Source organism: Mastigoproctus giganteus, chromosome 10 (assembly GCF_048544385.1).
Source record: "Mastigoproctus giganteus isolate SK-2022 chromosome 10, ASM4854438v1, whole genome shotgun sequence".
NCBI lineage: Eukaryota > Metazoa > Arthropoda > Arachnida > Uropygi > Thelyphonidae > Mastigoproctus > Mastigoproctus giganteus.
The window spans coordinates 32,602,726-32,663,673 of record NC_143584.1 but is presented as its reverse complement, the minus strand read 5'-3'; the positions used below and the strand labels follow the sequence as shown (position 1 = coordinate 32,663,673).

The window sequence follows — 60,948 nt, the reverse complement described above, 5'->3', positions numbered from 1 at the left end:
AAGAATTTTGTGTCTGACACTACTGGAATAACATTTTGTCCGAGCCTTAATTCAGGTTCAGGATGAAGATTACGCTTGCGACAAAAGTGTACGCAAACGGTCTTCTCCGGCGAGAACCTGAAGCCATTAGCAAGTGCCCAGGAATTAAGGCGATCAACGGCTTTCTGCAGTTGTCTTTCAATAACCCTCATGTTGCATGACTGACAAAATATGAATAAAGATTCTGTTGTACAGAAGGAGCAGACAATCCATAGATTTTGGTGAGAGATGTTTAATCATTTCATAATGTATGCCATCTGGTCCAACAGCACTTGCTTTGGAAAGAGCGAGGGCTCTTTTCAGTTCCTGAATAGTAAAATCCCCGTTGTAGGGATAGAGGCCCTTGGACTTAAAATTAAGTGCTTCTCTTTCCAGTTTATGTTTCAGCACCAGGAACTCTGGGGAGTACGAGGATGTTGCGGAGATGTTAGAGAATGTTTCCCCAAGAGCATCGGCTATTGCAGTTGGATCTGCAATAGCGCATCCATTATAATCTAGGATTGAAGAAGGGTGGGATGTATATTTTCCCTTCATTTTCCCGATTTTATCCCAGACTACCTTAGAGTTGGTAGACTGGTTAATAGATGATGTAAAATGGATCCACGATTCCGGAATATCCCCCACGCTTTGTTTTGAGCCTTTTTTGCTGCTGTGCATTGTGAATTCCACCAAGGTTTGGGAAATGGTGGAAACCGGGCAGATGTTTTTGGAACTGTATTTTCAGCTGCATGGACAATATTTTCTGTGATGTACTTAACTGCATCATTGATAGGCTCTTGACTGACTGTGCTAAGATCAAAATTTGCCTGATGTTGGAAGGCAGTCCAGTCAGCCTGATCAAACTTCCACCGTGGTAACCTGAAGGGAAGACATGGTCTCCCACTGTGTAACAAGGTTATCACAGCGAAGTGATCACTTCCGTATGGATTCTCCTCCACTTCCCAGGTGAATGAAGGGAGTAGAGAAGGGGAGCAGATAGAGAGATCAATGGCAGAAAAAGTACGGGTAGGCATGTGGAAGAAGGTGTTTGTTCCAGTATTTAGAAGAGAAAGGTCATTGTCATTGAGCATACGCTCTATGACTCGTCCCCTTCCGTTGATGTTAGCACAACCCCACAGGGTGTTATGTCCGTTAAAATCCCCAAGAAGTAAGAAAGGGGGAGGCAACTGCGTTAGAAGATCATCAAGATCTTCCTGCGAGATGTCAGTCCCAGGTGGCAAATAGACAGAGCAGACGGTTAATAAAAATCCCACCGTAAGGCGAATTGCACAGCCTCTATGCTAGTTGTAATTAGTAAGGGCTGCACTGGGGTCTGGTTACCCACAAGGATAGCCACTCCCCCATGTACAGAGCCATCCGCAACTCTACCCTTACGAAAAATTGTGGTGTTATGCATCGTGGGATCGTCATTTGCCTTTAGGTATGTCTCCTGCAAGCAAAACCAAACTGGCTCGTGCTTTTGCAGGAGGGCCTTGATGTCATCTATATTTCGCCGGAATCCACGACAATTCCATTGTAGGAATTTAGCCATTATTTTGGCTTGGTGGGTCCATCAGGCGGCTTCCGAGGTGCTGAGGGCTTACTTTTGTCAGTCTTGGATTTGTCTTTTTTTGGGGAAGAATGGACGCTGTCCCGTGTCCATTTCCTCCTCCGCAAAGAGTTCCAAGACTGAATCATCGGGTACCTCCTTCTGCTCGACATCCATCTTTTCTTGGGTACTATGGGGACTTCCCCTTATTCTTTACTTTCATAATTATCTTTGTTACTTGTGGAGCATTTGGAGGTACCGATATAGGAGTGGCAGCTGATTGGTCCTTCTGTGCAGGTTTTTCAGAACTTAAGAGATACCGCGCGATAGGAGTGAAAGACTCCTTTGGAGGAATGGTCATGTCCGTCTGAGTTCCGACGGAACATCTCCTTCTGAATATCAACAAACCTACCTTCTGGGCGTAGGTAGGTTTGTTGATATTCAGGGGTTTGACCGATTTCCTTGCCTCCTGGTATGATATATTTAGCTCTGCCTTCAGCCGTTGGATTTCTTTTTCTTCTTTCCACCTCTGGCATGCTCGTGAGTAGGCCGGGTGTTTGCCTTCACAGTTAATACAGGTGGGTTTTGCGGTTGAACATGCTGTTGTTTCGTGGTCCTTTGCACCGCATCGAGCGCATGCAAGGACTCCACGGCAGGCCATTTGAGAATGTCCATACTTCTGGCATTTAAAACACCGTAAAGGGTTCGGAACGTATGGACGCACTGAACAGTTGATGTATCCAGCTTTAATCTCATCAGGAGGTTTAGGAGAATTAAATGTCAGGATAACGCTCCTGGTTTTAACTATTTTTCCATCCCTTCGCGCAGTAATTCTCTTGACGGCAATAACTCCCTGGGGTTTTGATTCGGAGCAGATTTCCTCCTCGGTTACGTCGAGAAGGTCCCACTCCGAAATGACACCTCTCGATGAATTGAGTGTTCTGTGTGGTGTCACTGTTACTCGGAGTAGATGTTCTGATTGCCTGTCATTTTTAGTTTCAATTAAAAGGTCTCCAGAACGAAGCCTCTTAACTGATTTGGGTGAACCTGCTAACCCATCTAACCCTTTTTGGATAAAGAAGGGTGACATTTTTCGAATCGGTTTTTCACTTGTTGAGTGCATAATTAGGAACCTTGGAACAGGCCCTGATGATATTTCTGTTCGCTGCCTCTTTGTAGCTATAATGCTATCTGAATCAATGTCAATGTTTTCAGATAGGGACCGGGTTGGGGTCCCTGAAGAAGTAAGTTTATCAGGATTCATGAAGTTTTTTATATGGTTCAGTGCCCGGGCTCCCCACCCACCACGGAGCCCAAAGGGACGCCCACTACCGGGCATGCAATAAATGCGCTCGGGAGTGGGACGCCAGGGCTACCCAGACACTATACCCGCACCGCCGCCAGCCTGAATCCTGTCCCTCGGACCATGAGGGTAGGGGCGTGGCATTGACACGGTTGACCCTCGCAGGCGAGCCTACTAGCCGACTGATCCTAGCCGGGCCTTCCAGGACCACCCATCTTGTCGAAGCAGGGGCCAAAGTGGTGTATTGAAGCTGGGTTCCTCAACCACCAGGATCCCCCTTTCCGAATTTCCACGGGTCGCAGCGCACCGCAAACACGCCGGATTCCATTGATGTAAGCCTGGAACCTGGGCTGTGGGCGTTGGATCCCAGTGATGCTAGTCTGGAAGTCCAGCAGCGTCACTGGGAGGTCCCCTCACCACGTACAGGTGTCCACGTCGAGGGGCAGATAAAGCTCTGAGTACCTTTAACTTTTTTAGACATGAAGTCCGTACATTTTTAATATGATCTAGGAAATTTAACTTGTTGTCAAGGATTAATCCAAGAAATCTGATGTTACTGGTAACCGGGACAAAGATGTTAGAAATTTGAAGTTCAGGATCTGGATGAAGTTTGCGTTGTCTACAGAAGTGGATGGCAACTGTTTGCTGCTGCGAGAGCCGATAGCCGTTCAGGCTCGCCCATTGTTGAATTTTATTAAGGGATATCTGAAGCTGTCTTTCAATAGATCTCATGTTTTGAGAATGACAGGAGATGGAAAGGTCATCTGCATAAAGGTAAGTCTCAACTGTATTTGGAAGCTGCTTAGTGATAGAATCTATTCTCAGAGCAAAAAGAGTGGCACTCAGTACTGATCGCTGTGGAACACCTTCTTCCTGGATGAAATTTGTGGAAAGGGCATGTTGGTATCGAACTTGAAATGATCTAGTATGTAAGAAGTTCTGAATAAATATAGGAAGGTTGCCTCGTAGTCCGAGAAGGTAAAGATCACTAAGCATACCATACCGCCAGGTGGTATCAAAAGCCTTCTCTATGTCTATTGAAACCATTACTAGATGTTCATGTTTGACAAAAGCATTACGGATGGCAAATTCAGCCTCCCCCTTCCATTGATGTTAGCACTACCCCACAGGGTGTTATGTCCATTAAAATCCCCGAGAAGTAAGAAAGGGGGAGGAAACTGCGTTACAAGATCATCAAGGTCTTCCTGGGAAATGTCAGTCCCAGGTGGCAAATAAATAGAGCAGACCGTTAATAAAAATCCCACTGTAAGGCGAATTGCAACAACCTCTATGCTGGTTGTAATTAGCAAGGGCTGAACTGGGGTCTCATTACTCTCAAGGATAGCCACTCCTCCATGAGCAGGACCATCCGCAATTCTATACTTACGAAAGATTGTGATGTTATACATGGTATGATCATCCTTTGCTTTTAGATAAGTCTCCTGCAAGCAAAAGCAAACTGGCTCGTGCTTTTGCAGGAGGGCCTTCATGTCATCAGTATTTCGCTGGAATCCACGACAATTCCATTGTAGGAATTTTGCCATTATTTTGGCTTGGTGGGTCCATCAGGCGGCTTCCAAGGCGGCTTCCATCAGGCGGCTTTCGACTTTTATCAGTCTTGGCTTTATCGTTTTTGGGGAAGAATGGACGCTGTCCTGTGTCCATTTCTTCCTCCGCAAAGATTTCCAAGACTGATTCATCCTGTACCTCCTTGTTCTCTACATCCATTGTTTCTGTTATTACTGGAGGCTCTTTACCAGTTGGTTTTGGTAGTGGTGGAGCACTAGGAGGTACGGATATAGGAGTGGCAACTGACTGTGTTTTTTTGGTGGGCTTTTGTGAACTGAATAAATAGCGTGCAATCGGGGTGAATGACTCTCTTGGTGGTATAGTCATTTCAGTTTGTGTCCCAATAGTGCACTTTGCAGAAACCTTCTGGGCATATGAAGGTTTCCCGCTATTTATTGGTTGGATACGTTTTCTGGCCTCTGGGTAGGAGATATTCAGCACCGTTTTTAACTTTTGAATCTCTTTTTCATCCTTCCACCGCTGACATGCTCTAGAGTAGGAGGGGTGCTCTCCTTGGCAATTGACACAGATCGGTTTTGGAGCTGAACATTCCTTGCTCTCGTGGTCGTTAACACCACATCGAGCAAAGGCAGGGTTACCACGACAAGATGTTTGTGAGTGGCCGTATTTTTGGCATCTAAAACACCACAGTGGGTTTGGGATATAAATCCTCACTGGGCAGTTTAGATAGCCTGCCTTGATGGAACTTGGAGGCCGTGGGGTGTTAAACGTGAGGATAAGAACGGACGAGACGGTAGGGACGAGATTCCCATCCTTCCGTATCGATATTCTCTTGACAGCTGTCACTCCTTGGTCTTTTAATTCAGAGCAGATCACTTCTTCAGAAACATGAAGAAGATCCCACTCTGATATGACACAACGTGAAGAATTTAGAGTTTTTTGAGGGGTTACGATGATAGGTATTCCCCCTATGGATGTAGACTTTATGATTTTTTCCGCTTGCTTGGTGGTAGAAGCTTCGACCAAAAGGTCGCCATAACGCAGTCTTTTTACAGATTTTGGTGAACCTGCCAACCCTTCTAATCCTTTCTGGATGAAGAAGGGTGACATCTTTCCAATGGACTGTTCTCCGGTAGAATTCAGAATGAGGAAAAGCGGTGTCACTGATGGTTGTGGTATTTCCTCTGTTCTGGCTCTTTTTGCAGAGGTGTTATCTGCGTCATGATCTCGATTAGGTCGGGGCCTTGTTGGGGCCCCAGAAGAAATGGGATTTAAATTACTCATAGGAGTAAAGAGAAAGTGTATGATGCCTAAGTACCTCACCCACCACAGAGCCCTACGAGGGGGGTGTCCACTCGTGAACTAACAGGTACTGCGTACACGAATGGGACGCCGAGTTCGCTTAGAACACCATACCCACGTTACCAATAAGTCTTTATCCCGTCCCAGGACCAAAGGGAGGGAGACTTATTGGAACGCAGTTGACCCTAGCAGAAAAAACCACCCGCCGATTGATCCCAGTCGGGCCGGTACGGGACCACCCGTCTTGTCGAAGCAGGGGCCAAAGTGTTGTATTAAGGTTGGGCCCCTCAACCACCAGGATCCCCCTTTCCGCATTCCACGGGTCGCTGCGCACGGCTGCACACGCCAGATTCCACAGATGTAACCCTGGAACCAAGGTATGGGCGTTAGATCCCAGTGATGCTAATCTGGAAACCAGCAGCATCACTGGGAGGTCCCCTCACCACGTACAGGTACCCACGTTGAGGGTGGGGGGAGAAGAATGGACATTGTCCCGTGTCCATTTCTTCCTCCGCAAAGAGTTCCAACACTGAATCCTCTGGTACCTCCTTCTGCTCGACATCCATCTTTTCTTGGGTACTAGGGGGACTTTCCCTTTCTTATTCTTTTCTTTCATAATTACCTTTGTTACTTGTGGAGCATTAGGAGGTACTGATATAGGAGTGGCAGCTGATTGGTTTTTCTGTGCAGGTTTTTGAGAACTTAAAAGATAACGCGCGATGGGAGTGAAAGACTCCTTTAGAGGAATGGTCATGTCCGTGTGAGTTCCGACGGAACATCTCCCTGCTATCTTCTAGGCGTAGGTAGGTTTGTTGATATTCAGGGGTTTGACCGATTTCCTTGCCTCCTGGTATGATATATTTAGCTCTGCCTTCAGCCGTTGAATTTCTTTTTCTTCTTTCCACCTCTGGCATGCTCGTGAGTAGGCCGGGTGTGCTCCCTCACAGTTAAAACAGGTGGGTTTTGCGGCTGAACATGGTGTTGTTTCGTGGTCCTTTGCACCGCATCGAGCGCATGCAAGGACTCCACGGCAGGCCATTTGAGAATGTCCATACTTCTGGCATTTAAAACACCGTAAAGGGTTCGGTACATATGGACACACTGAACAATTGATGTATCCAGCTTTAATCTCATCAGGAGGTTTAGGAGAGTTAAAAGTCAGGATAACGCTCCTGGTTTTAACAAGTTTTCCATCCCTTCGCGCAGTGATTCTCTTCACCGCAATAACTCTCTGTGGTTTTAATTGGGAACAGATTTCCTCCTCGGTTACGTCGAGATGGTCCCACTCCGAAATGACACCTGTCGATGAATTGAGTGTTCTGTGTGGTGTCACTGTTATAGGCATTCCTCCGATTGATGTGGTTCGGAGTAGATGTTCAGATTGCCTGTCATTTTTAGTTTCAATTAAAAGGTCTCCAGAACGAAGCCTCTTAACTGATTTGGGTGAACCTGCTAACCCATCTAACCCTTTTTGAATAAAAAAGGGCGACATTTTACCAATCGTTGTTTCATTGGTAGAATGCATAATTAAGAACCTTGGGACAGGCCCTGATGGTAATTCGGTTCGCTGCCTCCTTTTAGCAATAATGCTATCTGTATCCTTTTCATTAATTTCGGATAGGGACCGGGTTCGGGCAACTGAAGAAGTAAGTTTATCAGGATTCATGTAAATTTTAAGTGGTTCAGTGCCCGGGCTCCCCACCCACCATGGAGTCCAAAGGGACGCCCACTACCCGGCATGCAATAAATGCGCTCGGGACTGGAACGCCAGGGCTACCAAGACACCATACCCGCACCGCCGCCAGCCTGAATCCTGTCCCTCGGACCATGAGGGTAGGGGCATGGCATTGACACAGTTGACCCTCGCAGGCGAGCCTACTAGCCGATTGATCCTAGCCGGGCCTTCCAGGACCTCCCGTCTTGTCTAAGCTGTTGTTGTTGTTGTTGTGCTTGGATTTTTCTTGTGCAAAGGCTACTTAGGCCATATTGCACCTATCATAGTAGTTAGTACTAATTTTATTGGCTTCTATGAAAGCAGTTAGAAACGGTTATATAAACCTATTCGTTTCAGAAAGAAAAAAAATTCTGTACGGTTTGAATTTTCGCCTCTAATATGGCTAAGTGACAATTCCTCTAAGTTTGAGAGGGAAGTGACTGAAATTAGACGGGAATGGTTATACAAGATGCATTCCATGAGTATGTGTTTTATTGTGAGTGGCTTGTGGCAATGTGAACACTGTGGAAGGTCATTACCTGATCACACTTGTCGAAGCAGGGGCCAAAGTGGTGTATTGAAGCTGGGCCCCTCAACCACCAGGATCCACCTTTCCGAATTTCCACGGGTCGCAGCGCACGGCAAACACGCCGGATTCCATTGATGTAAGCCTTGAACCTAGGCTGTGGGCGTTGGATCCCAGTGATGCTAGCCTGGGAGTCCAGCAGCGTCACTGGGAGGTCCTCTCACCACGTACAGGTGCCCACGTCGAGGGGTTCTTTAATAAGAGCACTCTATAAATCACTGAGAAAATCGCTTGTCACTATCCTTGGCACTCGGGGCCCTGTAAGTAGATTGGTACTAAAGTTATTTCAATATGGAGCGATATAAGCACAGCAACAGTCTCTATTTCAGTTTGAAGTGGAATATGTTTAGTTGGGATCATTGAATTTATCAGGATTGCTACACCACCATGGGCAGCATTTGCTGTATTACGATCCCTTCGATAAAGGCAATAGTTCTTTATCGAAGGAGAAATTTGCAAAGTTAAGTAAGTTTCCTGAAGACAAAGGGCAACTGGAGAAAATCGATTTATTAGATCTTGGATATCGACTGTATTGCAACAAAAGCCTCTGCAGTTACATTGTAAAATACAAGGCATTATTTGTGTTTAGTTGATGGAGCTGATTCTGACTGCTTTTTGAAAGTGACTGGTTTATGGCGTTCCAATTTGTGTTTGTCTTTTTTTTTGGAAGACTGGCCAACCAGTGTCCATTTCTTCTTCTTCGACATGGATTTCTAAAAGAGGATCTTCCTGTATAGATGTGCCATCTGTGTACATCGTTGTGTCTCGAATATTTTTGATTATATTTGAATTTGTAATACATGGTGTGGTAGCGCTCATTGGAGGAGGAGATTCCGCTGGCATTGTAGAGGAGTATTATCTTGGTCTGAGAGTTTGGGTTGTTGTTTACGTACAATTGGTTTTTCCTCAGAGAGGACAGTTCTAGCCCAATCCGAAATTGAAATCTTAGTAGGAACTGTAACATTAATTTGAGTAGAGACTGTTTGGTATTTTTTAACTGCATTAGCATAGGAAATATTTTTTTTCATAGTAGGTGCTACTAGTCTTCTCGCTTCTGGGTAACTCACTTTGTTCTCGACCTTGTATTTTACAATTTGTTTCTCCGTTTTCCATTTTTCACAAGTTCTGGAATAGGCAGGATGATCACCTTTGCAATTTGGACTGGTCATTTTTGTAGTCGTACAGTCACTTTGTATGTGATCGGAGGAACCACAGTTGGGGCAGACAGGAACTCCTCTGCATACAGTTTGTGAGTGGCCATACTTTTGACATTTAAAACATCTCAAAGGATTGGGAATGTACGGGCGGATACGGCATAGTAAATAACCTGCTTTTACAGAGGAGGGTAAGTTGGGCGTTTTGAACGTGAGAATAATGTTTCTGGTTGGGATAAGTTGATTATCTTTTTTAGTCATTATACGTTTGGTTTTAATTACATTTTGTCCCTGCAGCTCTTGAGTAATTTCTTCCTCTGTGACATTTAACAGGTCCCAACTGGATATGACACCCTTAGATGAATTTAGGGTTGAATGGGGAGATATTTTTACCTGAATGCCCGCAAAGTTTGTTAACTGTAAGTGTTTCTCCGAATGCCTGTGGTCCGTACTTTCCACTAGCAGGTCTCCTGATTGTAATCTCTTGACAGTCTTAGGGGATCCTGCAAAACCTTCGAGATGTTTTTGTATTACGAAGGGAGACAGTTTGCTCATTGGCTGAGTAGTAAGGGAATGGAAAATTAAAAAGGATGGGCAGAGTTGCTCCATCTGATTATTCTTCTGTCTCTTTGGATGATCATTTTCTAAGTCGTGATTGGGGTCATGATTACTATAATTGTCTGTTCTTGAGCTCGAAGGCTCTAACAGTGGATAATTATTTTTATCCATAATGGCTCCTTTTCGCCCTGGGGGTTTCTTCTTACCGCCCAGGTTACCGGCGCCGCCACGGGGAGGAAGGAGCAGTGCCGCTTTGTGGCAAAGCGTAGAGTTAGTACGGTTAGTAAATCTAAATTAAAGAAAAAGGTGATTTCCTTTTTCTGGGCTCTCTTCTTAATTTTTATAAGAGACTAGAGCTACTTAACAGAAAATTTAATAACTGTAAGAGAAAACAAAGGAAAACTTAGTCGCTGGGAAGAAAAACGCTCGATATATGCACAATAATCACTTGGCCACGGAAACGCTTGGCACCCGGAGCCTCGCACAGATGGAAAGTGGGGACATTCAATGAAAATATTTTTATTGCTTGGTGCAGCTGGCAAAAAAAAAAAAAAAACACTGAGGAAGAGTCTCTCCCAAAAGCAAATGAGCTGGATATGAATGACCGATGCGAAGCCTTGCCAGAATTACTTCTTGTCGCCTGTTTCTTCTAAAAGTAGATGTCCACAGTTGAGGCTCTTTTTTATCTGGAACAGTTTATTATTGGTTTGAGATTGCCAGAGGTGAGACCATTGTTTCCAACATGTTTCTTTTTAATAATAGATTTGTAGTCTGTGTATGGAACTTTCAGTTGGCTGTAAGATCCAGAGTCGGGATGTGTAGCAGCGTCATCCTCACGATCATTACCTTGGATGCCGACATGACCAGGAATCCAGCAGAAGATAACCTTGTAGTTGGCTGTTTGATGGTAAAATAATTTAGATCGGATCTCTTTAAGAACGGGTTGAGAGGGAGGAAAGGTAGATTGAAAGGCAGTGATTGCATTTAAAGAGTCTGTATATATCAGAGATTGTTTGATATTATATTTGTTTATGTTATATAGAGCCAGTTTTATTGCTGTTGTTGTTATTGGGTTTACAGACACAAGGGCAACTGAGGCCAAATTGTGTCTATTCATCGTTTAATTGCATGACCCTATCTTTATAGTTGTTAAATTATATACTTTTGTATAGGCTAATACATTTTAAGTATATTAAAAGTTCTTCAATATTTGCATTGTGTCCTAGGATATGAGATAAATCAGGAGATACGTTAAGCCTGGAAACTGATTGAAAAGTGTTTGACCAGATGGTTGAATGCAAAGGACAATCAAGCAGAAAATGGCGGACCATAAGCCAACTGTTACAGGATGAACACTGAGGTGGGCTTTCTCCCAATAGCAAGTAGAGATGGGTATGATGCGTATGTCCAATTCAGTTTTATTGCAAATAATTCTGCAGTATATAATACTGCATTCAGTGGGAAGAGAGGCAGCTGTTAAGAAAGTGGCGGAAATCGCTGCTGCACCAACAGCCGTATCTGTTTTGGAGCCGTCGGTATAGATATAATAAACAAAAAAGATAATGAATAAAAAAAAGGTGTCTTTCCTTTCTTAGGAACCTTTGCACTGATACCTTTCAGCAACTGTATGTATATACAATAGAGAATTAACTTTAAACTCTCGATAGATCTAACACTCTTTCACTTTCGGAATCGCTTGATAATTGCAGAGAAATCACCTGATCACTAGAAAAGCTTGGCACTGGGGCCCTTGATCCTGCTTCATGGTAGCATTATGGTTATGACTACAGTGCCTCCATAGCCACACTACACTTTACAGATCGTGTTTAAAAGCAAATCTTTATAGATCTATATATGTAGAGGGTGGAGTGATACTCAGATGGCGACACGGATGGAGACAATATGCAATGGCAAATTACTCATGCGACATAAAAATTCAACACATATTTAAGCTGATTGCTGGTTAGATCTTGTATGACTGTATGCTACCTGTCGATTTAGTTCATTAGTGTCACAGTGAGGTTCGCTTACTTTAGTAGATGTAGCATACTTCTGCGTGGAAAGTCAGTATTCACTTCTCCATGTTGTTTTTGTAACGTTTATATCAGTACTTTACTAGGGTAGAACTAGAATGATCGAATGTCTGCAACTTGGAGAATTGTACATGAAGAAAATTCCACCAAAAAAACCCAGAAAAATAAAGTATAACAAAGTAAGAAAATATATTTCTTCTAAATTTCTTTAATTAAAGTAGTTTCGTTCTATTAATTTAAAAAAAATTGTTTTTTTCCATTCTTATTGACCGTGTTTATTAAATACTGTAACATTTTTTATTTCTCATGATAAAACGCGGAAGTCCGCAAGCTACATTCCTACACTTTTTACTGAATGGGTCATAAGCCTCTTCTTTTTTACATCTTTGGAACTTTTCTGTTTTGCCAACCATCTGGCCATCACTTCTACTGAAATCGATAAGAATCGAAAATGGAGGAAACGATATTCCAGGGAAAGCAGGGAGACCAGGGAGGCCATGGATGGTGTCATCCTTACTTCGAAGAATCAACGAACATCTGGGCCACCGAATTCCCGGAATGTTATTGCATCGAGCACAAAACACATTGCGGAAATTTCTCCCCAAGGCGTAAATTGGAGAATAAATTCTTTGGCATTTTTTAACTGATTTTCTTCTTTTCCATTTTGGATCGCAACTGGAAATTAGATCGGGAAAACAGGGATGAACAGCATGTTGCACAGAAGTCGGACAATCGAAGTTCAGTTCGCATCGCTGTTTATTCCGATTGCTGCTATTTGGATGGGACACTACCCAGCCGTTATCATTGTCATAAACTAAGTTACTGATTCCGTAACCTGTTGGAGGTATAGGATACTTAAGCTTACACTTAATATTTATATTCCACATTACTGAATCTTCACTATCATCATTACAAATAGCGCAGAAGTAGTTCTTATAAGTTACTCCGCTGACTGGATTGGTCACTGGCAGATGAAGGAGAGGGTCTTCCCTACTTGCCGTTTCCATAGTACAGCTACGATGAATTTCGTTAGATCCTGCCCAGCTGTTGGGACATTGATTGACGAGTTGGACGCCTTTATAATCAACTTCCTTAATTATCACACATTTCAGTAATGTGTTTTCTTTGAATTTACGTGAGCGATAGGGGGAATCCACGCAGCAGTCATTGTAGGCTGCACAATTCTCATCACATTTGCACATTCTAGGGGTATACCTTAAATCAGTGTCGTTCAATCGGCAACTGTTGTTGCAACGGATCTTGGAGCGAGCAGATGCGGAGTATACACAGAACAGAAGCAGTACAAGTATCAGATAAAAATTTGGCATCTTTTAAAGGCTCCCGTTTCCTTTTTATACAGTCCAGTTCAGCGATGCTTTGGACTCTCTGGAACTATCCCTAGTGTTTTAATCTATATAAAAAGAAATACTTGTTTATACGTATATGTATAAATATGAACTGTTTTATTTATTAAGGAATTTTGTATATAAAAATTCTTTAATATACATAAAAATGAAAGACAAAGATATACTGATGAAAAAAAATAAAGGTACATAAGGCATTCCAATAGTATCTGATATAAGTCAACGAAATTTGATTTGGAACTACATTATATTATAATTGGGTTTCTGAGGGAAGATGTAAATTAGTTCTTTTGATTTTAAAAATGAGTAGCCAGCATAGAAGCTTGCAGACTCTCACGCTTTATTCAGCAATCCTGGTAGATTTGAAGTATCCTCATCCAAGACAGAGATTCATAATTTATGTGAAGTTCTGGGAAGAATATCAGTAATTACATTAAATATATTAATGTTATTATTCATAAATAATGAGATTTATATATTCGAGGAACGTATTAATGTAATTATTGCATTAATTATTCCAGTGTTCCAGAAAAATATAAATAGGATTAATACGATTGATATCAGATTATAAGCACGAAATCTTCTGAATGCGTTATAGATTCTTTCATCATATATAATTTGTACTCTAGAAATTCAAGAATCTACGCACACTAATATATTTTCAGAACTCCAACAAATTGGGATTACCAGTAATCCCAGTTTGCTCCGATTTATTTAATAGCCTTTCATGTAGAATAGTATCAAAATTTTTACTGAATTCAGGGTAAATAATGTCGAAGTTATTTCTTAAATCCAATAGTTTTAGTATTTCGTAATAAAAATTAACTATATTGTTCAGGCATAACTGCTCTTCACAAACTGGGATTACAGGATAGGTTCGTAAACTGGGAGGTAATAAATCAGAGTAATAAAATGTTGTAGGATTCCGTTATCACATCAAGAATTCATAATTTTGAAAGCCTACTTGAAAATATAAGATATTTCTTCTAACTTTCAAACCTTTAAGCCAAATCGCTGACATCTCCCTCTTACATTTGATCCGAGTAAAATCAAGGTTTAAATTACAAAAGAGAAAGCGACAAAACATTCAACTGTTCAATTGTTATTGTTGTGGAGGTTTAATGGCACATAATCTGCTATGGCTATAGGTTGTTGTAATTGAGAATTTTTGGCACAAGGGCCTCCTGGGCCATATTGTGCCTGATCATGAATTTCTTATGACCAAAAATTGTATATTATGTCTTTCAGAGATGGTTATATAACTTTATGCGTTTCAAGTATTGAAATAGTTCTTCAAAATTTGCATTTTTGCCAAGTATATGTAATCAAGTTAGAGGTTCCTGCAAATTAGATAGAGAATATACACTGGATTTTCGGATAGTTGCGTACTGAGGGCATTCTATTAGAATATGTTTAATTGTTAGCTGGATCTGACAGATGAGACATTGAGAAGGATTCTCTCCTATAAGCAAAAACAGTTGCATTGTATAAGAATGACCAATTCGAAGTCTTGCCAAAATGGTTTCTTCTCGCCTGCTTCTCCTTAAACTAGAAGTCCACAGCTGAGGTTCTTTTTTTTAATCTGGAATAGTTTATTATTGACTTGTGTTTGCCACAGTTCTGACCTTTGAGCCCTACATGCTGTTTTAATAGTGGATTTATAATCAGTGTATGGGACTTTCAGATGGCAGGATGATGTACTGTCAGGATGTTTAGCATCATGATCCGCACGTTCATTACCTGGGATCCAGCAGAAGGTGACCATTTGGTTTGATGTTTGATACTGATATAATCTATATCGGATCTGTTTCAGAATGGGATGGTGGGAAGAAGTAGCAGACTGAATGGCGGGAATGCACTTAAGGAGTCGGTGTATATTAATGCTTGCTTGAAATGCTGCTTACTTATATTATCTAGGGACAGTTTTATTGCATATAATTCTGCGGTATAGATACTGCATTCGATAGGAAGAGATACAGATATGGAGAAGGTAGAAGAAATTGCTGCCGCACCTACGGCTTCATCTGTTTTGGAGCTATCAGTGTAGATAATTAGTTTTTCTCAGTTTTCTAAGGTGTGGGCTTCATATAACTGCTGTAGGTTGTTGTTTTACCGGTAGCGTTTTCCCCATCTCAGAAAGAAAGTATCTCAACGAGGTGAAAATTTAATCCACGAAAGTTCAAGAGAAGCATAATCATCAATGATATGCTGAAATTTAATGTTCCAACTGCTCATGATCTCTTGCAATCGAAGACCCGCAGGGAGGTTTTCATTAGGTTTATTACGGTATAATATTACATTTTGGGTTGTTGTTGTTGTGTTTAACGACACATAGGCTGCTAGGGCCATATTATGTCTTTCTAATGGTGAATATGAAATATTAGCTTAATTGTGATAACTATATTTTATGATATATTCCTATACGATTTAGAAAGGTAAATAGTTCTTTTTCATTAGAACCATCTCCCAGAATCTGTAATAAATTTATTGATGACTGTGTATTAGCTATTGATTTAAAGGTGTTTAAGCGGATATTTTGAAAGTGGGGACGGTCCATTAACAAATGGCGAATGGTCAGTTGTACTTGACACGATGTACATTGGGGGAGCGCTGTCATTAGTTAATAGATACAGGTGAGTGAGGTGAGTATGCCCAATCCTTAGCCTTCCTAAAATTATTTCATTTACATTTTGGGGATCAAACAGGTATTCCCAGCTGGGGTGAGATGGAATACTTTTAAATTTTGCAGCATAATTACAAAGTAAGGTTTTGTTGCAATGGGGGTTCATTTGCCTCAATATATAGGCTGGTACTGTAGATGTTCTGAAGGCTCCCGTGACTACTCTTAGGGCACTATGCTGAATTGTATTTAGCCGCAACAAGGAACTGTTCCTTGCGGAGTCATGAACAGATGATCCATAATCTAAGCGGGACCGAATTAAAGTTCTATTGAGATGTGATAGTGAGTGTCCATCAGCACTCCAGGAGTTAGAGGAGATAGCTCTTAAGATGTTCAATTTCTTTAGACAGGCCGTTCTAAGGAAGGCTATATGATTGGAAAAATTAAGTTTATAGCCTAGATACAAACCCAATAAACGAAAGTTATTGGAAAGAGGAATAAGGTTATATTTCAAATATATTTCAAGATCTGGATGTTGTATGTTTATTTTGCAGAAATTCATTGCTGTTGATTTATTTTCTCCTAAGCAATAGCCATTTCGTTGCGCCAACGATTCTATTCTGGCTATGGCTGTTGTTGTTATTGATTAAGGGTTTTAAGACACAAGGGCATCAAGGCCAAGATGTGTCTTTCCAGGGTTTTTTTTTTTTTTTTTGCAACTATTTTCAGATTCGTTTGTCAAATCGGATTTTCCGAATGAAATTAAATAGTTCCTCTAGATTTTCGGAGTTATCTAATATCTGTTGTAGGGTAGGTGGATTCTGGTTATTACATAGACTTTGGAAGCAAAGTAGTCTCGAATTTCTGAAGCGCGGGCATACTAATAGGATGTGTTTCACTCTAAGCTGAACTTGGCATTGAAAACGGAGAGGGGATTCTCATTAGCTAGTAGATGATAATGCGTAAGGTGAGTGTGGCCAATTCGTAGTCTCGCAAGCATTACTTCTTCTTTGCAATTTTTTCTGATGCTTGATTTTCATATTTCTAGAACTCAGAAATGAGCCTTGTGGGACTCCTTCCTCTTGTATATAGATTTACGAGAAGACTTGCTGATATCGGACTTGAAAAGTTCTATGCTGAAGGAAGTTTTGTATAAAATATGTTAACTGGCCTTTCACGTCAAGAGAATGAAGATCTTTCAAGATGCCAAGTGGTGTCAAAGGCCTTCTCTATGTCGAGGCATACCATAACGAGATGCTCGTTTCAGCTTTGACCATGAGATCCAGGGATAATCGATTTTTTCTGAAACCAAATTGGCTATCAGATGTTAGATATTTGGAGTCAAGAAACCAGGTCAGTCGGCGGTGTATCATTTTTTTCCCAGCGTTTTACTCAAGCAGCTAGTAAGAGAAATAGGTCTACAGTTGTGAGATATAGAGTGATCTTTCTCTGGTTCCACAATTCCACAGTTGTCAAAAATTCATCATTAAACTACTAATTCTTTTCTCGATATAACTCTTCTGCCTCTTAGAAAACTTGAATCGCTCAGGATTACAAAACTTTTATTGTACAAAGGAATATTTTATTGAAAATTATGGAATACCTGTTTTAGAAATGAGTATAACTGCTTAACAGTGAAATAAAAAAATGGCTATCATAAAAATATATTACGCAACAAGAATCTTTCTTCAAAGAAGATATGGTGTTTAATGAATTCGCCAAGTTATTAATAACTTGGCGAATTCATTAAACAATAACTCAATTGGTCAATAACTCTGCAATCAGTAATAAATAAAATTATCGAGAGTAATCTTATCTCCTGTTTAAGTAACTTATTTAGTAAATACCATTCGTTATATGAGCGTTTACAGTCTCATCAGAAAAATACAGTATTAGTACTCAGATTTATTGGAACAGTTATTTGATGAACTGAACGTATTTTTTAACAACAACAATCATCATATCAATTTTATTTCTTGATTTTTAAAGCTCTAATTTACCTAAGAAACTTCCTCATTCAAAACTGATATTGTTTAATACTTTTCTAAATGGTACGTTTGGATTTAAATCATTAAAATATGGTACAAACACCGTTATTATAATCGCAAAGATATGTCGAATTTTAATTCTAACATTAGAAAATTGCTTAACATACTTTCAAACACAACTATATTTTAGAAGGATCCTAATATTCAATAAGTTAATATAAGAAAGTGCTACTTCCCGTCCCAATTCTTCAGTAATACAAGAAGTACCACGAAACGTCTGAGAATAATCTGCATTTCTTTAAGAAATTAAAGGTGGATTACAGTTGAGGAAGGTTGGAGTGCTCATTATTTCATCACTCTATCCATATTTTACAACTTGGTGGTGGTATTATTATTGTATTATAATGTAATTATATTATAATCATAGTTATTATTATTCCATTAGGAGATACCCTGGGACCACCACACGGCTTTTATTTTTTTATTAAACCAGTCATAACTATTATATCAAGCGTAGTAACGCAGACATTAAGTAATCCACCAACATAACCTTAATAACAAAGGAACACAAATTATACTCTAAAAATAGAAATGTGTAAAAAACTGCTACAGTTGATTTAATTATTGCTTTTTTGAGAACGTCCTTTAATTTGTATTTCTTTCCATTAACCTATATTTTTACTATTGTTATTTACTATTTCTACTACATGCATGCAGCCACAAGAAAATCTACAAACCTTGTTTCCCTTCGATAAAATCATCTGGCAATGTAATGAATGTGTTGTGGGTGAAACAGAAAATAGAATGATGTGGTTCTTTTCCAAGGCTAAAAAAATTGACCAATGATGTGTTGTCATCACTTCCTCGTTACTAGAATGAATGAGAGCGGTCAGAGTCAATTATTAAATACTTTCTTATTTAAAAAAACGGAAATAAGGTAATTATAGTACAGAGCTTCGGGGAAGTAAACTGAGAAGTTCCTCGTTCAGCTGAAATGTGAGCATCTGATTGGATATTGCTGAGAGGCATTAAAAGATTCGGAGATAAATGTCATATACAGTTGGCTTTGCATTAGAAACACCCTCTTGTGTAGGAATGGACTAGTTTGTGAGATAGATAAAAGCTCAAATTAGGATAAAGTTGATATAAGATTGTAGTTGGAATAGATCCTCGAGATCTATTCGATTACAAACTTTGAATGATTGTGTGGGACAAGACGTGAAGTGGTTAAGTGCTCCCGAGCTGTGGTGTGCCTGTATTTTATGTAATATCCGTTTAGTTTATTGATTTTTTGTGGCGCAAAAACAGCAAGGTTATAGTGCGCCCTGGAAAGATAAGACTGGTGACTTTTAAAAAGGCTACTTCGTCGAAAAGTGCATATATATAAAGGCATATCAATAAATAAAAACAGTACAATGATAAAAGTAAATTGTATAGTTCATATAAGTGTATATATATATTAATCGTTTTAAAAATTTAAAAACTGCTGACTCATTGTCATTTAAAATCTGACTGAGTGTATACGGCTCAGTTAGATGGGTAAAAGCGCTAAAACGAGCATTTATAAAACTGGTACAGTCGCATAAAATGTGTTGGACGGATAAAACGGTGTCGCATTGCTCGCACATAGTAGAGTCATCAGCCCTCAGCAAAAAGTGTGTCACATGACAGTGTCCAATGCGTAGTGTACGTTTAGTAATGTAACGTAAAGTTTTAATGCACTTATTTAAATTTGTACACGTATCACAATATTTGCGTACTCTCTACCTGATAACCGTCTCAGTGTGGAATTTCACCTTAATATTACACCGGTCAACACAAAACCTTACGAAAACGAAAATACCCAACCTTGCCTAATTTCATGCTGCTGAAGACGAAAATCACATTAAAAGTTATCGATTGGTTTTTGTTTTCGAATTACAGTTGGGGGTCTCATATTAGCGAGTTGCTCTACATTATTAATTATGACTCTCGGCAAAAAGCATGGCAACACCGTAGTTTCAGTACCACCACGCTCTTATCACGTGACGTACCCAAATATGCCATCAAATGGTATTCAAATTTATACTGCTGTACAGTTTTATCTGTTTGAGGTTAGTTTTAATGGAAGTTTATTGGCACAAGGGCAACTAAGGCCAAATTGTGCCTGTCACAGTAATTCTGAAAATCATTTTTTTTTCCCAGTCATATGTCAGATAAGTTCATATAAATGAATTTGTTTTAAAAAATTAAATAAGTCATCTGTTTGAGGAAACCAAAAATTTCGGTTACATGTGGCGTCTCTGCTAGGTTGGTTGGATGATTTGGTTTTTAATGGCGCATTGGCAGCTAAGGCCATAATGCGCAATGTCAAATTTAAAAGGCTACTAAACTATAATAGTTTATTTGTGGCATGTCCGTGCCAAGAATCTTGCCAGTGTTGTTGTTGTTGTTGGGTTTTTTTGGCGCAAGAGCTACTTTGGCCATATTGCACCTGTTCCAGTGGAGAGACACTGTACGGATTAATAAAAGGGTTTATATGAGCATAAATATATTAATCTGTTTTAGATAGTGGAAAAACTCAGGTAAATTGGAGTTGTCCCCAATAATATGTCTAATTTGAAAAGGTTCGTTTAAATTAGATAGGGATCGCAATGATTTGGTTCTGGCATACTGATAGTGAGTGCACTCTACTGTATAAGAATATGCTTTACGGTTAGTGTTGAGTTAGAGTGGAAGCACAGTGGTGGATTATTTCCTGGCAATAAATAGTGATGTGTAAGATGGGTATGACCTATACGTGCTCTGGCAAGCACAACCTCTTCGTGTCTGTTTGAGCGGAAACTAGATTTCCATAGCTGTGGATTCTGTTTTATATTTCGTAACTTGTTATTTACCTGATTATGCCAAATTTCTCTCCATTTTTCATTGCAAATGCGGCGTATGATTGATTTGTAGTCTGTGTAAGGAATCCGGATGTGGTTATTATCAGTGGGATTCCTTGCTGCTTTATCTGCACTCTCGTTTAATGGTATTCCAGTGTGCCCTGGAATCCAACAAAATGTGACAGTCTGCCTATTGTTATGAAATTCGGATATTTGAGTTCTTATTTGATTTATCAATGGATGTGGAGAGCGAGAATTGCCTTGGAGGACTGTCACTGCACTCGAAGAGTCTGCATAGATAATAGTCTTCGGCGTGAAAACATGAGCAAGTAAGGTCAAACCCATCTTAATGGCGTAGAGTTCTGCAGTGAAAACGTTGCATTCTTGTGGTAATGAAACAAAGACTGTTGATGTCGAAAGCACCACAGCAGCTCTCACAGCTGTGTCACTTTTGGAGCCGTCAGTATAAATTTGCAAAGTGTCTGCATTTGCCAAAGAGTAAGCTGCATGTAGTTGCTGAATGGTCGGATTGTTCAGGGAGTGTTTCCCCCAACGTCGGAAGTAAATAAATAATAAATAAATTTTTCATTTATTGCAACTACAGCAAGCCCATCACAGCACTAGGCTAGGGGCATAAATTTAGTACAAAGAAGACAAATATATATATAAAAAATACATAGGCTATTCTATATATACATTAACAACGAATATGAATTATAATGATCAAAAATATATATTGCAGAAAATCAGATTTGGCTGTCGGATGTAGTTACTGGGTTGCAGGCAGGCAGCTGTTTGTATTTCTCATAATTTGTTCGGAAATGAGATTCCTGTAGGCTTCAGAGTTGAGCAACCTCTTACAATCAATGTTGTGATAATTTATGAGGTGAAGGGATGCATTGGGGAACATCCTGTCCATTTGTTTTAGTCTGGAGAGTTTGGATTTGAATTGTTGTTGGTTTCTTGAGTTTTCTCCGTTGGTGGGAGCTATTATGTTGGCTAGGTTTGGTGAACTGGATGCAGAAGTAATTAACTTTGCAAGAAGCATGACTCCCGACTCGTTGATCATCTGTTGCAGAGTCTTTGTTTTTAAATTTTTATAAAGCTGTTGCCTTGATATTGTACGGGGAAAACGAAGTTTATTGTTCAGCCATCTAAGAACCCAATCTTAGGGCAAGGAATTTTGTTACGGTAACTTGAGGAGCGCCAGACCAGATTTCGGAGGCGTAAGACAGAATGGGGAAAATGCATCTCTGAACATGGTTAATGACTGTTTTTCTATCTTGAATCGCCGCTGTTTCTTGCTTGATCAGCTATCTTGATTTTTGAATTTTTTTAGCAACATATACATAGTGAGAATTAAATGAAAGATTTTTGTCAAAAACAACTCCTAGGTCTTTGTGAGCTGGGAATTGAAACATATGCAATTTTAATTTCTATGTGGTTTGGTTGTTTCTGTAAGGAATAAGTTATTTGAGCAGATTTGTTTGTATTTATAGTCAGATTGAGATTCTTTAGATACTTGATGATTCCGCTCATCTGTAAATTCGCATCATGGCTAACCTTGGAAATGTCATCACAGGATTTGGAAATAATAAACAACTTTAAATCATCGGCATAAGCCAGCAGATTTGGATTTTCTTGTAGGAGTGGTTGTAGAGATGCTGAAAATATAACACTGGAGAGAACACCTCCTTGAGGAACGCCTGTTGTGGTTGTGACGAGAATATTATCAGTATTAGTGGAGAAGATGAGATTTCTATGATTTAGGCTGTACTGAAGATAGAATATAACCATTGTGTCAATGAGGAAATGATTTTTCAGTATTTCGATGGCTTTCTTGTGATCAATGTTGTCGAAAGCACCTTTGATGTCTAAGTAAAAGACATCGCATTGCGCTTTATCCTGAAACGCAGTTTGGATGCGCCCAATGGTGTCAGCTAGGCTTGTTGTTGTAGAGGGCCCTCTAGGACCAAAATGCATGTTGTCGGGTGCATTAGCGAAGATCGCATCCCGAAGATATGGCAGCATGATCTTATCAATAATCTTAGCGATTATTGACGATACAGCAATTGGACGATAGCTTATATGGTTATTACTACTAGCCTGTTTTGGAATCAGGGTAATTCTAAAAGTCTTCCATAATCTTGGAAGGAATGGTTGGGAGATGCAACTGGAAATAATATGAACTAGAGAATCAATGATGAATGCACTGGACAATTTAATAATAAACCTAAAGATGCCGCCAGGGCCTTCACTACTGTTCCTTATTAGATTGCTGTAAGGTTGATAGTATTTCTCTAGCCCAGTCTGCAATAGACATGGATGGAACTGACACGTCAGTTTGAATGGCTGCTGACTGATATTTCTTTGTTGCTGCTGCATAGGTGTTTTTAGGTGTAGTAAGCATAATTTGCTTCTTTACCTCTTGGTAAGTTACTTTCCGCTCTACTTTGTATTTTTAGATCTTTTTTCCTGTTTTCTACAGTTCACAGGACTTTGAATAGGCGGGGTGTTGGCCTTGACAGTTTGGACAATGTGGTGTTTCAGCATCACATTCCGTTTGTGCATGGGATTTTTAACCACTGTTTGGGCACACTGTATCCTCTAGACAGACGGTCTGAGAGTGTACAAACTTTTGACACTTATATTTCACATCTGAAATATATCTGGATAATTGCTATCCAGAAAAATATCTGGATAATTGCTATATATCGTTGTAAATTTCACACACATAAACGTTGGACATCCCTGCGGTAATTCAACATGAAATTTCGATCATCGAAAACAAGATGCTGGACGTTGTTAAAACAAGTAAAAATTAAAAATAAAGTATCTCAGAAATAGCAATATTAATTTATTTGTGTATACTGATAATTAATTTGTTCCCCGATAGATTTCCCAAATTTCTTACAAATTTCGAAAAGCAAAAGTATGTTTTAGGAGGAATAGCAACTAAGGCCATATTGCCCCGTTTATATTGTCGTTGTTCTGTGATCGATTTTCTGTTTGCTTGAAAAAATATCCGAGCTTTAAGTGAAAAAAAAAAAACAATGCTACCCTCGCATGAGACCGACTAATACAACCACTTTGTGAAAAAGACCCATAAAATTTCCTCACGTCAACGATTAGACTCGAACTCAGGTCTTTTCCACCAGGTGCGGAGAGGACGACTATCCTACCCACGAGTCCCCGAAAGTACACCCTCTCTTACAATTCTATATTAATATAACATAATGTAAATATGACTATCTTTATTATTTCATTGTAAATACTGTCAACAGCATATATCCTGTAAATAATCTGACACTGATTCCATTTTATTGTTGGCTCTGGGGAATGAGCCCGAACTTCGATGTGGGCCCCTTTCCCCCAAGGCTATTGTCCACCAACCAATGTAAAACCCCTGGCATTGCTGCTGTGAAGGGCCTATTGTATATACCCTGTTTGTATACAATAAAGATTAAAGATTCTCGGCAAAATTTACAGAACAAATTGTTTTTCATAAATATTTTAATGTGAACAGTGTCCCCGAAGGCGATGTTTGATACAATAGGCAGCCTGGCATGCAAATTCCGAGAATCCTATAGAAATCGGCCTACTACCTTGCAGAGCCTCGCATTATGCAAATTGTTCATGCCTTTGAAAACAAGGGTTGCTATCACATCACTTCATTCCCGTTTTTTTTTTTTTTTTTTGGCTTTCTCAGTGGGATAGCCACGTTTATAGTACTCAGGATGGCAAATCATCGTCGTTTAGACAATTGTTTGAGATGGCGAGCCATTGGATGATTTAAAGCCGGAAAGTCTCAGATGGCACGTTGGCTTAATGTGTCACGCAGTGTCGTCTCGGCATTATGGAAGCAGTTTCAGGAACCGTAAGAAGAATAGCTGGCCAAGGTCGGCCGAGGGCTACGTCAACCAGAACAGACTGCTGTCTGGCTCTAACAATAAGACGGAACCCTACGATATAATTTCATTAACTGTCTCTTGAGGTTGCAGTGTCCACAGGTGAAAAAATTTCAAACCGGACTGTGTTAAGAAGACTCAATTCAAGTGGGCTCTTCTAAAGGAAACTAGTGGTTTGTATCCCATTAACTCCAACCTACCACAGACCTCGTCGATACTGGTGTCATGAACATGTGACTTGGAACGCTGACAAATGGTATACAGTTCTGTTCTCTGATGAGTCCCGTTTTAGCCTACAAACAGATTCTAGACGTTATTTTATCTGGAGATAACCAGGAACGCGGTACCATTCTTCCAACATCAGAGATTTGATTTGATTTGATTTTGATTTTTTATGACGCAAAAGGAGCAAGGTTATAGTGCGCCAGGAAAAGGTTAAAATATAAAAAGGTAGGACTGGTAACTTGAAAAACATTACTTCGTCTAAAGGTGCATATCTATACAATCAAAGCAATAAATAAAATCAGTATACAATGATAAAAGCAAATTGTATATTTCTTATGAATGTATACATATTGATCGATTTTAAAAATTTAAAAACTGCTGACACATTGTCATTTAAAATCTGACTGAGTGTATATGGCTCAGTCAGATGGGTAAAAGCAGTAAAACGAGCATTTCTAAAACTGATACAATCACATAAAATGTGTTGGACGAATAAAATGGTGTCGCATTACTCGCACATAGGAGGGTCATCAGCCCTCAGCAAAAAGGAGTGTGTCACATGACAGTGTCCTATGCGGAGCCGAGCAAGAACAACTTCCTCTTTGCGATCCCTGCGTAAACTGGACCGCCAAGGATGGATCACAGGCTTAATTCGACATAATTTGTTTGTTGTAACCAGGCGATGCCACGAATCTTGCCACTGCGATTGTAGGTTACTACGAATCACTTGCCTGTAGTCTGTATAGGGGACTAACAGGTCAAGATTACCCGTCAGGGCTGCCGATTTGGCTGCAGTGTCAGCCAAATCATTTCCTCTAATCCCGATGTGACTGGGGATCCAGCAGAAGCGGATATCGAATCCACTTGCATAGAGGCTGCTGTATATTATCTGCTGAATTCGGGACAGGGTTGGATGATTGGCGCTGATAAAGCCTGTAGTGCACTCACTGAATCGGCATATATAATACACCGTTGGTATCGGTGTTTTCTTATGTGATCTACAGCTAACTCTATGGCATGCAGCTCTGCAGTATAAATGCTGCAGTCAAGGGGTATCTGTTCTGATATGGCGTCATTTGGAAAAACAGCAGCAGATCCCACATACGATTCTGAGGCGAGCCGTCTGTGTAAACTGGCAAGAAGTCAGAATGTTCTGCATGGTGTTGTGAATAGAGCTGAAAGTAGACAGAAGACGGAGTATTAGACTTCGTCGCAATCTTGAGCGAGAAGTCACATGCTGGTGTTTGTGCATGCCAGGGTCAAACATCAGAGAAAAGGACACTTATGATGGAGCCTTTGTTCTTCTGTTGGGTAGAAAAATGTTCAGTTGCCGCACTCCTCTTCATGTTTTTGATAGGGGTGCCGTAACTGCGCAGAGGTATCGAGAACAGATCCTCGAACGCTATTGCAACTTTTTGGGGGTGCGGTTGGCCCAGTTTTATTTTCATGCACGACAACACCACTACACAGAGCTCATGAGGTGAAGAAATATCTGGAAACTGAAGATATCCAACGACTACCGTGGCCAGCACAATCACCAGACTTAAATCCGATCGAACATGTGTGGGACGCCCTTAGGAGTCGCATTGCACTCAAGACAGCGAATTCCTCGGTCATTCAATGAGTTAAGGTCTGCGCTGGTGAAAGAATGGGATTTATTGACACGAAACCTTATAGACTCCCTTATATTGAGCATGGTTCACTGCTGTCAGGTCTATTTAGCGGTTGGAGGGAATGATACTCCATTCTGACCCTATTTTAGACCATTTTGTAGCGACGTTTGTAATGTGACCTCTTTTGCAATTCTTATACAACCCCTATAAATGTCCCTTATACCTGCCTGAAGTTTCTCTCTGTATCCTCATTTCATCGTTATTCTACGGTACACCACCACACTAAATTTTGTCCGCTTCACTGCAAGTTGCACGAGTTACACCACGTTTTCTACCAGTTCTGTTAATTTTGTCGAGCAGTGATAGTTCAGGCTTGAGATACCTTTTGCTGACTGTAGACGAATTAATAAACATTAAATATGAAATTAATAAATATGTACATTTTACCAATTGTTTATATATGGTTATATTCAAATTATTGATCCTCTTATGTTTTGTGTTATAATATTGAGTATTTTCATATGCACTGTGAAGAAGTTACCAGCTCTAAGCTTATCCATCAATATTCCACACAAACAATGTAGTTTCACATTTTTTAGATTATTTATTTCTGTTATTCTACAAATATAATGCAATATTTGCTTCTGTGTGGCACTCCTTTTGCTACTGGATGATTTCTGAACGGCAAATCTCACTAGTTGCAGAGATCACTATTGGGATGAGTTCACCACCGACTTCATGAACCGCAAATGCCTATCATTAAATAATTTAGCTAACTCCTGTATCACCCACGTTCTTTCGAAGTTTTATGATATCGAGAACAGCCCCTCTTTGGAAAGTTTTAAACAGATAGCTGAAATAAACGAGACATTAGAAATATCATTTAACACACTGCAATGCGTTCACTGCTTTTGCATGTTTTATTACTCCGTTTTAGTTCCCACTCTACCTCCCCTAGTTTCAGAATTGTATGCGAAAATATTAAGTTTTCGGATCACTCTTGCGAGTATATTGCACTTATATAAGACATTACAGTACTATTTCAGTGTTATCTCAATAAACTTAGGTTATTAATTAGCACTCTCTTAGAGAAAAAACAACGTTTGACATTCTTATAGACTTCAACTCCTAAACACTGTGGCATTTTCCATTTCTCATTTTAAATCCTGGAAGTCCACAAACCACATTTCTACATTTTTTAGAAAAGTGATCGTATGCTTCCCCTTCGCTACATTTTTGATGATTTTCTTCTTTGCCAACTATTTCCCCATCACTTCTACTGAAATCGATAAGAATTGAAAAGGAACTTGGAGTAAAAGCGTATGGGATGCGACCTTCCCTGCGAAAAACTGTTAAACACAATGGTGGTAATCGAACTCTAGAAATACTGTTGCATATCGCACAGAACAGGTTACGATAGTTCTTCCCCATTACAAAAATTGGAGAATAAATTTTTTGGCATTTCTTTATTGTTATTCTTTTTCTCTTCCATCTTGGATCGCAAGTGGATATCAGGTCAGGGATACAGGGACGAATAACGTGTTGCACAGAAGTCGGATAATCGAAATAGAGTTCGCACGATTGTTCATCCATTACACCATATCGATTTCTAGTGGACACTGTCCACTGGTTGAGATTCGAGTCGTAAACTAAATTATTTGACACGTAAGCGGATTGATTTATCATGAGTGCTAACTGACACTGAAATCGTATCTTCCACAGTACCGAATCTTGACTATCTTCGTTACAGATGGCGCAGTAGTAGTTCTTATAAGTTGCTCCGCTGACTGGACTCGTTACTGGTAGATGAAGGAGAGGATCTTCCACACTTTTTCTTTCCATACTGCAGTTGCGGCGAATTTCATTAGCTCCTTTCCATCTTCTAGGACAACGACTGATGACCTGAACACCTCTATAACGAATTCCCTCAATGGGCACACATTTCGATAATATTTCTCTGAATGGACTTGAACGATAGGGAGAATCCACGCAGCAATCATTGTAGATTGGACACTTCTCATCGCATTTGCATAGCCTTTCGAGATTTCCTAAGCTAGTCTCATTCATTTGGCAACTGTTATCACAGTAGGTCCTGAAGCCGGAACGTGTAGAGTAAACACAACACAGAAGTGCACCAAGTAGCAGACCCGGTTTTAACATGACGAAAACACTGTATTTAGGACTTTCAGTTCTCTTTTAATCTGTCTTTCGTAGATTTTTCTACTTTGAGGAATTGCTCATGTGTTTTAAACTGTAGAAAAGAAACAGATAAATTACTTTAATTTTCAATGAATATTTCATTTAGTACACATATTGATTAATAAAAAATTAAATATATATACTGCAAGTTATGCATTATATTGCCAAAAGTATCCGGACACTCCTAAGATGTGAGAAGAGTGAACCAAATCTGCCATCTACATGTCAGGAATAAACAAAAGCGACTGAGCTCAAGCAAGAGGTAAACAGACGAACGAAACACAGTAGATGGGTCGAGATTGAGTTTAGTGACTCCCAACGGAGAATCATCGTGTGATGTCATATTATCCATCAAACTGTTCATTCCACTGCTGCAAAACTGAAAACCCCCCAGATCAACGGTTGATGAAGCAACCATCAAATGGAAATGTAATGGTGTAAGTTTGGCAATATTTGATGAGGAGTAACGGAATATACGTATATCCCATTACTCCTCATCGAATACTGTCAACCAGAACGTCATGGAGATCACAGAAACTTATATTAGTATAAGACACAAGTAATACATAAAAAGTCGTATTTTACAGAAGTGTTACAGCACAAAAAGCGAACATCACAACAAGAAATGAATTGCATTGACTTTCTTGGCGCACAGCCGATCATAATGAATCCTGGAATGTTGGAAAGCTCTCTTATGTAGTGAAAAATCACGGCACTCGGTTTACTAATTTTATGGCCATATTTGGGTCTAGCAGATGCGCGGAGAGCGTTTACCAGAGTTTATAGTAAAAAGTATGAAGTTTGATGGAGGTACTGTCATCCATTTGAGTTGTTTCTTGTGGTATGGGTTTGGATCATTGGTCAATGTTCTCGGCAATGAATAAAAGGAACAATTTCATTTTTTTCTGCGTTGTGGCAGCGGAATGAGAAGGGCCCATTTTCTGTTTCTGTATAACAGTGCACTACATCATACCGAACAGCCTGTAGTGATTTGGTTTGAAAATATGGAAGTGCAAAAGGTTCATGGACTCAGCACACTGACCTAAACCCAATTTAACACCTTTTCGATGAACAGAAACGGCAGTTTAGGACTGCGCCGACACATCTACGAATAACGAGCTAAATCGACTACTGTGTTGAAGCAAGAGTACCAAATTTCGCCTTCCGATTATCTAAAATTGGTCTATCAACAAGGATAGAGTTATAGTTAATGCTAAAAAGTGGTGTTCCCACATTATCAAATATTGTATGAATAAATTTTATTTCAAACGTGCACGTATCCGTTCCTTTTGGAAATATAGTGCATATTATTTATTATTTTAATTACTTTACACGAAGAAATCCGATTAAAATATGCAATTCCTATTATGCACCGAATTTTACTGGACATAATATTTATAAATACATTTTTATATGTATTAAATAATGTAAGCAACATTTTATAATTTACAAATAAATAAATAAAATACCAATACAATAAGAAGATAATTGTAAGGCACGCAACCCATGATATTTTAGAAAATATTCTTTACAAGAATATTCTTAATAAAACATCACGAACTGCATGCATTAAACTGAACCTCTTAGAGTCATAGGCTGAAACCTCATTTAACAAGAGAAGCCGAATTCCCTAGGAATAAATCTTACTTTTAAGTAGTGAGTGATCATTAACTAAATATAATTTTAAAAAAACAGAATAAAAGAAAAATATTAAACAATTGATCAATCAAACAAAATATACAATTTAAATAAGTCTCCACATAAATTAATATCCAATCCTTTTGAATCCAATCCTTGGGAACTTTTGATGTGATCAAAAGTTCCCAAGGACAAGTGCACTGCAACATTCTCGGTTGTTTTTCAAGAAAAGAAAAAATCAAAACACGATAGATGTAAACAAGCCACCCACAAAACACAGACAGACTGACTAGTATGATGTGGTTAGTCTTCTGAATGTTTTTGTTCCTTGATTGACTCATTTTTTTAGTCATAGGGACTGGGATGTACTTTGCAGTGGCCTGGTCATCTTCCACACACAAAACTAAAGAATGGAACAAATCATAAATAGAATTGCAGAGGTTTTCGCAGCAATATTGACGATATCTATGGATTAATTCATCATTTCAATCCTGCTGTCATGTGTCTTCAAGAAACGAATTGTTTCTTGAACAACGAAATTGATGTTCACCCACAACAATTTCGTTGTGGGTGAACGCATATTTGGTTGATATTTTCCATAACACTAGGGTGTTTTCCCCGCCCTCTCACAGAACAGGGTTCATTTGGGCTGCATGTATGCCTGTTTTCCCGGATGAAAAATAGCCATACAGACTATACATACAGTCCATCTCTTGGCTGAGATCGATTTTGAAGACATCGCGTGAATAACTGCGGAATAACTATGTAATACAAGTAATTTATAGACACAATCTATTAACGTCTTATATTTTTAGCAGTTGTTCTTCTTTTAATTAACAAGTTCTAATCTGATTTTAACCTCTAAATGCACGTTTTTCTATAAGCCTATTTATTGTAATAAAAATTGCATACCTTATTTTTTTCTCGTAGAAGCACCCAGCAATGTAGCGAGCAAGTGACTTATTCATAGAGCTGCTGCAGACAGTCTAAGAGGAGAGAAATATAGCGTGTAGTCCAGAAAATTGCATCATGCAGTGGTTTCTTAATACTAAAATAAACAACTTCGATAATTCCAACATTATCAAACGGTCGGTTATCAAACTCTGGGATCAGAAACTGCTGTACTGTACTGTATTCAAGAAGTGTTTAATAAAACTGCACTACGTAATGTTCACGTGATGGGTTGCCATGAGGTAGGATTTGTGTAGTAGTTCTTTTTAAAGGAAGGGACCTCTTCACATTGAAAATTTGTTAACCTATAAAAGTGAAATTTATGTAAAGGAATTGATGAGGAGAAAGTGTGCCATTGTGCTAAATTGTGCTAAGCTTGATTTGTATTTCTATTATTGTTGATCCCAGTTGTAAACGAACCACCATTAACAAAAATAATTCATTGATTTTGATTTTAGTGAACCTTGTTCACTTATAAATAAAAATTAAGGAATTCTTTCAAGGGTATTGTATTGGTATTGGTGTTTTTGGGCACAAGGGCAACTAGGGCCAAAATGTGCCTGTTCCTATGATATATTTTTATATAAAATTTCATTCCAGTTTGTCATCACAGAAAATCATATTTGTATCTGCTTAAGAAAGATAAATAGTTCTTTTAAATTCGCATTGTTTCCAATAATATGAACAAGTGATAGAGGCTCTTTCAGTCGTGACAGTGAAAGGAAACATTTTTTTCGGAAATAGGAATACTGCTTACAATCTAAGAGTATATGCTTGACGGTAAGTACAATGCGTGCATTGAGGTGGGACCTCCTGCTTGAGTAGATATATATGGGTTGGATGTGTATGCCCTATGCGTAATCTTGCTAGTACAACCTCTTCTTGTCTGTTTTGTCTGAAGCTAGATTTCCATAGTGCTGGTTTCTCTTTGATTTCGAGCAATTTGTTGTTCGTTTGTGACCTTCAGATTTCAGACCACTGAATTGTATGGATTTTTTTAATGCGCTTCAAGTAATCTACGTATGGTACTTGGTAACGTGATGGTATTATACTGATTGGTTGTTTGGCTGCCTGATCAGCTCTCTCATTACCTGTGATACCAGAGTGCCCGGGAATCCAGCAAAATATCACTGCATGATTCTTACTTCGTAGGTGGTTTAAGCAGGAAAAAATTTGTTTTATGATGGGATGCGATATTGAAAGTTTATTGTCCAAAGCGGATACTGCACTCATGGAAATCTGTGTATATTATACTGCTAGTATTGTGGGAAGTGTTTATATTTTCTAGGGCTAATTTTATTGCGTATAATTCTGCAGTGTAACTGCTACACTCAATTGGTAGTGATATAGAAAGTGTAAAAGAGGAAAAGACAGCTGCAGCACCAACAGAAGAGTCTGTTTTCGAACCATCTGTATATATTATACAGCGTTGAGCACTGTTGAGGGCATGGCCTTTATGTAGCTGTTTAATACTTTCATCTGGCAGGGATTTCTTTCCCCATTGCTGAAAATAGTTATCACAGTGAGGGAGAGTTACAGACCAGGGTGGATCAGGTACATCATTCTCTTGAAACATATTGTCAAAGTTTATATCCCAGGCATTTATCAATTCTTTTAATCGAATACCAGTGGGTCTATTTTCTGTAACTTTGCTGTTGTAGAACGTGATCCAATCAGGGTTGAGAAGCAATAATCGAACAAGATGGTCTGGAAGGCTTTGAATTTTGGCTGCATAATTTAACCCTTAGCCATAATTATGAGAGCTTCCTTGGACTCAGGGGAGGTACCCACAGACTGGAGATGTGCAAATGTGACCCCAATTCACAAAGGAGGATCAAAGGCTGACACAGGTAATTATAGACCTGTGAGTTTAACTTCTGTTCCAGGAAAATTAATGGAGGCATTGGTTAAAGAAGCACTGCAGGATCATTTAGACAAGACTTCAGTTATAGCTCGGACACAGCATGGTTTTGTTAAGGGGAAGTCTTGCCTGACCAATTTGATTGGATACTATGATGCAGTCACAAAGGAACTGGATGCAGGGAATAACTTTGATATTATATACTTGGATCTTAGAAAGGCTTTTGATAGTGTTGCACATGGAAGACTGCTGCACAAATTGGAGCAGTGTGACATTGGAGGCAAATTGCTGCTGTGGATAAAGGGGTGGCTGAGGGGGAGAAGACAGAGGGTGGTAATCAATGGACACTGCTCGTCGTGGACTAATGTTATTAGTGGAGTCCCTCAGGGCTCAGTGTTGGGTCCATTATTGTTTTCTGTATTCATAAATGATATTGATGATGGTATATCAAGCTTAATGTCGAAGTTTGCAGACGATACAAAGGTTGGCAGGGTTGTCAAGGACACTACTGACACTATGCTGCTGCAACAGGATCTGGAAAGGTTGAGCAGATGGGCAGAGAGGTGGCAAATGAAGTTTAACATTGACAAATGTAAAGTACTACACATGGGAAACAGCAACCCCAGAGCAACGTATCAGCTCTGTGGTACTACACTGACAGTGGTAGAGAATGAAAGGGACTTGGGGGTGGTTGTGCAGGCAGATATGAAATTCTCTGAGCAGTGCAGACGGGCTGCAAGAGTAGCTCATGGTGTATTGTCAATGATATATAGGAATTTTTCTAGCAGGGATAAGGAGGTGATTATTCCCTTGTATAAGGCAATGGTCAGGCCACACCTAGAGTACTGTATACAGGTCTGGAGGCCTCATTTCAAGAAGGATATAGAGCTGCTGGAATGAGTACAGAGAAGGGCAACAAGATTAGTGAATGGAACAAAGGGGTGCTCTTACGAAGAAAGGCTTAAGTTTTGCAAATTACAGTGTCTGGAGACTAGGCACCAGCGAGGTGATCTGATAGAGGTGTATAAAGCATTGAATGGTTTGAGCATGCTCAATGCTGATGGGATTCTTCCTCTCGCTCAGAATAATCACCTGAGAGGGCATAAATTCAAATTGAGGAAAGACAGATGTAGGATAGACGTGCGGAAATTTGCCTTTAGCCAGCGAGTGGTTGGTTGGTGGAACAGACTTCCATCCCTTGTCGTGGAAGTTGATAGCCTAAATAAGTTTAAGGCTCAGCTGGACAGGTATTTTGAACGAACAGAGGGGTGAAGTGGAAGTGGTTTTTTTTTTTTTTTTTTGGCTGATGCTGCATAAGCTTGCTTTCTTGCATCAAATGCCTCTACTAATGCTAATGCTAATAATTAAGGAGCAGCATTTTCCTTCTGAGGTGAAGTGGAGGTTCATACGCCTCTACATACAGACTCTGGACAGGGGATGTTCTAAAGGCTCCTAGCGAAGTACGAAGGGCGCACTATGTTGGATGGTGTCCAGTCTGGTTAGTGCACTTTTCCTAGATGAGTCTTAGACAACAGCTCCATAATCAAAGTGAGACCTGATAAGAGTACGATAAAAAGGTAAAAGAGTATATCTATCAGCACCCCATGCTATAACAGAAATGTACAGAAGAATATTTAGTTTCTTTAAACAAACAGTTCGGAGGTATGTTATGTGAGAAACAAAGTAAAGTTTGGTGTCCAGCATTAAACCTAGCAAACGAAGATTACTGATGAGAACTATCAGGTGATTCTTTAGCCGAAGTTCCGGTAATGGATGCAGCTTGCATTTTTTGCAACTGTTTTTTCTTCTGACACGGTATCCATTCTTCAGTGTCCATATTTATAGCTTATTTATGGAGAGTTGCAGCTGTCTTTCAATAGTATAAATAATTTTTGAACTGCAAGATATAGTTAGATCATCGGCGTACATATATAATTCTACAGTATTGGGAATGTTGTGGGTTACAGTGTTCAGCTTAAGGGAAATTGATTGATTTGGTTTTTAATGGCGCATTGGCAACTTATGCCATAATGCGCCAAATCAAATTTAAAAGGCTTCTAAACAATTTGGTAGCTTAGGCTACCACGTCGAGCAATTAACTATTATGTAACAAAGGTATAAAGTAAATTAAAAATATATGAAGTATAAAACTTAGATCTTTGTATAAAAATTAATAGAGTGTAAAAAGTTAAAAACGTCAGAAATGTTGTCTCTGTCACCTAAAATCTGACTGAGTGTAAATGGTTCAGTCAAATTATTAAAAGCGATAAAACACAAGCGTTGTTCTTCTATAAAAGCAGGACATTCTATGACAAGATGACGGACGGTTAAAATAATGTTACACATCTCGCACATAGTTGGATCATTCCGCCCTTAGCAAATAAGAATGTGTTAGATGACTATGACCTATGCGGAGCCGAGAAAGAACAACTTCCTCTCTTCGAACCCTGCGTAGACTCTACTGCCATTGCATAATTACAAGCTTTATGTGATGTAGTTTATTTGTGGCCTGTCCGTGCCAAGAATCTTGCCATTGGGAATATAATTTAGAGCGTATTGTTTGCCTGTAGTCTGTATAGGGGACTGACAGGCACCGATTATTATTGAGAATTGCTGATTTGGCTGCGGTGTCAGAGAAATCATTTCCCCTAATCCCAATGTTAGATCCCAGTGATGCTAATCTGGAAGCCCAGCAGCATCACTGGGAGGTCCCCTCACCACGTACAGGTGCCCACTTCGAGGGGTCATATTGCATGAATGACAAAATATAGCAAAATCGTCAATGTAGAGGCTATTGTTTACCGTGGGTGGAAGTTGTTCAGTATTAGAGTTCATTTTGATTGCGAAAAGCGTGACACTTAGAATGGATCCTTGAGGGACTCCCTTCTGCTCATACAAACATAATATGATACTATAGTAAGTTGCCGATAAGTCTAAAAACCAAAACAATACCAACTGCTTCTCAGCGAGTATTGTACTATTTTCAAACAAATTACTAATCTACCATTTATTTAAAAGATGGGGCATTGTTGTGACTGCTTCTTTCAAGAATTTCTGATCCCTCAACAGGCAGTTGAGGGATCAGATTCAACAGGTGGTCTCTTTGAAATAAATGCAAAAAAAAACAGAAAAAATACTTTGGGCGATGCCATTTGTTTGAAAGTAGTGCATTTGCATTTCTAACGAGTAGGGCTACTCGTTAGAAATGCAAATTTTATTTACTGCTGTGAGCGAAGTATTAACTGAGCGGTTTGAATCCTGCAACACAAATAAAAGTAATTATATTTAAGGAGACACTAAACAAAACAATTATTGATTTGTTTTCGTAGTTTTCTTACTCAGAAATGCTGAGCTTATCGTATTGACATACGTAGCTTCGATAAGTTCGATGGTTTTTAAACGTTGTTACTTTATTTAATATATAGCTTTTAAAAGGTGCTAATTTCATGAACTTTCCGGATCGATGGTTACCGGATAAATGGGCTTTTACTGTATTTTATAATTCTTGTCAAGCAGAAGTTCTACTCCTCCTGCTATTTTCACAATACTGGAACTCAGAGAGATTTAATTACAAAAATCTAGGCTTGCTTTAACGCTCTTAACCTATCATTTACAAATGCACCTCGCTGCGTGTTGTAATATAAATGTTTACACCTAGTTAAAAATTTAAACACGAAAGTGATATTCTATATTATAACTGCACCAACGAACAGTCCAGCAACATGATCTTACTGTTGCTTCTGTTATGCGCCAGAGATGCGCCTTAATATCAGCTACGAACTGCAGCTTCTGACCGAAGGTCATTTTATTTATACTCCCTGGTATGGTGACCGTAGTTATATTTCGTGGAAGATAATGTATATCGTAGAATTTATTATCTATCAGCAATATCCTATGAAAGGTCACATTTCAATGAAGAAATTCGTGAAAAATCTATTTCACATTTAATGGTAATTATTATTATCATCACATTTCCAATTGTGTGGTCCTTTTTGTATCAACTTGACCCTCAGTCGATGGATTTTCAAGAAATTTTATATTTCGGTTTTTTAATTAGATTTGTTAAGAAATTCCAAATTTCATTAAAATGCACCCAACAGAGATTCGGCATATTTTTGTTTTTTAATTTCATAAATATTGCAAGTTTAAACTTCAAGTTAAACTTGAAGTTTAAACTATATTGCATATACGTATATAAATAAATGTTTTGCTTTCTTGAAAATTTGATGTTTGGAAATTTTAAATTAACATATCAATTAAACTGCTTTTTTTTGGTTTTTTAATTCGTATCTGATTTAACAAACCACAGTAATATACAATTACATATGTATTCGATGTTCTTCAGTTTAAGTCATTTTTTAAAGGTATTAAAAAATATATACTTTAGGAAGTAACATATCAATAAATAAATAAATAAATAAATAAATACTATTTAATATCTTAATTAAATATCGGTGTCTTAAATCTTTTGGCATTTTCCACGTTTCAGTTGATATCCGGGTAAACCACATGCTACATTCCTGCAGATCTTTGAAAATGGATCGTAAGCCATCCCACTGTTGCACCGTCGCGTGTTTTGCAATTTTCCAACCAGATCCCCAGAATTGGCATTGAAATCCATAAGAAATGCAAAGGAATCAGCAGGAACCCTCGTTAGCACTTCATCGTTGGAAGGAGGGAAAGGTAAGCCAGGAAAACTCTTCGGTGATGCAACTGAAAAACATGAAAATGGACTTTTGAAGATATGGTTGCATCTAGCACAATACACATTGCGATAAACTCCAGTAGAGAAAACTACAGGATCCAGATATTGCTTACACAGATTTTTAACTTTAGAGCCAATCCAGGTGGGATCACAAGTTGAAATTAAGTGTGGTATGCACGGTCGAACTTTCTCCTTCTCTGACGTGGATGGCTTGAACACTATATTGCACCACTGTTTGTTAACAAGGCAGCCGAATTCATTCCGAACAGCCACACCCCATCTCTTCGATATTTTGTCGTATATCAAGTTTTTCAGGGATCGTTCCTTGCTCAGTGTCTTTTCCCCACTGGATCCACACTGAAAATGAATATTCCAGAAAACGGAACCCGCTTTGTCGTCGTTGCAGATGGCACAATAATAATTTCTGTAGGTCACTCCTTTTGCTGGATTAGTCACAGGAAGTCTACTGTATGGGTCCTGAAGATTGAGTACTGACGATGTGCATTTTTTCGTAATTTCTTCAGAACCTGTCCAGTTCTTATGGCACTCATTGGTTAAGCGGATCCCTCCGTATCCAGCAACTGAAAAACAGGACGCTGTTGTATCGTTCACTTCTTTTGTTTCTGCCTTTAGTTTGAGTCTATATTGTGAATTAACACAACAGTCGTCGTAGGTGGAACATAACTTGTCACATCCGCAAGGCTTTCCGTATCTGCTTCTACTGTACATTGAATTGGAACACCAGTTTTGACACCTACTCTGTAAACCACGGTAATATTTGTTTTGGACGTAACTCACCATTAACACAAAAAGACACGTTCCGTAGATTGTTGAAATACTCCTAGCCATGTTATAGAAAAATACCTGATTACAACTGGAAATTGATTCCTCTGCAGTGCCTCTTCACAGTTCTTCTGCAATGATGGTCCAATCTGAAAATTTTTAAAAAACTTGGATCAGTTAAATTATACATTTTCGTTGTTCATAGTTTCAGAATGATTAAGAAAAGTGATGGGCTATTTTGTAAGAGCCACAAACGATTGTTACACATTTTTTATACAATCATACAAATTTATACACATACAGCGTGTGTGTATCAAATTTTTTAATATATGTTTATAAATATATAATTTTAAATATAGGTTTTAAAGCGTCCATACAATTTATGTAATTATAAGTTTTCGAAGATTATATTTTGTTGTTATAGTAGAGTTTTAGGAGCATCAGCGACTAAGGACATATTCTTCCGTGTATAGTGTCTGTAAGTGTTTTGTGGTCAATTTTCTATTTGCTGGACGAAAAACAAAAGTTCCCGGGAGAAAAATCCACGCTACCATCGCCTGAGAAAGACTAATTCAGTCACGTAGTGAAAAAGGCCCATAAAAATTCCTCTCCTAATCCACGGGATTCGAATTCGGGTCTTTTCCACCTGGTGTGGGATAGACAGAGACCCTACCAACCAACGAGAGAAATATTATATGCCGTTTTATCAAATTAAACAATTGAGGAATGAATCGGATTATTTTCGTAATATGTTACGTTGCATTTCTAACTTAAAATATTTTTGATTTATATTATTGTGTCAATGTAGACGATTACAACCTAAAACATAATAAAAGCTCACCGTTTTCGCATTCAATGATTATCGTTCATTGTTTCACTGCTACCAAATTATAGCAATTATATTGAACTGAAGTAAAAATGCTCATTAGTTTACTTACCAAATATATTCATTGATAAACGTTTTCACTGCCACAACAAGGAACGCTAGTAAATAATTAACCTCACACGGTTTGTCGACAACTCTTATATCTGCTAGAGGGAAATTACACAGCAAGCTACTGCGTCATGTTACAAGTTGATAATTTAACGTGACCATATCGATATCTGCAACCGAACTCTCTATCTCTGGGTTATTTCGTGATGCAATAACGTTGAAAGATGTTCTTTTGAGAGTAACCGATACCACGTGTTTTTGTCAACAGCAGAAAGGACTGTTAGAACAGTAGATGCCAAGGGTGTAAGTTCCGCCTGATAATTTGCAGTTACTTCCAGGAAATACCTATAGTTCCGATAGGAAATTAGCCTAAAAGAATAACTGGGTGTAGCATTTTAGTTATTACTTCTTAATAAATTATTAATTTTGTGTTTATTTTAAAGCAGTTTAATGACTTGTGGACGATGTGTGTTTTGTTTTAGTTTATGAAAACACCAAACACAAAAGTTATTAGAACCCATGGTACTTAGTACAGTGCATGGTTTGAAGGTTGAGAGCAGTTGTTTACTTCACATCTCGAGAAATTTAACCTTGCTCAAAAGGTTTAGCCGAATCTGGTTGTTGTTGTTGTTATTAAGTTTAATGACCCAAGGGCTACTAAGGCCAAATTGTGTTAGTTCATAGTTTATTTCTTATATCCATATACCTTTTAACGGTTTAATTATATACTTGTGTATGGGCCAGTCCGTTAACAGTTCTGTTTGCACGATTTCCAAGGAAATGAGTTAAAATCTGGGATTCGTTTAATTTTCTGAATGACCGAAAGTTGCTGGAGCGGATTGATAAGTAAAGAGGACAGTCTACAAGAAAGTGGTGAACCGTAAGTTGGGTCTGACAGGATATGCACTGGGGGTGGATCTTCTATCAATAATAAAAACAGATGTGTAATATGAGTATACCCAATTCTGAGTCTTCCCAATACTACTTCTTTTCGTCTATTTCATCTGAATCCAAACACCCACAACTCTGGTTCTTGTGTTATTTGGTAAAGTTTGTTGTTGGTATTACTTCGCCAAATTAGCCGAATCTGGATTAACGCAGTACTTGATTTAGAAGATTAATTTTTATATTGCAATGCAAATCCCGATTGTACTGATGTAGATTGATTTACAGCTCTTTATAAAGAAATTATCTAAGAAAGTATCCAATATATTGTTTGTTTTATAAAAAAAGATTAATATGTTGGATACATCTACGAAAATCATACATTTTCCAAATGCGAACATATTTTTTAAATAATATGTTTGCTTGTTCCTTCCACCTTGAATAACCTCAACCTTGATTTCGCCTTAGAGCATACTGATCATCACAGAAACAGAGAACCCCTTATCGCTGTTTTACTTTCAATTTGGGTGGTTGACCCCAGAGGAAGTCACCTCGATTGTGGGTGGCAACGATAAGTTTTGTATATTATCCTTTTCTATTCTATACTAACACTTGTATATTATATTATTGTATACGCTTTCTATAGATCTATCGAGGTGTACATCTTAATTGATTATCTTAACACGATTATCTTACTATAATATTCCCCATAATAATATATATATATAAAGCGCACGGTTTCTTTATCTGAAAAACGGTATTTTCCATTTCCAGGAAACAGGGAGTCGGGAAATACAGAAGTAGTTTGATGCATTTATTGGATCAGTGGAAATTCCTGGGGTATACGGGTTACGCAGAACGGCTAACCGGATAGTCGGTAAATCCATCACAAGTTCTAAAGCACATAAATGTGAATGTCAGTTTATGGTATGCATACAGGTCTGGAGGCCTCATTTTAGGAAGGATGTAGAACTATTGGAACGGCTGCAGCGGAGGGCAACGAGATTGGTGAAGGGAACGAAAGGGTGCTCTTACCAAGAAAGAATTAAATTCTGCAAATTGCAGCCTCTCGAAACTAAGAAACAGCGAAGTGTTTAAAGCTTTGAATAGATTCAGAAAGTTAAATACTGGTGGCATTTTCCTCTTGCTCAGACTATACACATGAGGGAGCATAAATTAAAACTGAGGAAGAATGGTTGCAGAATTGATTCGATTTGATTTTATTGGCGGAAAAACGACTGCGGTTATACTGCGCCAAGAAAAGATTAAAATATCAACAAAGATAGATTCTGGTAACCTTTAAAAAGATTACCTCGTCAAATTGTTATTTATATATATATATATAAATTATTAAAATATGCTTTATTGATAAAATGGTGTAGCAAGACTCGAACATAGGATGGTCATCTGGTTCAGTCAGATTATTAAAAGCGGTAAAACACAAGCGTAGTGCTTCTATAAAAACAGGACATTCTATTAAAATATGACGGACGGTTAAAATAATGTTACACATCTCGCACATAGGTGGGTCATTCGCCCTCAGCAAGTAGGAATGGGTTAGATGACTATGACCTATACGCAGCCGAGCAAGAACAACTTCCTCTTTTCGAACCCTGCGTAGACTGGACTGCCATTGCATAATTACAGGCTTAATATGATGTGGCCTGTCCGTGCCAAGAATCTTGCCATTCGGAAAGTAATTTAGAACGTATTATTTGCCTGTAGTCTGTATCGGGAACTGACAGGCAATGATTATCCAGGGAAATGGCTGATTTGGCAGCGGTATCAGCTAATTCATTTCCCCGAATTCCAATGTGGCGACGAGGATTGCGACTCCTCCATAAGCAGGACTATCCACAATTCTATCCTTACGAATTATGGTAATGTTATGCATGGTGGGGTCATCAATTGCCTTTAAATAAGTCTCCTGTATGCAAAAGGAAGCTGGTTTGTGCTTTGCAGGAGTGCCTTGATGTTATCAGTATTTTGCCGGAATCCACGACAGTTCCACTGTAGGAATTTAGCCATTATTTTGGCTTGGTGGGTCCATCAGGCGGCTTCCGAAGTGCTGAGGGCTTACCTTTTTCAGTTTTGGCTTTATCCTTCCTGGGGAAGTATGGACGCTGTCCAGTGTCCATTTCCTCCTCAGCAAAGAGCTCCAAAACTGAGTCTTTTTGTACCTCCTTCTGCTCGACATCCATGTTTTCTTGGGTATTAAGGGATGCTTCACCTTTCTTATTCTTTGCTTTCGAAATTGCTTTTTTTACTTGTGGAGCATTAGGAGGTACCGATATTGGAGTGGCAGCTGATTGGTCCTTCTGTGCAGGTTTTTGAGAACTTAAGAGATAACGTGCGATGGGAGTAAATGATTCATTTGGAGGGAGATCATGTCCGTCTGAGTTCCAATGGAACATCTCCCTGCTACCTTCTGGGCGTAGGTAGGTTTGTTGATGTTGAGAGGTTTCATCGCTTTCCTTGCCTCCTGGTATGATATGTTTAGCTCTGCCTTCAGCCGTTGAATTTCTTTTTCTTCTTTCCACCTCTGGCATGCTCGTGAATAGGCTGGATGTTCTCCCTCACAGTTAATGCAGGTGAGTTTTGTCGCTGAACATGCTGTTGTTTCGTGGTCCTTTGCATCACATCGAACACATGCAAGGACTCCACGGCAGGCCACTTGAGAATGTCCATACTTCTGGCATTTAAAACACCGTAAAGGGTTCGGAACATATGGACGCACTGAACAGTTGATGTAGCCAGCTTTAATCTTATCAGGAGGTTTGGGCGAGTTAAAAGTCAGGATAATGCTCCTGGTTTTAACAAGTTTCCCATCCCCACGTGCACTAATTCTCTTGACGGCAATAACTCCCTGTGGTTTCAATTCCAAGCAGATTTCCTCCTCGGTTACGTCGAGAAGGTCACATTCTGAAATGACACCTCTTGATGAATTGAGTGTTCTATGTGGTGTCACGGTTATGGGTACTCCTCCGATTGATGTTGCTCGGAGTAGCTGCTCGGACTGCCTGTCAGTTTTAGTTTCAATTAAAAGGTCTCCAGAACGGAGCCTCTTAACTGATTTGGGTGAACCTGCTAACCCATCTAACCCTTTTTGTATAAAAAAGGGTGACATTTTACCAATCGGTTTTTCACTGCTGGAGTGTATAATTAGGAACCTTGGGACAGGCCCTGATGGTATTTCAGTTCGCTGCCTCTTTGTACTAATAATACTATCTGTGTCTTGGTCTCTGTTTGCAGATAGGGACCGGCTTGGGGCCCCTGAAAGTGTAAGTTTATCAAAATTCATGTAAATTTTAAGTAGTTCAGTGCCCGGGCTCCCCACCCACCACGGAGCCCAAAGGGACGCCAACTACCCGGTATGCAATAAATGCGCTCTGGAGTGGAACGCCAGGGCTACCCAGACACCATTCCCGCACCGCCACCAGCCTGAATCCTGTTCCTCGGACCATGAGGGTAGGGGCATGGCATTGACACGGTTGACCCTCGCAGGCGAGCCTACTAGCCGATTGATCCTAGGCGGGCCTTCCAGGATCACCCGTCTTGTCGAAGCAGGGGCTAAAGTGGTGTATTGAAGCTGGGCCCCTCAACCACCAGGATCCCCCTTTCCGAATTTCCACGGGTCGCAGCGCACGGCAAACACACGCCCAATTCCATTGATGTCAGCCTGGAATCTGGGCTGTGGGCGTTGGATCCCAATGATGCTAGTCTGGAAGTCCAGCAGCATCACTGGGAGGTCCCCTCACCACGTACAGGTGCCCACGTCGAGGGGTTTTATTGGTTGGACGCATTTTCTGGCCTCTGGGTAGAAGATGTTCAGCTCCGTTTTTAATTTTTGAATCTCCTTTTCGTCCTTCCACCGCTGGCATGCTCGAAAGTATGCAGGGTGCTCTCCTTGGCAGTTAGTACAATTAGGCTTAGGAGCTAGATATTCCTTGCTCTCGTGATCTTTAGCACCACATCGAGCACAGGCAGGATTACCACGACAAGCTGTTTGTGAGTGACCGTACTTTCGACATTTAAAACACCTCAATGGGTTTGGAACGTAAATCCTCATGGGCAGTTTAAATACCCTGCCTTGATGGAACTTCCAGGCCGTGGGGTGTTAAATGTTAGGACGAGAACTCAGGTAGGGACGAGATTCCCATCCTTTCGCATGGATATTCGCTTCACAGCTGTCACTCCTTGTTCTTTTAATTCAGAGCAGATCTCTTCTTCAGAAACGTGAAGAAGATCCCACTCTGATATGACACTTCGTGAAGAGTTCAAAGTTTTATGAGGGGTTACGATGATGGGTATTCCCCTATAGATGTGGCTTTCAAAATTTTTTCAGCATGCTTTGTATTTGATACTTCAACTAAAATATCTCCAAAACGCAGCCGTTTTACCGATTTAGGTGAACCTGCCATCCCCTCTAATCCTTTCTGGATAAAGAAAGGTGACATCTTTCCAATTGACTGCTGTCCGGTGGAATGGCAAATGAGGAAAGAGTTTCCACAGATGGTGTTTTCTTCTCGGTTCTGGCTCTTTTAACAGAATTGGTGTCATTATCATCTGATGATCGATTAGGTAGGGGCCTTGTTGGGGCCCGAGAAGAACAAGGATTTAAATTACTTATAGGAGTAAGATAAAAATTTCGATGCCCTAAGAACCTCACCCAGCACGGAGCCCTACGAAGGGACGCCCACTCGTGAACTAGCAGGTACTGCGTGCACGAATGGGACGCCAAGTTCGCTTAGGAGCACCATATCCACGTTTCCAATAAGCCTGGATCCCGTCCCAGGACCAAAGGGAGGGAGGGAGGCTTATTGGAACGCAGTTGACCCTAGCAGTAAGAACCACCCGCCGGCTGATGCCAGTCGTGCCGGTCCGGGACCACCCGTCTTGTCGAAGCAGTGGCCAAAGTGGTGTATTAAGGCTGGGCCCCTCAACCACCAGGCTCCCCTTATTCCACGGGTCGCGGCGCACGGCTGCACACGCTGGATTCCAACGATGTAACCCTGGAACCAAGGTATGGGCGTCAGCTCCCAGTGTTGCTAATATGGAAAACCAGCAGCATCACTGGGAGGTCCCCTCACCACGTATAGATGCCCACGTCGAGGGGCCATGATGACACAAGCACTCAAATCCCGATGGTAAAATTGCTGCTCATGGAAAAGAGGCTGGTCTTCACAGTCAAACTCATCACAGGCCATATATCATTTCCGAATATTTGGAACGCTTGCCCTTGGAGGATCCCACAGGCTAGCCTAAGATCACCTGCACTTGTGACTCACCACAACAGGCTTTGCATTCACTACCAGGTTTCTCCCCAAGCACACACTCGCCACCTTGAACTGTATGGACGCCAACCTTGACATTCATATGTAACAAGAAGGACAGATACAACTTTATCAAAGCCCTTGAACTCTGACCTTCTAAAAGAGGATCGTGATGTTCCTATCGCCATGTTCACATCTGTCATCACTGGAGCACTGCTGAATCATTGCCAAGTTGTATTCTTTTTTTTTTTTTTCCTGTATTTGTATTTCTTTTACATTTGTACGCTGTATTTCGTAGCCTTTTCGTATTTGCACACCGGGAGATAACCACCGGCCCCTCCTGGTGGTTATCTCACTGTGAAGGTCCCTTTTTGTATTTGTACACTGTTTTTTTTTTTTTTTTGTAACCTATCTTGTATTTGTATTCCGTATATTATTGTGTTTTTTTTTTTTTTTTTTTTCAATCTACTACATGTGAACCCAATAAAGATTTATTTATTTATTTATATACCAGTAATTTCGAGGAAGGCGGTGAGAGAGTGCAAAGAATCTTCAGGTTATGTATGAGAGCATCGTCAGACACTTGAAAGATCAGAGAAGTGCTAGTGTATTGCCAATATTGCACTTCCTCCATATGTGCAGATACTTGCACTGTCTGAGAAGGCAGAGTTCTTTGAGGCCTGGCTCTTCATGCCAGTGCTCGTCCTGGCATGAACTGACGTTCCTAGTGCCGCCTTGCATTAGAGACTCATACAAGTGTATCGCCAATAAATAAAGGCGTTTCTGAGAGGGAAGTGGATAACAACAGACGGTCGGTCTAACTTCAGTGATAGGGAAAATCATGGGGGACAGTGGTGAAGAGAGCAATACTGAGGCATTTCGATAAGAAATGGAATTCCGAAGGATGGAACTCCTCAACACAACATGATTTTGTTCAGGGAGAATCATTTTATTAACCATGTTAGTTATTTTGACACAATTACTCATGAGCTGTAGGTAAAAAATAACTGAGACATTATTTGAATTTTAGCAAAGCCTTTTACTCGGTCCTGCACAAGGGATTATTATAAGCTGGAACATGAGGGGATCAGAGTTAAGATTCTTTCGTGGATCGCAGTTGATTCAGGGCAGGAGGTTTTGATTAACGGTTACTTCAGATTGCTCTGAACCTAAAAGTTTCATCCGTAAAAGAATGAGTGTGGAACCACTGTTGTTTCTGATTTTCTTAAACTTTATCGACGAAGGATAGAGCTCGTGATGTCAAAATTTTCAGATGATGTAAAATTGGGAGAGTGGTAAATGATCAGAGTCAAATAGTGCTCCTTCAGAATGACCATGATATGCTTCAAGGATGGTCATCAGAGTGGTATCTGTGTTTCAATGCAGTAAAATTCAAGGTCTTAGACTTGGATAACGGCAAACTCAAAATAATTTATACACTTGGTGGGGTTGAATTGAAACAGTAAAAGAAGAATGTAACCTCCCTACTGTGCAGAGAGCCTGAGCATCCACTCCATGATTTAGTGGCATAGTGGCATAGTATTTAGGTTCAGGCGCCACCAGTGGTTTCCCACATCTGCACCATATGTACTCTGTGATGAAATGCAGAACTACTGCACTGCCAGAAAAAAAGTGTAATGTCTGGTTAATGTTGTATTGTGCTTTGTTCTGTTGTTGTGTCTGGCTGCTTGGCCGCGGGGCCCCTACTGGGACTCCACGTTGCCCGCCACAACCACTGGGAGGTGAGCCAGGCTGCCCATTATACTCTGGCTGGGTTGCCTAAGCTACCTGACAGAAGCCATAAAAAAAAATTATAATAAAATAAAAAAATAAAAATAAAAAAATAAATAATAAAAAAATGAAGAATGAAAAAAAAAAAGTTGAGGCTGTAAAAAAAAAAATAAATAAATAAAATAAAAAGATAAGAGAGCATATGGGGGGGGGAGTAAGAGAAGAAGAAGAGGTCAAAAGTGGGGTCAAAAGTGGGGAACAGTAGTTGGAGTGGACCAAAGAGGGAAGGCAGTCCACTCTAAGGAAGAGGATGGAGAAGGAAGTTGAAAATTACAGGAGCAGGTGCTCCTGTGAGTATCCTGCACCCAGGGTAAATTGCATTACCCTATCCCAGTAGGGGATCGCAGGGGTGGCACGTTATTCTGTTCTGCTCTGAGTTCCGCAAGTCTTGCTCTTCTACAATTGAAAACAGCCTGGGCGTAGCGTGTTAAGGCTAGGTATGTGACCTCTTCTTGAAGTAAAGTTGACTCCTGATTGCGGTGGTTTCCTTGAATCTCTGTGAAAAATTGAAGTCTGGCGTTGTCGTAAGTGAGACACTCGTACATAAGGTGTTCCCAGGACTCCTCTTCACCACAGTGGCAATATGGGTTATTTTCTATTCCCATGGCTGTTAGTTTTTTGCTGGAACGGTCCATGGCCTGTAAGCAGGAAGGTGACCTGCAATCCAGGCGAGTACCAGGGAGGAGGCTTTGGGGAAGTCCGACTAATTGAGGGAATAAACCTTTTGGTGATTGCTCCTTTAGGCGTTGTGTCCCATGTTTCTTGCCAGAGGTTTTGTAGGTGGTCTAGTGGCATAGTGGCATAGTATTTAGGTTCAGGCGCCACCGGTGGTTTCCCACATCTGCACCATGTGTACTCTGTGATGAAATGCAGAACTACTGCACAGCCAGAAAAAAAAAGTGTAATGTCTGGTAATGTAGTATTGTGCTTTGTTCTGTTGTTGTGTCTGGCTGCTTGGCCGCGGGGCCCCTACTGGGACTCCACGTTGCCCGCCACAACCACTGGGAGGTGAGCCAGGCTGCCCATTATACTCTGGCTGCCTCTGCCAGGGTTGCCTAAGCTACCTGACAGAAGCCATAAAAAAAAAAAAAAAAAAAAAAAAAAAAAAGAAAAAAAAAGTTATAATAAAATAAAAAAAAAAATTAAAAAATAGAATAAAAAATAATAAAAAAATTAAGAGTGAAAATAAAAATAAAAAGTTGAGGCTGTAAATAAAAAAAAAAATAATAATAATAAAAATAAAAAAAAAATAATAAATAAAAATAAATAAAATAAAAAGATAAGAGAGCATATGGGGGGGGGGGTAAGAGAAGAAGAAGAGGTCAAAAGTGGGGAACAGTAGTTGGAGTGGACCAAAGAGGGAAGGCAGTCCACTATAAGGAAGAGGATGGAGAAGGGAGTTGAAAATTACAGGGGCAGGTGGTCCTGTGAGTATCCTGCACCCAGGGTAAATTGCATTATCCTATCCCAGTAGGGGATCGCTGGGGTGGCTCGTTATTCTGTTCTGCCCTGAGTTCCGCAAGTCTTGCTCTTCTACAATTGAAAACAGCCTGGGCGTAGCGTGTTAAGGCTAGGTATGTGGTCTCTTCTTGAAGTAAAGTTGACTCCTGATTGCGGGGGTTTCCTTGAATCTCTGTGAGAAATTGAAGTCTGGCGTTGTCGTAAGTGAGACACTCGTACATAAGGTGTTCCCAGGACTCCTCTTCACCACAGTGGCAATATGGGTTATTTTCTATTCCCATGGCTGTTAATTTTTGCTGGAATGGCCCATGGCCTGTAAGCAGGAAGGTGACTTGCAATCCAGGCGAGTACCAGGGAGGAGGCTTTGGGGAAGTCCGACTAATTGAGGGAATAAACCTTTTGGTGATTGCTCCTTTAGGCGTTGTGTCCCATGTTTCTTGCCAGAGGTTTTGTAGGTGGTCTGCAATTTTTCTTCTTTCCTTCTTAGGGTCATTTGCATGGTTCAATTGCAGGTTTAACAATTGAGTTGGGATTCCCTTCTTCAGGCGCTGGAAGAGACCCCTCTTGACAACTTCCAGATAGAGAGGTAAGTATCCTGCAATGACTTGTAATGCAGGGGTGCTGACAGTACAGCACGCCCTGGTAACCGATAATAACATAAACCTTTGAATGGAATCAAGGCTTGCGCTTGTTCCTTTCCAGGATTGCCTTTTCACACCAGATGGAGGCTCCATAGCACACAATCGGGACATATACTGCCTTATTTATAGAGAATGTCTGCTTGTAGAGATGGGAGGTCGTCATTTCAATATATAAGGCAATTGTAAAACCACATTTGGTAAAAAAAAAAAAAAAAGACGCTGGGCTTCTTAAAAGGATCCAAGGATGGACGAAATAACGAAGTCATTATTGCACTTCCTTACTGAGATCTGCAATAAGGCACCCATGAGAAGCTTCTCCAGAATGTTGGAGAAGCGGCAGCAGCAGTAGAAGTGCTTCAGCAGGAGCAAATGGTTGGGATAACTTCAGATTGAGAGAGAGGAAAACAAATCCTTATCGTAGTTGCACACAAAGCGATTGCAATAATTTCATCACGGCCTGAGGTTCACAGGACATATTTTGAATTAATACCTATACATTAAGTATAATTAAATTAATTTAACAAAGCTAAGTTTACTGGTTAAATGATAGAATAGGATCCAAAAGGCATAATTATACATGCATTCGAAATTACATTTTTAATATCAGTTGCTAAACTAACCATTGTATAAGGCACTAGAAACTCGGTTCCATATCACATTACCGCTATGCACTAGCCTTCCTGCTCCTGTTCAGTCAACTGAGCCTGCATGCGGACTACCACTCAGAGTAGATGTAGAAACTAGTGCTCCAAATGAGACTACTATACTGATGGAAAACCAGCCTGAAACGCAAGATATAATCAGCAACGCATTGAACTTTCTGATTTCTAAGTTAAGCTAACATGGGCAGAAATGGCTGCCAATCGCTACACTCTCCTTGCTGAGTCCAAATGACTCATTCCCAAAAGCCCAACCGCACTTCTCAGTTAATAAAAACACAAATAGAAGTCACCTCAGTACGGTAAGGCACTAGTGCCAGATAAAGATTTGCACCTCTACAACCTCAGCCTCCAGCCAATGAAAATTAATCATTGCCAGCTGCGTAGGAGCTTTTTCGTATCCCGTTTTGCTCCAGAAAAAACCACTGCAGAAATTGAATCGGAAGTTGACCGAAATCTACAAATCAAAACGTCAGCACAAAGGACCAAATCGTGCTTCCTTTAAAGTGGAGTGTGATATTAAAGATTGTAGTCGGGTGTTCTACCATCAATATGGCCATTAGACACCTTAATTAGGCAATAGTACCAGCCAAAAAAAAAAAAAAAAGAAAACATCTGCCACCTGTCACAAATCAACAATATGCAGGACATGCATCTGCTTAGGAGAAGCACCAGTTCTGAACTGCATGGACCCGCCAATCTCCCTTCATAAATAAAAAATAATAATAATCTTTATTACTACTAACTGTCCATAACATTGGTTACGATGTATTACTAGTACACGCTCATCTTGGCAGCATGGACAGAAGCTTTACACTTTGTCTGAGAGATTGTTAATGTTAATTACATAGATTTATGCACACTAATTTTTATCCGTCATCATGGCAGGGTTATAATGATGATGAATTTAAGTTTAATAGATAAACTTGTGTTATTTTTAATTATGCTTAGAACTAAATATAAGTAGAAAACAGTTCGGATGATTCAGTCGATCAATTTATTTTGATGACTTTAGTCTTCTGTGAAGGAGATGTAATTACCTGGTAAGAATTGATCACACAGGTGCAGCGGGTTCCATTTTAGTATTATATGAGGCCTAGGTCCCCGAGACTGGGAAGGACGTGCCACTTACATGTATCCCAAATAGTTTGGACATTTAAATCACCTAAAATCATTTTTATCAACATCATAGAGCGCCTCATAGTGATGAGGTTTGGCAACAACGGAATGATCAAATGTTGGGCCGTATCTGCAGTCCTAGTATGAGGGTGGGGGGGGGGATGGCTCTTGGCAGTCTTCCGTTTCTAGGTCCAGTATTCGAAACTCGATATTGGTTTCTTCAGGGAGGTGCTGAAGCGCAGATTTCTGCGGCATACAAGACTGCGGGATATCTTGACGTCTGTATATATCTGCTGATTATTTAGAGTAGGTGCTGCTTCCCTCTCTCCCGAAAACAGCTGAACCGTTTTAGGAGGTGATCGATGTGGACGGCGAATTTGAGGCTTCGGATTAAAATATACCCCGAGGTCTTTATGACTTGTGGCTAGGAGTTGGTTGGTTGGTTGGTTGTGTAGATGTTTATCGGCACAAGGTCAACTTAAGCCAAAATGTGCCTATTCTGGTATTTGGATAGATGCTGGAAAATTATTTGATTTTAGAAATATTCATATATGGTATGGTTTGTTTAAGATAAGCAAAGAGCTCGTCCAGATTAGCTGTTTTCCAACAGGTGGGTTAGAGATATGGGTTCTTGCATTTGCGACAGCGGAAATTATGATTTCTGATGTGTGAGAATGAATTGAACAATCTAAGAGAATATGCCGGATTGTAAGTTGTGATGAACAATGCGAGCATATAGGAGGATCATCACCCATGAGCAGGAACAGGTGGGTCAGGTGTGTGTGTGTGCTCTATGCGTAGTCTTGCCAGTATTACCTCTTCATATCTGTTTCGCCTGTAGCTGGAGTTCCATAGTTATGATTCATGTTTAATTTCAAACAATTTATTGTTCTTTTGGATTTTCCAAATGTTTAACCACTGGTCTCTACAGATATGTCGGATATGTGTTAGTAAATCTATATATGGTACTTGTTAAGATGGAGATGCGGTATTGTTTTGGATGCCTGGCTGCCTGGTCTGCTGTTTCGTTACCTACGATGCCAGCATGCCCTGGAATCCAACAGAAGCTTAGAGTATGATTGCTATTCCTTCGTATGATTTAGACCAGACCGTATTTCTTTTACTATGGGATGTGGAGTTGAGAATATATTACTTATTGCGGACAGTGCACTCTGGAGTCTGTATACAGGGTGTTTCAGTTAAACGTTTCAGAACTTCTAAGAGGGGTAGGGTACATCCTGACAACTCGAAATCACATAGCAATGTGGGGTCGGAAATGCTTTCCTGAAGCGGTGTTGTACACAGAAGCACCATAAAGAAAAGAGACCGTAAGTGAGAAATCGTTTTAATAATACATGAAAAGAAGCAAAAGGTACATGGATTAAAGTAAGTGTTCGAAGTTTCTTCCACGGGCTACAATGCACGCCTCACATCTCCGACGCATGGACATCCGAACATTCTGGAATACTCCAGGCGAATTTCGAATTTCTTGAACAAGAACGCCAAGTTAGTAGGATGGATGATTACACGAACGCAGAGTTAGCCGATATGCATTTGGCGTACGGGGCTGCAAATTGTAGTGGGCCAGCCGCACAGCGTTTGTACGCGGAACGATATCCGACGAGGCATATTCCCAGTCATAATTTCTTTGCAAGACTGCACCAGAGGTTAGCTGAGAGAGGTTCATTTGAAAGAGCTGACAGGGACAGGGTAAGAACAGCACGGACTCCAGCCGTTGAACAGAATGTGCTGCAGCATGTACAGGGGAATCCAAGAACGAGTACACGAAGTCTAGCAAACGCAGTCGGGGTTTCCCATTGCAGCGTCTGGAGGATTCTCCGAGAACAAGACAAGCATCCGTTTCACGTGCAGCGTGTCACGACACAGCAACCGGAGGATTATGCACCTCGTATTGCTTTCGCACAGTGGTACCTTGGAAAATGTGCTACAAATCCCCTTTTTCCTGCTGAAGTGTTGTTTTCCGATGAGGCATCCTTCACAAGGGAAGGAATTTTCAACACGCATAACGACCATATCTGGGCGGTCGAGAACCCGCATGCAATACGACGTCGTGCAGCACAGATTCGATTTTCGGTCAATGTATGGGCCGGTATTATGGGAGATCACCTCATCGGACCTTACCTGTTACCGTGTCGTCTAACCGGACCTATCTACTTGATCTTTCTGCAGCAAGTATTGCCACAACTTTTGAGAGATGAACAGATTTCTGCATCGACGCAACAGACAATGTGGTTCCAACACGATGGAGCCCCTGCCCATTATAGCGGAGATGTTCGTAACTACCTGGATGTCACATTTGGTCAACAGTGGATCGGACGTGGTGGTCCCGTGCGTTGGCCTGCGCGGTCACCCGACCTATCATGTCTTGATTTTTATTTCTGGGGTCATATGAAATCGCTAGTTTATGACACCCCTGTTGACAATGCTGAGGAGCTGGTTGCAAGAATCGCAGTAGCTGCCGAAGAAATTCGAAATTCGCCTGGAGTATTCCAGAATGTTCGGATGTCCATGCGTCGGAGATGTGAGGCGTGCATTGTAGCCCGTGGAAGAAACTTCGAACACTTACTTTAATCCATGTACCTTTTGCTTCTTTTCATGTATTATTAAAACGATTTCTCACTTATGGTCTCTTTTCTTTATGGTGCTTCTGTGTACAACACCGCTTCAGGAAAGCATTTCCGACCCCACATTGCTATATGATTTCGAGTTGTCAGGATGTACCCTACCCCTCTTAGAAGTTCTGAAACGTTTAACTGAAACACCCTGTATATTGGTGTTGAGATGAATATTGATATTCTCAATAGCTAGCTGGATTGCATACAGTTCTGCAGCATAGCTGCTGCATTCAGTCGGGAGAGATACAGAACACTGTGAAGGAGGAAAAAAAACTGCTGGAGCACCTACAGCGCTGTCTGATCTGATTTTGAGCCATCAGTATATATTATGCAGCTCTGCGCATTGCTATAAGCATTCTCTTCCTGCAGTTGTTTGATGTTACAGTTTTTCAGGGACTTTTCCCCCATTGTTGGAAATATGTGTCACAGTATGGTAGGTTTGTGGACCAGGGTGGACGTGTTTTTGAGCGTGTTTTCAAAATGTACGTTACAGCAGTGAATCAGGTCTTGTAATCTAACACCAGTGGATCTATTTCTGTGGGCTTATTGTTATAAAATGTTATCCATTCAGGATTGAAGAGTAGCGGTTGATTGGGATGATCTGGAAGGCTTTTAAGTCTGGCTGCGTAGGTGAGTAGTAACATTTTCCTCCTGAGGTGGAGTGGAGGTTCGTTTGCCTATATATAGAGACTTTGGACCGGGGAAGTTCGGAATGCCCCAAGAGCAGTGCGAAGAGCACTGTGTTGTATGGTATTTAGTCTTGTAAGCACACTTTTCCTGGCTGAGTCGTAGACGATTGCGGCATAGTCTAGACGCGACCTGATGAGAGAATGATACAAGTGCAGAAGAGTATCTATCTGCACCCCATACTATGGTAGAGATAGTTCTAAGTATATTGAGTTTTTTTCAAACAGATGGATCTAAGGTAACATATATGCGTGGAAAAATCTAGTTTCACATTAGTGTTAAACCTAAAAAGCGGATATTGCTGGCGAGAGGGATTGGATGATTTCTTAATTTAAGTGCAGGTAATTTGCGTTTTTTTACAGAAATGGATCGCAAACGTCTTTTGTTCTGACAGACGATAACCATTTTGTCGTGTCCATGTCTCTAGCTTATTTATGGAAAGTTATAGCTGTCTCTCAATGGTATTAATGTTTGATGAATGACATTATATGACAAGATCGTCGGCATACATATATATCTCTACAGTTCTAGGAATATTCAGTGTCATGGTATTCAGCCTAATTGCAAGGAGGGTAGCACTAAGTATGGACCCTTGGGGCACCCCTTCTTCCTGGATAAAACTTTCTGATTGCGGAATGTACATTCAGGTGACGAACTTGAAAGGTTCTGTGCTTAAAAAAATTCGGAATGAATTGTGGTAAGTGTCCTCTCAATCCCATGGAATACAGCTCTCGAAGAATGCCATACCTCCATGTGGTGTCAAAAGCCTTTTCGATGTCTAGACTGACCATCACTAGATGTTGATTTTTAACGTAAGCGTTGCGAATATTGGTTTCAGCTCTTATCATAAGATCCAAGCAGGGTTTGTTTTGGCGGAAACCGTATTGGTTGCAATTTAACAGCATTTTACTTTCAAGGATACATTTTAGTCTGCTGTGTATCGTTTTTTCCAGTGTTTTACCGAGACAGCTGGTGAGAGAAATTGGATGGTAGTTGTGCGGAACTGATTGATCCTTACCCAGTTTAAAAAAAGCAAGAATTACTGTGTGATGCCATGAAGAAGGATAAACGCATTCAAGGAAAATCCGATTATAGAATACTAGTAATAGTTTTAAAGATGTGTTATTCAGTTGTTTGAGCATTATGGAATAGTTCCGTCCGGTCCTGCTGCGCTGTTTTGCTGCTCTGTTTAGGGCTTCTTGGAGTTCAGTTAAGTTGAAGGGCTGATTATAAAAAATAGGTCGTGTGGTATTAAAATTTATTTTATATTTTTCTCCTGAGGTTTTAATTTTCAGGAATGAATTTTCATATGTGGATGCTGCTGATATTTCACTAGAAGTTTCTCCAAGGAAATTGCCTATTTCTTTAGGGGAGGACAGTTCTCGTCCATTTCTAATCAGGATTGGAGCAGTAAATGGAATGTATTTATTATTTAATTGTTGAATTTTTTTCCATATTATCCGACTGCTGGTGTTCTTCATGATTGCACTGGCAAACTTTATCCAGCAGTCTTTTTTTGCTTTTATTCTTATTTTTCTTTCCCTTGCCTTTTGTTGTTTGCATAATATGAAGTTGGCATAATATGAACATATTATGTTGTTTGCATATTATGCAAACAACATAATATGTTGTTGGCATAATATGAACATATTATGTTGTTTGCATATTATGCAAACAACATAATATGTTGTTTGCATAATATGAAGGGACCTACGAAACTGATTCCAGGCTTTATTTTTCTCTCTTTTGGCACATTGCAAGCCGCATTCCACCAGTGTTTTGCATATCTGTGTTGGTCTGCAGAGTATTGAGGAATTGTTTCAGAAGCTCCTGGGTGGCTAGGAGTGTTTGCAACCCTCCGATTGTAGGTTGAATGACAGCAGGTTGAAGAGAAAGTACTATAACGGTTGATTTGTCTGGATTGAGGTACAGGCCGAAGTTGTGCAGAAAACTGGAAAATGCTAGGAGGCTCTCATTTATGCCAGAAATTATGAGTCCACAGACGATGGGATTTTAGTAAGTAGCCTGATATTATCTGCGTATACTAAATAATGGATTCGAGGTCATAAGAAGGGGATAAGAGACGTAGTGAATAGGAGCCCCTACAGGACCTCTTCTTGGGAGGGGATCCTGTCCGGCTCCTCTGGTGGTTATCTACCTGTGAAAGTCCCTTTTTTGAATGGTTAGATGGACACTCCTATTTATCAGCAGTGCAGAAAGGAAAGCCAGCGGGCCCCCATTTATTATGAAGAAAGATTGCAGCAGAAGTAACAAAGGCGATTTGAGCTGCAAGAAGGTTAGTTACCGTGGGTATTGCAAAACGCTCCGGAATTGTGGGGATAAGATGCTTAGGATTTATAGTATCGCCTTCCCCAAAATTTTAAGGAGAGTGGATGAAGTGGCAATCAGTCTGAAATCCTTAATTTTAAATGTTTTTGCCTCTTTGGTATTGGCCTTACCGGTAATTTGTTCCTTTTGCTCAGTGAAGACTCTCTTATACAGTATTATGTCGTATATTCTCAGCAGTGAATTTATTATATAAGAACTAATGGCTCTGATGATAAAATGTGGCAATGAAATCTACAGTAGGGTAGAGAGAGTTTATGGCATCTGTTATTTGCTTCCTTGATTTGGATGGATGAGAGGTCGGGGCTAGGATGTACTTCAATGGCAGATTGCAAAGATCACTGGAAGTTAGCTCACAGGACTGGAATCTGGCAATGTAATCCATCCAGTCGGTTGGTTGATTTCAGAGACATTCATCTCCCTACAGGGGAGCAGTATGTTCGCTCGAATTAGCGGTGTTCAATGTTGAAAATAATTCTACCAAATCACCAGGCACTATTTTTTTAAATTGTACTGTCCATATTATTTCAGGCTCACAACATCTCACACGTCCTGTTTCACATGATATCCGCAGGGTCCTCCATTTTAGGCCCATTCTACTGAAACTCAGTTCTCGCAGAGCCCTCCTTAAATTTCAAATTTTCAGCGGAACTTCCGCCAAATTTATGAAAATTATTAAGTACAGGTTTGTGTTTCTACGAATCTCAAAAAATTCATTTACGAATTTTTTTACAAAGCAATATTCTTGTCTATTTGAACACACGGTGCTGTTGTGTGGTTTTCGTTTTCCAGTGATTTTCGTTTTCCAGTGAGGGTCTAAACCAAAAGATGCTTTTTCTCTATCCAAAGTAGCATGTTGCTTGCAATATGTCGAAGCGTTTCCACCGCTCCTTTGCAGGTGGTTAATGGATGTATGCCTTTTGACCTCTATCTTGCTTACAGGTCATTCTACTTCTATACTCGTCATGGAATTTCAATTAGATATTTTGGAATTACCATGACCATTGATCAGCGAAATATTATGACGGAGGAAAAAAAAACTGCTGCGGGCCCGTTATTTCAATAAATGCAGGATCGTTTGTCTGTTACATCTAAGGGTGTCATCACCTCCAAATCATTTCTCGCGTTTCTTTTTTTTTTAACGTTTCCTGCAAAAATGGTTCTCACCTAGCCTCTACACTCCTTTTAATTTCACCGACCATGGCTTTAGGCGGGCCACGCTTGCTTTCTTCTACCTTTCTGATACTTCGCTTTGTCTCCGTGGACAATTTTCAGACTAGGAACATGTCCTGATCACTGGTCCCATCTATTGGCTGCCTCCTGCAGTCTCTTTTCTCCTGGCCACGAAGCTGAGCTTCTGCAATCCAAAGATGTCTTCATCAATTACAAACCTTTTCTGATAAGTCCTTTTCTACACGAGCACAACTGATGTCTTCTGCTGCCTTTTTTCTACGTCTGCAAGTGGCTTTCTTGTACCTCCTGTGACATCCTCCATTGCATCTTAGAGTCACCAGTGTTCACACTGAATTTCCAGTATAACATATTCTAACTATCTCTAATTATTTTTAATTCTCTTTCTTCGTTTTCTACTTTCCTGTCGATATTAACATATGTTTAATTTTGACAATGGAGTTCGTATGGTATAAGTCTTTTCCATTGGGCGTTAAGTTGGCAGTGATCTGGCTCTAAGGATCTGCATTTCTTCCTTACCTTTTCTTTGTCCTTTTCTCTTTATCTTACCAAGTGCATTTTTATTGTTTTTTTTTATTATTATTATTTATTCTTTCTATGGTAGCCATTTTGAGTACTAGTGTTCAGACCCCCTACGTGTTCAGACCCCTACATTGTTAAGGGCGAATACACACACACACATCCAGTGGCGGACGAAATGACGGAACGGCTTAAATACTGCCACTCATTATCTTGGTAATCTGAATAACTACATTGGGTTCATCCCATGATGCAAACATTGTTTCCCAAAACCGATACCATATTTCAAGATGATAATGCTCCAGTACACAGAGCTGGGTGTTCCAATCTTGGCTTAAGGAACATGAATTAAAGGTAAACATCACCGATGGCCTGCATAATTAGACTTAAACGTTATTGAGCCACTATGAGCATATTTGGAGAGGAGAGTGAGAAGCAGATTTCTTTTAACTTCAATCATTCGAGGAGTTTGAAACATTCTTCCATGAAGAATGGTCCAATATTTCTATTAAGACAGTTCAAGATTTATTTGAAATGTCTTAATAGAAAAATTTTATTCCCCGTGGCATTGAAGCTGTTTAATAGTAAAGCGTGCCCGAACCATATAAGAGCATAACTATCCCTTATCACGCTGGTTCCATTATTTTATCCATCCCTATGTGTGCAGACGGCCTCCGTAGCCGAGTGGTCAGGAGGTAGTGCAGTAGCACACGCTCTTTGAGTAGACCGGGATTCAAGCCCCTGACTGCTGAATACGATCGATCGGCCAACCCGCACTGGACCACCGTGGAAGACTATGGTCCATTTTCCTCAGCATGAATTGTTGAGGAGGCTTCCATCCTGCAGTGGGTTGATAATGGCCGTACTTTGTTTACACAGTATACATAATCTTATTTTACTTTTGCTGGCCTATAGCCTTATGTTAGAGGTGGTATGTTGCTGGTACCAGGTTTTGTTTTGGTTCTCTGGGTACGGGATTGCTGGCATTCGCTGAATTTTCACCCTACCAGTGGTTGCGAAGGATGAATTGGTTTTGAGCATTTTGTACTGGATATTTCGGGAGACACCAGAGTCGCACGTAGTTGCAGCCCACTTCCAGGTGGTGCAGATGGTCACTGGGCAGGCTTTCCTGGTGACCGCCTTCTTGGTAGCAAAGTAGCCAGAAGCAACTTCACATCACAGATCATTTTGATCGCTTTACAGAGTTCTGTAACATAATGTAAAACTGCCATTATACATGTCTTCGTGTACTTGAAAGTGGGTAACGAAAATCAGGCTAAACTTTTCAGAATGATTTCGGCAAGCTTCTTGAATGGTGGGAAAAGTAGCAGTCACATTTTGATGCTATCTAATATAAGATTCTACATTTGGGAAATTGTAACTCGAGAGTAATTTATACACTAGGTGGAGTAGAACCGAAAACATAAATGAGGAAAGCGATTTGGATGTTTCGCCTCAAGGCCCCAAAATTCTTAACTATATTAAACAGAAAACAAGTTAAATAAAGGTTATCTTTAATGGGGAACTTAGATTAAAAAATAGATTTAAGATATTTTCCTTTGTTCAGGGCGATTCCCCCCCCCCAAAACTGGGAAATCCCATTACTTGGGTTATAACGGGTCTAATTTTGAACAGGCACATCAAATTATTTACCCCAACGGAAGAAACAACATAATATGGACAGAACGACCGAAAAGGACCTAAATATAGAAAAAAAAATGCAGAAACCAGGAGATAACTCTGACTTAAATATAGAGGATATCCCAGACTCGGATATCAGAGTTTTAAGGGAAAGAACCCTCAACAATAATGAGCAAATAAATAACGGAGACATTGAAGCATGTCTCTCAGGCCCCCTTGGTATGAAAAGGGCAAAAAAATGGAGAAATCAAACATAAAATAAAGGGTACAGAGAAAAAGATAGCAATGAAAATACGGAGAACAAAACAGAAGAGGAAATAAGGTTTGAAACCATTAACCAGATTCAAGACCCAATCAAACAAATTAAAGAGTTAAAACTATACCTAGAAGACTTTCTCCACAAGCAAACAAATAGAATAACGTCTGCAACAAGACTACAGATAGTCAACTGCTGGACAGTCTTGGAGCAAACAGTCAGAGTTGAACACAGAAAACAGAGTTTTAAAAACCAAAATGGAAACTGCGACAGAAGAAAAAAATAATTATAAAGAGATCAACACATTACGTTATGCCTAAGTAGCAAGGGCAAATAAAACAGTGGCTACACAGCCGAAAGAGGTTACCAAGACAAAGCAAACATCCAAAAATAAAGAAACAAACATTGTCATACTAAAAGCAATGTCAGACTCGGCCCACAAA

General features: G+C 40.0%; 3 protein-coding genes across 3 annotated transcripts; all 3 read right to left on the bottom strand.

The window, feature by feature from the left end:
* Positions 1 to 12,021: 12,021 nt before the first annotated feature.
* On the bottom strand, positions 12,022 to 18,573 carry LOC150078947 (uncharacterized). The gene is made up of 2 exons (XM_090383473.1): positions 18,457 to 18,573; positions 12,022 to 13,158 (listed from the first exon to the last, which is right to left on the bottom strand). Exon 2 carries the CDS (start codon positions 13,073 to 13,075, stop codon positions 12,026 to 12,028), a length of 1,050 nt encoding a protein of 349 aa, XP_090239599.1. The 5' UTR covers positions 13,076 to 13,158; positions 18,457 to 18,573; the 3' UTR covers positions 12,022 to 12,025.
* Positions 18,574 to 27,457: 8,884 nt separating this feature from the next.
* LOC150078946 (uncharacterized) lies at positions 27,458 to 31,132 on the bottom strand. Its single transcript, XM_090382897.1, has 2 exons — positions 31,079 to 31,132; positions 27,458 to 28,580 (listed from the first exon to the last, which is right to left on the bottom strand). The coding sequence occupies exon 2, from the start codon at positions 28,487 to 28,489 to the stop codon at positions 27,458 to 27,460; it is 1,032 nt and encodes a 343-aa protein (XP_090239023.1). The 5' UTR covers positions 28,490 to 28,580; positions 31,079 to 31,132.
* A 6,305-nt stretch (positions 31,133 to 37,437) lies between these two features.
* LOC150078945 (uncharacterized) lies at positions 37,438 to 39,442 on the bottom strand. The gene is made up of 2 exons (XM_090383339.1): positions 39,405 to 39,442; positions 37,438 to 38,615 (listed from the first exon to the last, which is right to left on the bottom strand). Exon 2 carries the CDS (start codon positions 38,530 to 38,532, stop codon positions 37,438 to 37,440), a length of 1,095 nt encoding a protein of 364 aa, XP_090239465.1. The 5' UTR covers positions 38,533 to 38,615; positions 39,405 to 39,442.
* Positions 39,443 to 60,948: the final 21,506 nt, after the last annotated feature.

Bases quoted from the DNA above. Each gene is read 5' to 3' on its own strand.
- LOC150078947 (XM_090383473.1), bottom strand. From the start codon at position 13,075: ATGCCAAATTTTTATCTGATACTTGTACTGCTTCTGTTCTGTGTATAC.
- LOC150078946 (XM_090382897.1), bottom strand. From the start codon at position 28,489: ATGTTAAAACCGGGTCTGCTACTTGGTGCACTTCTGTGTTGTGTTTAC.
- LOC150078945 (XM_090383339.1), bottom strand. From the start codon at position 38,532: ATGGCTAGGAGTATTTCAACAATCTACGGAACGTGTCTTTTTGTGTTA.